The sequence below is a fragment of the Hetaerina americana genome, unplaced genomic scaffold (assembly GCF_022747635.1).
Source record: "Hetaerina americana unplaced genomic scaffold, ioHetAmer1.1.p SCAF_29, whole genome shotgun sequence".
NCBI classification, from domain to species: domain Eukaryota; kingdom Metazoa; phylum Arthropoda; class Insecta; order Odonata; family Calopterygidae; genus Hetaerina; species Hetaerina americana.
This window is the reverse complement of record NW_027286863.1, coordinates 1,924,122-1,996,210: the sequence shown is the minus strand read 5'-3', so window position 1 is coordinate 1,996,210 and position 72,089 is coordinate 1,924,122. Positions and strand designations below refer to the sequence as shown.

Below are 72,089 nucleotides of genomic sequence, written 5' to 3'. Positions count from 1 at the left end.
CGTTAAGATTTCACCAGGTATTAATGGGAATTCATGATTCTTTCTAACACTTTGAATACATCCATACATTTTAAAGTGAAATTTCATAAAAAGGTTGGAGTTAGGTTTGGAGTTCACTTCATGTTGATGAAACTTGTTGGGAACCAAGTGTATCATAAATGCAGTGTGAGGCGTAAACTTTTACGACGGTGCGAGAAAAAAGCTATTTTTCGTCAATAACAACTACTGAAATCAAATTGTAGCTCATTTGAGGTCAGCAATATTATCCTTTATTGACATGCCACACACACTCGTGGCATATTAAAAAGAGCAACGTAAGCTGGTAACACACAAATGGTGGCGGTAAATTGCATCGAACAAATCAGATGCCCACATTTAAAGGTAACATACACTTTTCAGTTGACAACACGAACGACTTAAGCAAGCAAAAACTGTCCATCAGGAGTGAGAGGATACTAATTCACACGATTAGGAGCAAAAACAAATGAATGGTAAAACCTAACCCGGTAAGGTCATCAAGAGGGACATGGGGCAACACTAACCTCCTTACGTCAGTCGTACATTATTTTTAGTCTTGCTGATGGTAATACATGTAATCATTGCTCAAAATGTATTGAATTCCAGGAGATGCATTGCGGCCTATGCCTGACGCCGAAATTTTTTAATTTTATTTTCGAGAGTAGCATGACATATTGCGTAAATATTATGTTTGAAGGAGTGACTCAGGAATGTGAGAAAAATTTCGGAAAATCTACCTTTCAATTACTAATAATAAAAATCAAATGTTTTACACCCATCTACATTACACACGCCCTTTAGGATAGCATACCCAAACTATAAGGAATATCGCCCCTACCTATCAAAAGTAGGCAAAAAAACCAAAACCGAATGTAGTACTTATCTCTCAAAAATCACTACCGTAAGATATAATTATATCAGGACTTACTTCTTTCTTCACATTCCGAATTAGTTTTTCTTTGAAGACTTCATCTGAAATTAAAAGTGGGGAATTCATATTAAAATTACTTGAGATGCCAACAATTGCATTCGAGCAGATAAATAACACTATGAGTAAGTAATCACCTGCTGAAGTCACAGCCATGGTTACTAACGTGGATCTCTCCTTCAGTAAAGCCCCAAAATTATGCAGAGGAGAATTACTCCCTCACTACATTATGGAACCTATGAATACTACTTCCGCCTCTTCTCTTTCCGTGGTTGTGTCTCAATTTGCGTACGTCCTACCTGTGGCACATATGAACTCGCACTTGGCGCAACCTTTCTTATGACACAAGTCGGCAACAGTCAGCACAACACCGATACCGTGTCCAAGCTCCGTCAAGCTCCAATGGCAGACGATTTGGCAGACGATGTAATGACAACGAACAATCGCAGCGCGCAGCTTCGATTGAATAGAATATACTGCCACCTTCAGGAACAATTTAGTAATACCTAAGTAAATACGACGAAATACTTGTTAGTATTAAAGGCTGAATACTTTGTTTCACATTAATCTGAAAGTTTTGCCTGATTGTGTTCCTATTAATGTTATGGGCATGTTATTCGTATTTTGTGAACAATTAACCTGACATTTTATGGGTTAATGCATTATGCCCGATGGAATGGAGAACCGTCCCTTGCCATCGCTAATGTTTCACATTGGAAATAATTCCTCCAGATTATATCTTACGCGTTTAGATTCTGATGGAATTATGAATCCTGGAGGTAATAATCAATCATCCGGAGTTTCCTTCCAGGTTAATGTTTATAATGCCATTCGAGAGCGAATGAGACATTATTTATCTCAAGATGCTTGGGAGGTACGTCGTAAATATATTGTTCCACAGCTTTGATGTTGTATATGTCGTTATACTTATTATTCCTAAATGATTTCGTAGGAGATTATGAGAGATCCATCGCGTTCTGCGAGAGTTGCCGAAGAATATTTTAGTCGCAATCCTGTTATCACGAATACATACACACGCCCAGCAAGACCACATGCAGAATCGAACATCGCCGTGATAAACCCGATGCCTCGACTCGAAGTAATAATAGGCACTGGACAAAGAAGTGATTCTAGTGATGCTGGGTCAGAGAACTCCAATGTAAATAATTCTCGTCATGAAAATCATCAACCCAGTGAGACAATGAATGCTGGTACTAATGGTGCGAATAGTAATGAGTCAAATGAAAGGAGTGATAATGGGAGAAACTCAGCTCCTTCAAACGCCCAGCCATCGTCCCTTCACAACCTTAGAACAATAACAGTGAGTGATATTTTGAGACAGAGTCCAGAAACTAGGGCATTTATAGGAGTGATATTTAGGTACCTTCCATTTGTTTTAATACTCCTGGTCAAAGGAATATACGATCATAGAGTTGGTAAGTGTACTCTGGGATTATTACCCTTTTATAATGTTAACCAATAAATTATGCTTTGCTTTGCTAATTGACGAATGCAAAATACAGGAATGGAAGTCATTCACGAAGCCCTCGACCTGTAAATATGTGCATTTAAAACTGAATTCCATGTTACAGTGTTAGTTATTACTTCAACATTTGATGTTAATGCAAACTGAGAATGTTGTTCCTAACTCATTCTCTTGGTTATCTTTTTTTCTGTTTATTGTTGGACTTGTTTTCGAGATATCCTTATGAATTCGCTAATGAAGTGAGCTCAGGTGTAATATGGACGGTAATTTGGATACCATTTATTTTACAGGTATTCTGGTTTTATCTGGCATGCTGATGGCGTTCAGCTATGGTAATTTGGTGGTGAAACGTGAAGCAGGCAATCAATCTAGGAGGAGTGCGCCCAACCTGTATTTTGTTTTTTTCAACCTCCTTGTGTGCATCTTTTCCATTTACTACATATTTCAGGATCAGCGGATGCATCTTGGGTACGACATATTTCTTTATACCATTTCTTAAACCAATATTCATGAATACTCTTAAATGGCATCAGTTATTTCATTCGTGTTTATTGTGGTAGTTTAATTCAGGTTCTCTCCTTTATACCGGTTAAAAGTATTTATTTTTTCAAATAATATGAGTTGTCATCGATTTTTGTCAACATTTTGTGACATGTTTCTGAATTTTAATTTTGGAAAAATAAAGAAAAAGAATCAGCGAATTGGGCCGTAAAATGATTTCAAATGTAGGAGATTGGATGCCTGAATCATGTGATCACTTTTTCACACTAATGCATGATGTATTCATTGAAAGCCAAGTTTCCTGACTTGGTAAGGCAACACCATTCATTCACTACCAATTCTGTCCATATGATTATTGCTGACAGAGATGTTGATCTCCATGATGGGAAGTCTCCCTGGGTTTGGGTGTTAACCTGCTGAATGGATTATGTTTCCACTGCAGCTTGCATGAAGTCTGTGCTCAGTTTTTGCCCTGCAATTTAGCTGTATTTTCCTAGGTTTGCAAGGTAATTTTCCCATCTGATAGCAAATCATGTTTAGAAGCAATAGGTTTCAATGCTAATGAAATAAAGGGATTGTATGGAAAATGAAATAATGGGTAGCCCTGGATCACTGATATCCATATTTTATAATAATCAATCGTTTGGGAAAATGGCACTGCATGATGCCACAAATACCACTGTCTATTGTTAAGTATTGGATTGGCAATGGTGGCATTCACAGAACAGATGAGCAATAAAGTTAATTATGTTGTCAGCCTGGAGTGTAGTATTGCTGCTGATGCTGTAATGATGCTTAAAGAAGAGCCTAAACCCAGCGGATAGTGGGTTTTTTAAGGTGACATAAGAGTATGGTCACTGTGAGAATGTCGGCACAATAAGCTACAAAACTTTGAGGGGTACAGAGAGAATTGTAGAAGGCAAAATATTTAATCTTCAAGAGATTTGATGTCTATCATTAACCCTTGGTTTTACCCTTAAGAAGAGTGAAAGTATTATTGTATCAATGAATATTTCCATGAATGGACAAGCATGTGAAATAATGACTGCTTCATCTTTCAAAAATAGTCCCATTAAATCTTGGCATAAATTCGTGAAACTTCATGTGCTCATTTTTTTGCAGGCAACCGTGGTAATCAGTGTAATTCAAATGGTTTAATAGTTATGGGTAGTGTTCACGTAGTAAGCCCTGAGGCATGTGAAACGTATATGTCCAGGGTAACAGGTGATGTCCTTTCCCCTCACTACCTGTAGTTTTGCAAAATATGCTGATATCCAGGAAACCACACTGCTTTCCTGGAAGCATCTGAGAATATCACTTAAACTCTTAGAGCCTTCAGCTCAGTAGCCAAATGATCAACTCCTTAGGCTATTACACTGCTGTGCAGATAATTCTCATGAATGGGAAGACAAAGTGGGCCATATTTTATGTAAATTTTTATTTCAGTGTTGGAAAATTTCATATTAATTTGCCTAATTATGCGTATGTATTCTGAAAGGATCTTCATTTTGCCCTACTTTGAAGTCTTATGTCATCCGTCAAGCAATATTCATGCCCAGGTATGTACATTAGACTTTGAGATTGATTGAAATTGTGAACATTGTATAGTTCTAAATTTTGAGCAGTATGTACTTGACGCGTTTGGTTGAGAATGATTCGGCAGTTGCAAAATGAGTTGATTTGTGCTGGGAAATGATGGGGGCAATAGATTTTTCATAAGAATTTCTCTGTTGGTATTATCGATGGCACTTTGCAGTCAATGCACAGAAGATGAAGGCAATTGTCTTCCGTTCGGGACGTGGAAGGCTGCCCGGAGTGGACCTGTCAGGGAATGGAGTAGTTCTACCGCGAGAATCTGAGGTTCCCTATCTCGGAGTGCCATTAGACTGGATACTCCTTCGTATTTGTGTGAAGGCATTCACCACGCCTAGTTGGCATCGATGCTGATTATTCGCCCGCCTGTCCCAAGCACTTAGACACGAAGCGTCGACTGTACCGGTTGTGTTTTGCCCGTCGTCACATTTGCAGCACCGGTATGGTTAGGAGTGCAGAACTCACTTGGGACGCAGTCATTGCGACCACGTCTCTGAAATGCACAAAGACTGGAAGCTGGAACCCCTGGACATCCTGCCGAAGATCTTGGGTAAATCCTTCAAGGAAACAGCGGAATAGGAAGCACCCCTCGTGCGGAAGATCGCCGACATCCAAGTCTGCCCCCGAAACCATCATGAGTGCCCCATAGCTTGGACACGGGAGGAAGAAGCCCTGCCAGCAAAGATGAGGCCAAGGCTGCTGCTCTGAGAGGGAAGGAAATAGATCGTCTTGACGACGCAGAAGTATTCTCCCCTCCTTAGTAGCCTTGGCGGCTGAAAAGGCAAAAAGCCTCCGTCACGCAACGGACCAAGGCAAAGCATTGCAGCTCTAGTAAATTTGTAAAAAGGAAACGTGAAGGCGAGGAGTTGAATATGAAACCTGTTACCCTCAATCTGTATCTGATTCAAGCCCAATTATGGTTACATGGTGTAAAGCAAACCACAGTTGTCAACCCTCAGGTCAGTTTGACAGTTCGGGGTAGATCTCGCCCACTACTGAGCCCAATGGCATATGAAAGTCTCACATCGCCATATAGGCATCCTTCCTTGTGCCACCCATAGCTACCCAGGAAGATTTGTTACCTGAAAAATTACGCAACGTAGTTGAAGCTGAGGGCGTCCAGAGGCATCGCCTGGAGTTGGACCCGGCCCTCTGGTCAACGGCCCAGTGTCGTGGGCTAATATTTTGCATATTTTATTTTTCATTAACAAGCATGTAACGTGCTAACTGGATTATTTTCTGAATAACAATTGGTGAAGTATCCGCTCAAGCATTGTATAAGGAACCTGATTATGAGATAAGGAGTTTCGCCTTCATTTAATTTAGAATGTTGTGTCTTGAAAGCCAACTAATGCCAGCTATCTTCTCTTCCCTTTGTAGTTATTGATGCATTTTTGGGTTGTACTAATAATGAAAACTGTTTACATTTAACTTATATTGCATCCATTTGTTTTGTGACTTGCTTGAATCGATTTTTTCAGGTTATTTTTGATTCCACCATACAGCCAGCCCTTAGCAGTGTCAGATTTATTTTGGTTAGTCTGTGTGACTGACTTTGTGTTGAAGATGATTACTGTCATAGTGAAAGGCTGCCTTGTTTCCCTGCCTGCATCACTAATAGCATATCAAAAAAGAGTGAGTAGTAATGTTCAATTTGAAACGTGATGTATGATGTGTTAGGTTTTAAGATTTTCCAGAAGACTTGATGCGGCCAGGAGAAGAAGAAGGATTTTATAGTGTTACTTCCCGAGCTCCTTTTTGGTAATTTCTCTATTGGTAACATTTATACTTGCCGGCATTTGATAGATGTTTCATTTCATGTAGAAAATAAATTATTTCTGAGATCGCGATGGTGCGGTGGCTATCGTACTGGCTTCCAACCCAGAGGGCCCAGGTTGAAATCCCGGAGGTGGCAGATATTTTTCTGGGGTATCCCTACTTGAGGTGCTTTTTGTGGAGGGCACTTTTGAGTCAGTACACCGTCCGCCGGAAGGAATGTTAAGCCGCTGACCCCTTGACACCTTTCGTTAAGAGTATGTTAATGCTGTCGCAAGGTTTCTCTCCACCCTTCGTCCTTTTCCACGCATCCCTATGGGTGCAAATTCCGTCGCCTCCCCTGAAACTACTGATAAAAATTATTTCTTTTTCCCGAAAATCTTTCAAAAATTTCTGAAGTGTTTAATAGAGGCTCCATGTAACAGAGCTTGTAATGCCTGCTTTCAGTTATTTAGTGAATCACAAAGTGCTAGTAAAAGGTGAAAATGGCTGACAACAATAAAAGGCTTTTAATCAAATTTTTGGGTTTTTAGGCCTTGGTTTTATCATAATTATGACGTTTGGTTGAAAGTCATTCATACTCATCTAATCCATCAATAATCACTATTCTCAGTGAGTGTGAGTTGCGTGCTCACCTTGAACCACTCAATGCCAAGGGATTATTAATATCATGAATGATGAGATATCAGACTCCAAACATTCAAAACATTTTCCCTATTTTAAATGATTTTTTGCAGCTTTCATTACCATTACTACATTATGTGATGGAATTGGAAATATTGAAATAAGTAAAGAAAAGTATAAATTGGTGAAGTCATGGGTGAAGTATAATTGAGTGAAGTGTGCAGGTTTTCCACCAGGTTAGTGTGTCTGCTACCAACATTTCGATGACACAGTTAGTCCTTCAAACATACTAACGCAGCTGACGCACTAACCCAGGGTAAGCCCACGAAGACTTCACCATAATTGTGCCAAAGGAAAGCGCCAATACTCACATGAGTATAAAGTGAAAGGAATACCATATTATTAATCACCTTAAACTGAAGGGAGGTATAATTTATCCATTTTTCTGGGATGTGGTTTTTCATCATTGGTAGGTGAACTAACTCATAGGTGTCATTATTTTCTCTACTTCCTAAATGTGTCAAAATATTGATAGAATTTTAATTTCCAGCATTTATTTCGACCAATGACCAGGGAGTATCTCCCTTTGGTTTAAGAAGTTGATTAAAATTAATGTGAAAAAATCACATTGAAAATATCATTCACTTTGACTGGGATTTAATGCCCTCAGTCAGATATTAAGGGATCTGGCATCGAATCCCAGTCATGGTGAGTGATTTTCAAACGGTGAAATTCCTGCATTGCACAGTATGGACATTATTGAGTGATCCATTTAAAGTAAATTTTGTAGCATATACCTAAGTGTTGTGATTAGATTAATATGTTTTTCCTTTCTGTTTATGGTACCATTTTCATTTTTTTATCCAGATTTAATATTGTTGTGATATTTTGGATGCAGTATGCAAAAAAAATTAGTCACCTGAAATGGACTTTGTTTTGGTTACAGGGGAAGTGGTTTCACTTCATTGAAACAACCTCACAGTTCTATCGAAGCTTATGTCCAGTCCAGCCTTGGTTATATTTCCTCATTGAGGCATATCAAGGTTCAGGAAAAGTTTTTGGCATACTCCTCTGTGCAGCTTATGCTGTCTCAAAAGTATCAGAGCTTCTGAGAAAAGTCAAAGCTTGGAAGGCAGCTCTTACGATGGTGATGCAAGACTTGGTAAGGTTAAGAACATCATACTATCCCACATGCTCTTATAATGTTATATGGCTTGTGTTATTGTTTGCTGTGTGTGTGGATCCAGGCCTCATCTATTTTTGAAATAGGGCAGAAATGTTGTACGTATTTCAACAATAAATGAACCTGTTTTGATCAATTTTGAAATCTATAATAGAAGTATAATTTAAAAATTTGGCAATAGATATTAATTGAAACTGTAAGCTGCTAGCATCACTTTGACTTCTTAATGTTCAGAGCCTTACTAGAATATTAACATAGATTTAAAGAAAATAAGCCTGAAAGTATATGCAAAGCAAATTATATTTCACTAAGTACAAAATTAATATCTAATTTTATTATTTGTTTGACACCCTCATTACCTTTGTCTTTTATGTATAAATATCGAGAACACAGTTATTTAAATGGAACCTGAATTTATAATATATTAAATTAAATGCCTAAAAGATTCTTTCCCATTTAATTTCCATTTTTACTCGTACTTTGGCTATTAGGGTGGTTATTCAGTTGGAAAAGTCGAGTAACATTTGAGGTATCACATTTGGAAATGTTGAAAAACCCAGCGCTTGAATGGGGTGGTGCAAGCGCTGGACATGAGGTGAGGGAGGTTGATTGAGGTTAACGTAGGTGTGACCTGTATGTCTATTTCCAGGGAGTTTTGTTTTCACCTGTGTAAAATGACTGAAATTAATCATCAGGCTTCTAATAAGAAAAATAAAAAGCATGTTAAACATTATATCATGTTTCGTACAAAACACACTGTCATATCTGTCATTTCGAATTAACTTTACAGGCCTGCAGCTTTTGAGTGGAAAACCAAGAAAATGAAAGCATATTTGTTAAGAATATTAGGCAGGGGTCAGAATCTGGTATCTTGGAAATGATTTTCCACCATTTTTTTCATTGCGCAACTTCTTATTTTGATTATAATGTAATGCTAGTTCAGTCTATGGCCATAATTTGCAAGCAGGGAATTATAAAAAAATAATGAATTGAAAAATTGTTTAATGGTAATTTCAAAATGTTGAAATAATTCTCTTCCAATTTTTAATGACAAATCCGCTCTTTCCTTCAATTAAGTTTTCACTAATCATATTCTTCAATCAAGGATTAAAAATTACACACCTTACTAACCAGGCCAATAGGGTGTGTTGTGGTAGTTGTTGACTTAAATCTGCTGGTTGAGCCGATGGGAAACCTGATTATCAGCCTAAGGCTTATTGGGGCTGTACGAACCACTGCGTATGGGGAGTAAAACAATTAGAGAATGGTATTTTTTCAAATAATCATTTATATATTTATAATGGTTGCTACATGGGCTTGACCATTATAAAGTGATGTGGTTGCAGATGTATGAAGCATGGCACACTTGTTTGTGTTAAATATAATTTAGGTCTTTAATAAACAAGTAATTTTCAAAATATCACATTAAAAATCTCCATTTATCAGCTCTGTAGTATGCACATTATCTGAAATTATGATGAAATGTAGAAGAGCAGTTTCACATATTTTTTTGATCGATGACCAATTGCTTCAAGGTATTGTGTGCAAAAAACCATTTTGGGGAGAGAAACCTTTCACATTGGGTTTCTCTATTTAATTGAAACTAAAAGTAATGATTTTCTTTGAAAATGCACAATGGGTATTACAATCTTTTATAATGCTCAAATGTCTAAAAAAAAGTTTAAAGTAATGGTAAATATCAGTTCCAGAATTTATGTTTTTAAGTTCTAGTTTCTGGAGCCTGGAACTGACCCCAATGCCTTACAATTTGATTTAGTTTCGCTCACCAGAACAATGTGTGCTCAAAGCATAAGCAAATCCCACTCATAGCCATTTCATATTTCCATTGAGCATTACACTTTAATTGGGATCTTTCATGAAATATTTGTTTTGTGAATGGCTCTCAACAGTTAACATATAGAGAAGGTCATAAGCAAATATTAATGAGATACAATCTTGGATAATGGGGTTACCTCCTACTTTTAATATAATTACTTTTGAAGTCATCGGGGTTTTGGGCGAGTGTATTTGTATATCTGGTAGTTTGATGAGGAATTTCATTTTTGAGTGAAAAGAATATTACCACATTTGCATTGTTTACAGTAATCCATTATAACAGTGAATATGTTTCATTGAAACTTAATCTAGATTATATTAGTCTGATATTCTTGCTTAGCTTGCTGATTCCCTCGAGTGGAACTGCTCTTTTTATTAGGAAGTTGGTGTACGACCTTCAGCCGAGGAACTGCTGAAAGCAGGTGATCGGTGTCCAATCTGTCAAGATTCATTCACCTCTCCCATCTTGTTGTCACAAGGCTGTGGCCGCCACATTTTCTGTGAGGCTTGTATTTTGCATTGGCTGGACAGGGAACAGAACTGTCCCCTCTGCCGAGCGAAAGTACCAACAGCCAACGGCTCCAGGAGAAACCAGCGTGCAAGAGACATTGAGTTGGGACCAGAAGAAGAAGATGATCAAGATGAGGTTACGCCAATGTGGAGGGATGGATCTACTACCCATGTAATTCAGTTTTATTGAGATTGCTCCCATTGAAACAACGTTTTCCAAAAGTGGTGTTTGCTCTGTTTTAACCTAGTTGTTATTCTGCCAATGATAAATTAAATATCTTAAATGTCAGTAGGGAAATAATACACAATTTGGTACAGCACACAACCCATATTCATTCCTTCCAGCCACGGAAAATACTGGATAAGATATAAAAAATGCAGTGAGTGCTATTTCCTGTTTGGGCAATTGCATTGTGAGCTGCCAACAATGTTCTGCTCTCAGCCGTGCTTTTGGGATGTGGTTTTTTTGCTTGAATAAAGTCTCTCACAAGCCAAAGAAATTGATATATAAGCATTAAAACCTGTATAAAATATAGATGAATGGAAAATGTGCTGTTAATTTAGTAGGATATAATTCTGGCATCAGAATAAATCTTTATGATTATTTGACACATTTTGCCACCCGTGAATTAGTTATTTCATAGGAAAATTTATTTTTGTCATTACATTTGACTATAGAATAAAATGTTAAATGCACTTGTACTTAAAAATATTTCATGCAGGGTATGATGTGTTGAGCAGAATGTAAAAGTTTTGCAAGGAACAGGAATCGAAATTGACATGAACAGAATATTGTCATGTAATTAGAAATTGTCAAATATGCTGCATCCATGATTGCAATTCAATGTTGTAATGCCGTCATGAAAATAAATTTTGAATGTTGTATGTAATTACTTGCTGTGAATTTAAAAGGGAATACATGGTGTGGTATACTATTCTCTCCAATTAAAAGGAATTGTACGAGAAAATATTTAAAAAATTTAAATTATTTTCATTTTCACTCTAAATGGGTACAAAAATCTTATGAATATGATTGGTATTGTTCAGTTAAACTCTCACCACTCATGCAATTACTTGCAGCCTTATTTGCCCCTATCAAAGTTATTGCTAACTACTTAGTTGATATGTAAGAGCAGAGTAGGTTATTCTTGGATCATTTTCATAAAAATGTGTCATTGTCCAAACACTGATGAAATGTTCATTCAGCTGCTGCTGGAGTGAGGTATTGTATAGAGCAAGTGAGTTCTAGAAGCCATGGAATGGTCTCTCACCTGCAACTGAGTTCGTAGGGGATGCACCTGTCAGCTGCTGCAGTGGTTATATCGATCTACCTATCCATGTGATGAAATAGATTAGGTTATCTACTGTTGGGTGCTTATTATGTCAAACATTTCATGGTATATGGAATGCCAAGGCATATGGAACCTCATGACTGAATCAATTGTTTTTACATCTTATGTGTACTGTATATTAGGTATGTTTTCAAATGAACGTTTTTTTTTAAAGTAAAATTAGTATTGATGAGAGTAAAATAGTTACTCACTTTAAGAGTTAAGGCAATACTGAACAGTACCCATTGATTTAATATTTACAACTTTACAGGTCACTGATAATGTTCCTATTCTGTAAAAATGTAATAGGCTTTTTTGGGAAATTGTGGGTTTACTTTCCGCCTTGATGCTGGGAGGTCTGAATACATGATATGAAAATTCACAGGTGAATTACATACGTGGTAATTTTTTTGCCGCATGAATGTATAATTAATCCAAAACAACATCAGTGTTGTGTAACACTTAAAAAGTTCTAATTACATAATAATGTTCACCTTGAACTGTCTTAATTTTATATTTTCTTTTAATTGTGAGAATCAGAATCCATTCAACTAAGATTTTGGTGGCATTTTAATGAGAACACCTCCACAATGCTGGCCTTGGGTAATTTTTTATTATTTTGTTACTGTTTCACCCTACATCATCCTTTAATCTTTGAAGTGAAATGAAATCCTCCAGTTCCTTTTTATTTGTTGGGTTATTTATTGTGCCAGAGGCGTAGCTATTTGTAACTTGCTCAATGTCATTGAAATTTCCATGATTTGTAAAGGCTATTGACCATCAGAATGATGAGTACCTATATTTGATTAGGAAATTTCTATGTTTATATAACTCTTCAGAATTTTTTGGTCGGGCATTTTGGTACTGCTCTCTAACTATTGAAAAATGAATGATTATTTACCCCAATCTTAGTAAATTTAGCAAATATGTTAATATTTCTTTGGTTTTTCTCCATTTCCATGAATGTATGTATCAATGTACATTTACATCTGAGTTCCACTTGTGGAATCAGGGTAAGTTGATGCATGAATTGCTTTTAAGTTCTGTGATAACAAAATTTAATGAAATGTTTTTGAACTGTCATGATCAGATACGATTGAGTACTAGATTCAAACTAATTTCTTGATATATTTTATTTATTTTCAGACCTAAATAAACATTTCCATGAATTATACTTTTGGTCTTTAACTTTTTTGTAATAATTCTCTTAGTTTTAATTGTAAGCAGTAAAGGGTTAATAAGAGACAAAGATTAAGGATATAAGATCATTATCTTTTATATCATCTAATCATTCTAATACATCTATATCAATTTTATATCATATTATACACGTTTATTATTTCTAAATCTGAGCAGCTTCTATAAATTGTCTTTTCTGCAGAAATATTGTCTGGAAACAAATTGTCTACTTCATACAAGGGCGATTCGAAAAATAAGGTCTCCATTTTTTTTCATGAAAAATCAAATATATTCTCAACTTGGTGTACATCGTTGGACAGGTTGAGCATTTAGCTGTTTTTCTACATAGTCGCCTTGATGATCAATCACTTTTTCCATTCTTGTAACCAGCTTTTTAATACTGGCATCGTACCTTTCTCCCGCTGTGTCGCGAAGCCAACTGACGACTGCTTCTCCTATATAAATTCATTGCCATTTAGTGGAAGTGTATGGTCATCAAAAACATGCGCAAGTGGTGCAGGGAGTGTTTTTATGGCTGGGAAAACGTCCACGATTAGCAGCGGCTGAGTTCGCCAGAATCAACGGTGGCTCCAATTGACGAGATGGTGCGCAATAACCAGAGAATTACCCTTCATGAGATAAAGGAAGGCCTTAATGAAGAGAGTGGCTACTTCTCTGCACAGAATATTGTGTGTCGGAGGTCCTCGGTTATGACAAGGTGTCTCACCAAAGGAGTGTGTTTGAATCATGACAATGCGCGTCCACATATGTCGCATCAAACGACCACCCTACTCAATTAATTCGGCTGGGATATCGTTGACCTCCCCTCCTCACAGCCTGGACGTTTCCCCCAGTGACTGCCACTTGTTTCCCGCCCACAAAAAACACCTTGGAAGACAGAAATTCCAGTCAGACGAGGAAGTGTAAGAAGCAGTTGTCAGTTGGCTTTGTGATGTGGCAGGAGAAAGGTACAATTCAAGTATTAAAGCTGGTTACAAGGATGCAAAAAGTGATTGATCATCAAGGCGACTATGTAGAAAAATAGCTAAATGCTCAGCCTTTCCTACGATGTAGAGAAAGTTGAGAACAAATTTGATTTTTCATGAAAAAAAAAGAGGAGACCTTACTTTTCGCCCTCCTATAATGTCAGACTGTAACACAACTCAGTATCTAGCGTTATTATATCTACCAGAGAGAAAAATAATTTTACCTCATATGCGGATGAGTGCTTCTAAAATCTTCATTGGCTTAAAAATGGTTTAGACCTCAAGTGGCCAGTATGTTGGTCACAGCTGTGGTACATTTTTAGAGATTGTAATGCTGAACTGTTAAATTGAGAAAAGAGCTGCTGCACTGCCATAATTTCCTATACAAACACCTGATAAACTCCAATTTATTAGGCATGAAATTACTGCTGTGTATCATATGAATTATTTTGCAAAATAGTGCATAATAGAAGTTTGAAGTTTTGATAGCTCTGCGCAAGCTATATATATTGAAATATTATTTATGATTTTTGCAACATCCATGGAACTTCGCTTTTTTTTATTTCTTTTAAAACATTATTCATATAGAGCAGTAGTGCCAATTTACAGTGAAAAATATAACAAAAACATGGTAGGTTAACTAATTAGCTTTAGCAGTAGTAGTTAGGGGAGGCGACCAACAGCTGATGTCATTTGCGCCATAGGGGATGGACAGGATAGGATGAAGGGTGGAGAGAAACCTGGCGTCAGCATTAGCCTACTCTTTACGAAAGGCGCCAAGGGGTCCACAGCTTAACGTCCCATCCGACGGACGGCGCACTAACTCAAAGTGCCCTTCACAAAGCACCTCAAGTATGGATCGAGATACCACTGAAAAATATTCAACACCGCCGGGATTTGAACCCCGGCCCTCTGGGTGGAAAGCCAGTACGTTAGCCCCTGCACCATCTCAATCCCCCTAATTAGTTTTAACTGTCATCTACCTCACAAATACGATTCCATTAGCTTTAGTAAATTGTCCAGTATCTCACAGTGTGCATTTTGCAAGATGTTTAGGCAACGGAAATAGTTGACAGCCATCATTTGTTTATAATTGATGGCAGACAGCCATTGTGCCGAGTGAAAGGAATAATTATACGCAATTTTTTTTAAAAAGTTTTTCCTGAAGAATATACATGCATGCAAAAACCTTTTTTTTACATGATTTATAAATAATACAATTCTACATTTTTATCCAAGTCATGCTATCATTATTCAGCTTTTGAAAAAAAATACTTGTCCTGCATGGGATAGTGAGAAAATAGCTCACACAATCATAAACCTTTGGTGAGGGGCATGAATATCATTAGAAGTAATTGATGGCACAGATTAAGAAGGCTGCTCAGGCATCAAACAACTTTCATTGCAGATGATGGTGGAGTTCACTGGATTGATCATGACATTGTGATGTGGGAGGTAATGGAAAACCCTAAATACTCCCTGGTTAGACAGATTTCAGAATAAAGAGAAGCAGTGCAGAGCTATCAAGCTACGTGTTTTGTCTGCACATCTATCTTGTTTTCAAATAGTGATGGAAGGCCAACTTAGATTTAAGTAATTGAAGAGGGGAAAACATGGCCCAAGGGGGGAAAGGAAACCTATGAAGAATTAAGATAGAAGAAAACAATTCACTATGGCTACTAATACTGCTACATACTCCATATTCATACAATTGATTGTGTTCAAAGTAAATTTTTTTGCAAAGTTGCATTCAAATTCAATCTTCACCAAGAACTTTATAGTTATCATGAAATGTTATCTCTACTAAATCTTCCCTCCATGCATAAATGTTGAAAAATTAATTAAATGACTTTTCTTTAGTAATCACTGCATAACCAGATTGATTCCTTAGAACTCCTAATGTTTCTGAGTACCTTCACATAACACAAGGTATGAAGCACTCTTTGAAATTAGACATCATGCACAAAACTACACCTTACTACTCGCCTATTAACCCGATCATGAGAGATGCCAACAGTTGTGATTATAATGACTTACTTTCTATCTCACCAAGATCCCTTAAAAAATTTTATCAAAAATATCCGAAGAATTTTAGAATGCCAATTATAAGCTATGCGGATATCTCTACTTGTAAATATTTTGTTTCTCATGCCCATTTTCTCAATCCATGCCACAAGGTCTAGTTAATAACTGCTACTAACATTTGTCATTGTGTACCATCACCAACAATCATACCAACTGTAACAAATACTACATTTTAATATTCTGTTTCCATTTTTTGAATTTATATTATTTAATATTGGTATTTAGTCAACATCAATTAACCTAATTAGGTATGTTTGCGTACCTGTATACCATTTCAAACTGTCTTTAGGTATTGCATATCGAAATTCATCTTTAATTTTAAATTATATTTTCATTCTCAATAATGAGAATTAACTTCATGTAATTAATACCCATTTGTAAATGTTTTTTATAATTGTGGAACCAATATATGTTTTTTGCCTTTCTTTGTGAAAAGGGTTATTCCTGTTATATAAATGATGGAATAGAGGCCAGTAATAAATTTAAATAGAACCACCTGAAGAAAGTAAATAAAAAAGTAGCACAACAACTTGTGACCAAGAGATCCTAAACCAGGTGGCCAAGGATATTGACAAATACATATAAGAGAAGAAAGGAGAACATTTAAAAACCCAAGTAGTAAGTGAGGAAGTCCTGTAAAAGACATATATACCTTGATAAATGACGATCAAACATGAGAGGCCAAAGAATAAATTGAAAGCTGCTGCAAAGAAATCATGAATAATGGAAATACCCAAGCAGCATAAAAAAAATATTCTTTATTGGCTTCTCAGGTCCTTTGGGCTTTGACATAGGGCAAATCATAGGTAAATACTGACATTTTTCAATTATTACCAGATAACTCTAAACTGTACTGTAAAAGTGTACTAAAACTAATCTGACAAAATTTGTGCAATGCTAGTTATAAAAGCATGTAAATGGTATGATGCCTGAAAATGTTAAGTGGGTGGCCAGTATAACATTCTAAATATTGCCTAGACAGCCCTCTTTTAAGATTGAAAATAAACATTTTCAATAAGGTGATGAGGCCCAGTAGACTTTGCGGCAATCAAGGGTGAACTTTTCTGTATTACCAATGTGACGGCTCCCACTGTGATCCTCCCACTTAGACCAAGGATGGCCTGTGCCCTTTCAATGCCAATGCCCTCCCAGAGTCCTACAGCTTTATTAGGTGATTCTGCAATGGTGGGGATTCCTTCATGGGATATTGAAAATGCTTACTGTTCATTTAAAATTAAATTATTAGAGGAACACTGGCTACCACCTTCAACTGAAGTTTTAACTTCAAGGACTAATTCTCAAAGAGGGAATTTAATAGACATGCGTCATCAGCATACAGGAGGCTTGTTCCTCGATTAATGATGAGGGAGATCACTGAAAAAAAAATAATAAACCATGGGGACCCAACGAGTGAACCCTGGAGAATTACAATGGCCATCTGATTATTTGGAGGTAAAATTAGGTGGAGAAGAGGGGCTATTTAGCAAGAATCTCATGATTTGCTGTCTGTCCAAGAGGAATGACATTTTTTTAATTATTACTTTACTAAATTACACCCAGTATCAGCTATATTAGAATAAATTGGAACTTCTACATTATACTTTGGTGATCAATCCTCTGAGATTAAGCATTCTGATTCGAAAACTTACAATAAAATGAACAAAAAATCTGTTTTCAACATTCCCATAATAAAAATCTCCATAATAGTCTTCCGATCTCAAGCCCTCTTCTCAGAACTGATACCAAACAATCAATCCAAGAATCAAGTCCACAATTTTTTAAGGGCTATTGCTAAATGGTAATCTTGACTGGCCATCTCGCATTGAGGATATTATCAATAAAATGGAGACAGGCACTTTCATCACTTACAAGCTTGTTCCAAATACCTCTTAAGATGCTCTTAAACTATTATTATATTATGCCAAAATCCATTCCTGTTTTTCTTATGATTTAATCTTTTGAGGAAACACTAGTTTTGTGGCTTTTCCAAACAAAAAAGATCTTTGAAATCCTGGGCATAAGTATCAACAATAAGCGTTGAAACTAGTAGTACCAAAATAAAGAACAGTGGAAAAATACATTTTGTTCTTCATTTAAGTAACTATTTGCATTGTAGGAGCCTATTCTCTTTTGTACTGGAATCACTAGAGCCAGTTTGAGAATAATTGTGCCTCCAATGATACATTGACGATATCTGCTAATGAAATACTACAATGTGACAACTGCTGTATCCTACCAATGACATTAAGATATACCATGTAATGAAAAATAACGTTATAAGTGTTTCGCCACTATTCCTGACATTGGAACTGAGGAAGCTCGTCAGCACTTAATAACTCCACTCTACGTACGCCAAACTGCTTAATTGTTTTCAAAATACATTTAGGAATGCATAAGGTGAGTACTAATTTACGTCATTAAAATTTGTAATTTAGTTAAATGCAGCTAAGGAAATTACAAAATCATTGTCATGAATCTTTGAGTGATTAACGAGCCTGTTAATCAACATATAACTTTTCGCCATGACTAACATCTGTAAGCAATCACTGGAGAGGTTTACCATTTGATAGGCATCTTAACAGACCTTGAGGCATTGTCTTCGTAGAAGATAGTACTATCTCTACGGCATATTGTTTGCCAGAGGTTCACATTAGAGGAAAATGAACAGAGTGGAAACATGGAGGTAATGAGGTTTGAGTCGTTTTCTTTCTAGTTACTTCGTTTATATGTTTAAAACTAACATTTTATTAACTCATGCCAAACCGGATGCATGCATTTTCGCACCGTTTACGCCACATATATTAATGTGCACAACAAACAATACGATTAAATGATTTCAGGAACAAGAAAATCTACTACATTTATTAATCTACTTTTGCTCCAGGAGCCAGAAGAAAAAAATATTGATACACAGAAGAAAGAGAGAACTGCAAATGTTCGATACGGAATGTCAAATATGCTAACAACCTTAAAACAGGTGAAAAGTTTAAGTTAAGTAAAATACCCACTCACGCAATAACAAACATAGCAAGCACTTCTTATTTATTATATTCACGATTGTATCAATTGATTAACAATAACTGATAACAGGACTTTGTCACATCTTTTAGGAAATTTTTGTGGTAGGTCGGTTAACCCCACCTTAAAGCAACGTTACAAATAATCCAAGCCAACATCGTGTCACACAGTTCTCAATTTTTCCACAATTCGGAGCTTTTCGTAGGAACACCACATACCTACGTTTCCCTGATCAAAGAACGAGTTTTAGGCGGTTTAACAGGTTTTCATCTTAACCCTTGGCCTTGTTTACCTTACGACACGTGAACCTCTCGTGAGTTAGAGCGTCCTCATGCTAAATCACGTGACCTCTTGGCGCGCGAAAGTTTAGTGGTCGGAGGGATAATTATCCGTCGACGATTACAATAGTCAACATTCTTAAAAATCTTAAAGGCCGATTTAATTCTTTAAAAAAATAATTGGTAACTTCTTCAGAGATGTCACGTAATCGACCAAAGTAGTACTAATAGTAATTACGAAACAAGTTTATTTCCTCTACCAATTGAGACCTGAACCATGCTAATCTGATCGGTCGCCAACTCGTGCGAGGCCACTCCACGAATCAAGTCGTATAACTTTTCAGTGGCAAAATAACCAATACACACTTAGTCTCGAAAGCAAATTTTAATAATTAATCGAAAGCATTGATATTCGCGCCAAAGATAACCCACAATGCAGTAGTTAGTGCAAACCGCGACTGGGTCAATTGGTCATTTCAAAAATCCTTCCAAATATGTTTGAGGTGAGTTTTAAACGTGCAGCATATTTCATTCTTCTTATGTAGCTTTAGCAATAAAATTTTTTATACAGTAATATTGTAGAAAGGCAGTGTTTTAGTAATCATATTAAATGCTATTTCTGTTTGTTGAACACCAACCACTTAACATTAACACACTTCAATTTGTTTTCCCCGAAATTTGTTTATAATGAAATGAATCTCCTCAAATGGAGTTCACACATCACAATACATGCTCCAAAGTACATGCGTTTTGACTGAAATTGATGCACAAGGCTTTGTGATTCAAAATTTGAAGGTATGTTGTTTTGTGAAGTTGAAGACAAAAAACTTCCTTATTTTAAAAATTAGCCTTTTTGGGGACAATTTGTTGGATACATTTCGATTTTGATTCATCTAATCTATAACTAAGCACCTGTATGCTTCCCTAGTGTTGTATCTGCTGTATTCAATTTGAAATTAAAACTTAAGTGTTGAAAATTATTATATTCTATTGTTTCAGGCTTCAATTCGTGGAAGTATTTAATATCCATACTAAAAGGGAAGACTCGTACTTTTCCACAGATTTTATTATACAGTACAACGCATTTCACCGACTTGCGGCATCATCAGGTACAAATTTGTAAAACAGACAGAGCAAGAATATATACCCCCAGGACAGAGTGGGGGCGGGGAGGGTTGGAAGGATTTGAGAGGGGTGGGGGCTCGCAGGTGCGTTTATGGATTGTTTTGACTATTTCCAGGCTAGTTTTTCTGAGAGGAGTGGGAAGGGGTATGGGAAGACCACATAATTTCTAATGATTCCGCACACCAATTTTCTCACAAACATGCAGCCCTCCACTCCATGATCCACCGCCTCCTACACATCTCCCTTTCCCCCAAAAACTTCAAAATTGAACTCGTGAATATCACTAATATAGCTACCAACAATGGTTTCAACCCCAAACTAGTTGACACATTACTACGGAAAAGACAAAAAGCAATGGCCATAAAAAGCATTTTCGTATCACAGCCTGCAGTATCTAAAGATTTTAAGTGGTGCTTGATCCCATTTCTGGGAGATCTTTCATATAGGATTTCCAACTGCCTACCCACCTCAGTCAAAGCAGCCTTCTACCCACCCATAACCCTCTCCAAACTTCTAGCCAATGGAAAAGACACCCAGGATAGCCTTCTCAAATCAGGCATTTATAAACTGAAATGCGAGGATTGCAACAGCGTTTATGTCGGTCAGACCGGCAGGAATATCAAGTTACGAGTCAAGGAACACGCAAGGTGTCACAAAAATCAGAATAACAACTCTCTCTTCGCCAAGCATTTACTAGAATTCGACCACAGCAGTGACTTTGTCCCAGAGATATTACACACACTCCCAAAAGGATTAAAAATGGACGCTCTCGAGCAATTAGAGATTAGAAGGCACTTGGTGAACCCCAACACGACACTTTTTAATGAGCAATTGTTCCCATACCCCTCCCCACTCCTTTCCGAGAAACCAGCCTGGAAATGGTCAAAACAATCCATCAACGCACCTGCAAGCCCCCACCCCTCTCAAATCCTTCCAACCCTCCCCACCCCCACTCTGTCCTGAGGGTATATATTCTTGCTCTGTCTGTTTTGCAAATTTGTACCGGATGATGCCGCAAGTCGGTGAAACGCGTTGTACCGTATAATAAAATCTGTGTAAAAGTATGAGTCTTTCTTTTTAGTATGGATATTGAAAATTATTATTTGAATATGATTGTAAGAAAATATTCCCAAAGTTATAGTATTTTAATAAAAGGGGAAGCCCTTGAGACCCCTTTAATGTCATTATATTCATTTCATTCAGTTCCAAACAATGTTTGAAACTACCAAGATATTGAAAACCAGGCAAATTTCAATTTCAATAGGGAAATTAAGAAGGATTCAACTCACAAAAGGCTGCGGAAAAATCACAATGAAGAGTACCTCTTCATCTAAAAGAGGTGTCACAAAGATGAATTGAGGTGATGTTGAAAAAGTGAGAGGTTTTTACAATGGGTTTCCTATTTCTAAAGCATTGCTGTTCATTGTCTACAACTATTTTATTAGAAAAGTTCACTTATCCATGAAAAGTACTTCGAGAAGTTAGGTCAAATAGACTGAATTGCAATGAGGTGATATTACATTCATCATATTTATCTCCACTTATAGAGACGAATTGAAAACGAGGATTTTTAGACAGATGTGACACCACTGTCCATAGATGTATTATTTAAGTATACGGAAGGTGCAGTTACAAATGCAAACACTTTTTATAGGTATTGGCGGAATAATATTAAGATCCATATTTTTAGAGACATCTAAAAGTTGTAGTCTGAACAAAATACATTGGTAAAGTTATTTGCCAGGCAATCCGATGGTTTGGTGAAATAGAAAATGGTGAGACGTAAGGATCCACTTGAGTTGTAACTTCACAGAATAACAAGCAAAAAGTTATTAATGATAAAGTGGAAAATCTACTGTCCTAATAGGTGATAGGTTATATTGTCGTATGTGATATCTACATGAATTTTCTGAACAAGGAGGTCATTTAAGCAAACTTACCTGATTTTCTTACCTGGTTTTTTAAATTAATTTTCTATGTAAATTTATTTCAGGTTACTGTGGAACCAGTTATGTTCCTTTATATGTTTGCTTTTAGCGTAACACAAGTGGTTGAACAAGCTCTATTTGTGGACAAAGCATGTAGAATTGACTTCAAAATCTCTGCTAATATTTGCTCACACCTGCAAGAAAAGCAATACGAAAAACAGATGGTAAAGTTTTTAATACTTATTTTTCAAAAGTTAGATGGGACCTTTATATGTATGCATATTTATTTCCTTTGGACGAACAGAAATTAAACCTTATTGTAGAAATTGAAGGAAAATGAAGTTAATGGAAATTAATTTATTTTAATATTTAATCATTCTCGTAAATAAATATCTAAATATCATAGTGTTTGTTCAAATGAAAACCTAACTTCCGGTAGCAGTGGGGGTGACTCTTCACGCCAGCTCAGAGGTCAATGGTTCAATCGTCGCCCATGTGGATTTTCCTCTATTTAGGGCTTGAGTGTTTGAATTTGCCTTGTTGCTATTTCCACATTAACAAATCCAATGTGAAGGCCAAAAAGTCTATTTATAGATTAAATAAATGAGGAAAAGTCAATACACATCTTTACTACCTTTTACTCAGTTATGGTTCAATAAATGCTTACCTAACGTGCCAGCAAATCTTCATTCTGTATATTATTATATGGTAATCTACTGGTTAAGGTAGGTTTTTGGATGGACACAACTACCAAATAAGTATTTTGTGACTCCTAACAAAACAAAAATCCAGCAACCTACTCTACATCAGGTCCCTCTTCATCTCTGGGTTCTTCCTTCCTCCCACTGTCAATCAATATGCCCTTCATCCATTTTTCCTGCTCCCTTAGGGTTTCTCCTAACACTCCCTTCTCTTCACCCACCATGCCAAGTACTTCCTCATTTGTTTTCTTCTCTGTCCATTTCACCTTCTCCATTCTTCTCCACACCCACATTTCAAAAGCCACACAAAATCCATCATCCTACTCTATATCAGGACCCTCTTCATCTCTGAGTACTTTCTTCCTCCCTTCATCCCGTCCAACATCCCTATCCTGTTCCTTCCCTTTCCTCTTTTGCCCAACATCCTACTCTTTATCACAGTCTTCAACATCCCACTGCCGGTCAACACCCCCTTCATCCACTTTTCCTGCCTCCATAGGATTGCTCCCAACAAACCCCTCTCTTTGCCCACCATACCAAGTACTTCCTCATTTGTTTTCTTCTCTGTCCATTTCACCTTCTCCATTCTTCTCCACACCCACATTTCAAAAGCCTCCAATCTGCGTCCATCCTCCTGCTTCAACGACCATGTTTCCGCACCGTACATAGCTACGCTGCATATCAACGTTTTTACGAGTCTTTTCTTAATATCCTTATTCAACGTCTCACTCATCTAATCCCTCTTCCTTGTAAAAGTCTCTTTATCTAGCGCAATACTTCTCCTTTACGTCCCTACTACTTTGACTGTGTTGGTCCTAGACACTTCCGAGATATGTGAACTTCCACCTACTCTATTAACCCTTGCAACCCCTTGACTGACTAACCAACTTGATTTTATGAATTCCCCTCCGACTTTCATTCCTACCTCCAGATCCTTCCATGCCTCTTTAATCATTTCCTCCACATAGACATTGAACAGCAACGGTGATAATGGGCAACCCTGCCTTACACCTCTCCCTAGTACTGCCCATCTGGATTCCCTGTTCCCCACTCGCACCTGAACAGTCTGAGACACGGATTAGCCTCCTGTCCCTCCAAACTATTCCTATCTTCTTCAATGTACTCATTAGTTTTCCCAAAAGACTCTATCAAACGCTTTCGCGACACCAACGAAGCAGGCTTATACCTCCTGGTTGTATTCTATATTCCTCTCGATTAATAATCTCATTAATGCAATGCCATCACGCGTACCTCTCCCCTTCCTAAACTCAAACTGAACCTCCCCTAAGTTATCATTTGCCCTACTCTATATCCTTTTGTTTATGATCCTGAGAACAACTTTAGCTGCGTGGGATATCAAACTTATTGTCCTGTAGTCCTCACATGATGTAGCTCTTACATTTTTTGGAATAGGGACTAACACTGATCTTACAAAGTCTTCCAGGCAGATTCCTTACTCATAGATACTACGAATCAGTCCATAGAGCCTCTTCCTCCCACCTTTTCCTAAACATTTCAGTAGTTCCGCAGGAATATAATCTACCCCCACGGCCTTATTTAGTTTTATCTCTCTTAATGCCCTTTCTATCTCATCGTCGAATTTGCCTGGACCTAAGCTATCTTCCTCTACGTCATGTTCCTTTTCTATATCTAACTTTGTTGGTCTAAGTTCTTTACTATACAGTTCTGCTATATATTCTTTCCATCTCTCTTGGATCTTTCCAGCGTCAACTATTATCTTACCCGCCTTATCTCAACTGTTAGCATAGATCTTCCCTTCTTACTTCCCGATGAAGATTTGACTTTGCTGTATAGTGCATCAATTTCACCCTTCCTCTGCAAACTTTCCATATCCTAGCACTGTGTTTTCTACCATGCTTCTTTTGCTTTCTTTTATGCCCAGAACTCAACTGCTTTCTCCCCGTGGTCATTCTTCATGCCTAAACCATAGTCCCTCACCTCATCACCATCTTTTCCTTCGGAAATGTCGCAATCTGTCTGTCGCATTCCAATCTCCCATCACTATCAAATATTTCCCTGCAGGAACAGAAACAATTATGTCCTCTAATTGATCATATATCCTATCAACCTCTTCCTCCCTATGGTTGCTCGGTGGCATGTATACCTGAATAATAACCAAGTTTGTCGGTTCAGCTTTGTATATGTGCTTTTTTATTTTTGTTGGACACATGGGTTTTGTGTTAATGTATTTCATGTATCTTTTTCATGAAAAATTACCATCAAATTATGAGGTGATGAAATTTGAAATTCATTAAGCCAATCATTAATATTTATTGTTATCAATAATAAATGTCCCTTCTTATTTTCGAAGTAAGCTTGTTTATGGAAGAAGCCGTGAATATTGGTTTCTCACTGATTTTTAGCTGAGAAGTAATTCATGGACTTTCATTAGGGAGAAATCATATATGTAGGTATTTCAAATTTAAATTCAGGAAATATTTCAATAAATCTAACCACTGATGTTTATTTGTCCTGTAATATGGTTACATCCCTCCTAAAAATAGCATCAATATACTCCTTTATGATAAAGAATTATTGTAAGATGAAAATGCCCTTATGCACTTTGTCTTTCCATTCTTGGTAATAGTCACTTTTTGTCCCTCCATTTCCATACAGTAATACATTTTGAGGTCACCTTTTGGTACAGGTGAGTAATGTATGGCATGGCGTAAAATATATTAGCTACCATGTTAGTACGATGGGGGGTGGCATGCAATAGTTCAGTGGGTAGAGAGCTAGGCCACTGACCATATGGCCTGGTTTTGATTCTGGGTGATGCCACTGGACACTCTCAGCTTCACCTGAGCTGTGTGGTTTTTCAATTACCACATCTTCCTGGTAAATTACTAACAGCGCAGGGAAAGAAACTTTCCTCCTTCCCCAATGTATGAATTTCACAGGCTATTGGATTTATTATGAGGTGAGCTCTGCCCTTACCTTTCAAGCAAACCTTTGGGTTGAGTGTTGTGGTTATCAATATCATGAAATATTTGGCATGTTTAAATCAGCTAAACAACAGTGATCACAAAGATTGCAATGACTCATTAATATGATTTTATTTTCCTTCAACTGACATTTTAAACTTTTTTACACTCTTTTTATTCAAAGAAATATGTTGAAATCACTCGCCTTGACTGGTGTCCTGGTCAAGACGGATGACTTTTACCCTTTGAAGTTGACGCATTTGAATACCTTTTTAGAGTTTATTTACAAGTGTTTTGTTCATTTAAAGTATGTGATATTCTCCATGAATAGTAATGGTTATTTTTTGTTGCCAATTATAGGTCACCGTACAATCACTAGTGTCAGAATTTCATCAGTACAACAATATTGCTGCAAATGTTGCCACTGTGTTGCTAGCTTTAGTTCTGGGTTCATGGAGTGATGCGGTTGGAAGGAAAGCTCCCCTGCTCCTAGGACTCATCGGCAAGCTTTATTATTCTGTGATGGTTGTTGTCAATTCATCCCAATGGATTGGGGGAGCTGATTGGCCCCTCTACACCATTATATATTCCGCAACTTTGCCTTCCTCCATCACTGGTGCTGATGTTGCCATTTTCCTTGGTTGCTTTAGGTGAGATTCTCCTATCTTGTTCTAAAATATGTAGAAAATATATGTATAAATTCTTATTGAGTTTTCCATCAGGTATGGTTTTTTGTAAAGTTGGTCTTAAAAATGTAGGTAGGAGTGGAGAAGCTTAACCTCGGTGGGGGCCTTTGTAAAGAAAAAGGTTCTAGAGGAATTTACTTAAAAGATATACAAGAAGGGCAGTAGGACATTCAATATGTGGATACTATTATTTCTGGAATTTTGTGGAGGTTTTCAATGCCGTGTAATCTTCACTCAAACTCGGGTACACATTGTGAGGGAATGAAGATTCTCAAGTTTACATCTTTCATGCAATATACCCCAACTGACCTAGATGTTAATAATGTTGATGTCTTCTCGAGACCTCTGTGCACCTAGTAATATTGATCATCTTGTCATTTTCTGGTGCCATTCATTTGCACTGATGTGGATCATTTGTTTTCATTGTCGTTGATTTATTTATGCCTCTTTATAAATGTGATTATATTCTCTGTTTATAGAGCTAAGACAAAAACAGGAATAATTGTTCCTAATTAGGATGCATCATTTAATTTTTTTTCTATTTACAATGGGGGGTACCATCATCTAAACCTTGATTCCGTATGCCTATTCAAACCTGTAGTAAATGTATCTAATGTATACTAATGCTTAATCAAATTTGGCTGTAAAAACTCTGCTTGCTTAATGTCATTCTTGGCATAATTTTTAAACAATTTTGTATTTTCCCAGAAAATTTCCCAGGAATGGATGTAGATTCAGATCGTAATTTTACATTAACGAAATGTACAGTCAAATTGAAGAGAATAAAATATGGAAGAACGTTGAAGAAATAGGAGTGGAAGCATTAACCTGGACAAAATGTTAGAGTGATAGTACGGAGAAGAGAAAAATATGGGCGCGAACTGAGAGACATACAATGGAAGTAAAAATGGGAACATGTCAGAAAACGATATCTGAAGCTGCAAATCACACAGTAAATATGGAAACAGTAAATATGAAAATTATAAGGAAACCATGGATTACAGTAGAGATGATTAGGAAGATAGATGAGAGAAGGCAGTGGAAAAATGGAAACATAAACTTTGGTAGGATGAAGTGCAAGGAAGTAAATAAAAAACTGAGGTGGGAAACTAATAGGGCAAAAGAAGTATGTTGGAAGATAGTGTGTGAGTATATGCAGAGTGTACAGAGGATGGGTGGAAAGGTATGCTGTACAATAAGGTGAAAGCACTATTTAGGAAGTAAAGAGGAAAAATCCTTGCACCATATCAAACATAGGGGAGAGAAATTATTAATTCAGCCAGTAAAAAATCAGGATAAATGGGAAGAGTACATAGAGGATGTATATGGTAAGGATATTATGCCAGCAATTGTAGATATAGAGAATACAACATAATTGGGAATAGCTTAGGTCCAGGCATACTTGATTGCGAGGTAGTAAGTGCTTTAGGGGATTAAAATAAATAAGATTGTTGGGATGGACAATATCCCTGCAGAACTACTCAAGTGTCTTGGAAAATGTGGAAGGAAGAGTTTTTACGGGTTAATTTGCAGCATGTATTAGGATAATATTTAATTTTATACGCAGCTTAAGTATACTAATGATCATTGGTGAAAGGATGGAGAGGAGGGTAGATGGTTACTTTTTAGATGATAAGTTTGAGTTCAGAAAGGGGAGGGAGATGTGCAATGTCATCAAAGTAATTAGGTACTTATGGAATACAATCAGGATCTTTTCTTTTATTTTGTAGATTTGGAGAAGGCATTTGGTAGATTTAGCTGGGTAGAATTAATGAATGTGTTGAAGAAAATAGGAGTAGACTGAAGGGATAGGTAGCTTATCTGCAACCTGTGCATGTCTCAGAAGGTAGAGGTGTGAAGGGTGGATGGGGCGTCCGGATGGGCAGTGCTAGGAAGAGGGATAAGACAGGGTTGCCCATTATCACCGTTGCTGTTCAACCTGTATGTAGAGGAAATGGTTAAAGAGGCATGAGAAGAACTGGAGGTAGGATTGAAAGTGGGCCGGGAATTCATAAAATCAGGATTGTGTATTATAAATCTTTAGTTTGGCAGTCGGCCAAGCATTGCTGAGCACATTGGAAATTCAGTGTGATAGGCACAGGGTGATAATAAATGCAAAAAAACAAAGATTATGAGGTTTTTGAGAAAGAGGACAGCCAAGTGAAATCTGAAAGGAGGAGTTTATAACCTAGAGCAATTGGAACAATTTACCTTTCTTGAAAGTTTTTGGACCAAAATGGCCATAGTAATAAGGACATGAGACAAAGAATTTCATTCCAGAATTTCCTTCAGTTATCACAATTAGAGAAATAATGACAGGGATGTTGAGTAAGAATGTAAAGATAAGGCTCAATAAAACTTCAACTTGGAGCACAGCTTTGTACAGCAGGGAAATATGTTCGTTGAAGCAGGATGATAGGCTTAGATTGGAGGCTTTTGAAATGTGGGTGTGGAGGAGGATGGAGAAGGTGAAATGGACAGAGAAGAAAACAAATGAGGAAGTGCTGGATATGGTGGGAGAGAGAGGATTGTTGGGAGAAATCATAAGGAGACGGGAAAGATGGATTCAAAGTCCCTATTTTGATTGGCAACGGGATGTAGAAGATTGTGATAAAGGGTAGACTAAGCAATTAAGGTAGGCATAGGAAAATTATATGCATGTTTGACAGAATAAAGGGTGGTAGTATTTATGCAGAATTGAAGGATAGTTTAATGCAGTTTGGGGTGTCAGGTTGTCTTATTAGATAAAGCTATGCGATGTAGTTATATGGCCACACTAAAGTAGACTTCCTTTAACAGTAGACTAATATTTTTTTATGCATAGAGATGGAGGTGGTTCATATCTAAAAAATGATTGCATTAAAATTTACCTTCTTTCTGATTCTTTGATTCTCTGATATCTTAATGTAGTGCCAGATGAATTTTTGAAAAAGAATCAATTTTATATGATCAGCTAACGAACTTCAATGAGTCATTACGAGTACTTTTGATTGCTAGGATGCCTTCGATTCTCTTATCCATAACATCCTTATGTATTTATAATGTGTACTCTAGGCTCAAGAGAATTGTGATATAAATGGAAAAATCATATTATTTGTGTGCCAGCTTGTAGTCAGACTCTTAATGGCTGTAATACATACTATTTTATACATTAAGTCAATATCTGCTGGCATCCGATATGATTTTGGATGAATATTGAGAAAGGGCAATAACCAAGGAAAGGAATAAATATTATAAAAAAGAATTAAGCAAAAGATAGATAGGGAAGGCTAGAGAAGAACTGACATTGAACCTATGCAAAGAGGTGTGACATAATCATGTGTAAGAAAAAGTTGAAGCAATTGACCGAGGTAGCCGCAGGAAATTAAGGGCAAAGGTCTTAAGAAGTATTGATGGTGAATTTCTTTTTGAAGATGAATTGAACTGTTATTTGGCAGTTACCTTTGTGATAATAATGATATGCAAACCAGTATGTCTGAAGAGAAAGATATAATGGATGATCATGTGAGAACTGAATTTATTGTTGTAGTGAAGAGCTTAAGGGCAAAGTAGGCTCCAGAAATCAATGAAATGGGGTGGAATTAAATAAAATGACTTACAAAATAATACCCTATCACAACTGTACCTATTATTATGTGTGATTAATTCGAAAGGAGGAATTTCAATTGGATTGTTACTGAGAAAACACAAGTCCCAAGAAATATGGGATTTCATGCTAAATATTTTTGAAATTTTCTATGGTATTTAATGAAAATAATATCGGCTGTTGGATGTTTTTGCCCTTTGATAAGGACCTAGTTATTGACCATTCCTCCTTATATTAAAATTGCTGCTGGTAAATGCAATACATATAGTTGATGATATTTTTGGTCTCTTCTTGGGTTAGTTACCTGGCTGACATAACGACCCCAAAGGATCGTACATGGCGTGTGGCTATATTAGATGCAGTGTACTTACTCACAATGCCTACAGGAGTTGCACTAGGTGCCTATCTCTTCTCAGCCTGGAACAGGTCATTTGCAGCTCTATTTGCAGTCAATTCTGGACTTCTCCTGGCTGCTATTATTTATTCTCTTGTTTGCTTGGAGTGGAAAACCTCTGGAAAAGGGATAAAGCAAGAAGAAAAGAGTGTGAGTGAAGTGTACTTTTCCTACTTTATTTATATTTAATGCTGCATTCAATGGATTTTCAACAATTAAATATATTTTCTTCATGTGTAATGAGTGTATATTTCTGCATAATTTCTGTAAAAAATTAGATAGTTTGATAATCTGATTAAATAGAATGTTTTTCCTCATCCCTGAGAAAGAGTAACAGGATATTTTTCATAATATTCTGATGTGTTTCAAATTCCTAAAACTTTGTAGAATGTAATTGTTTCAGCTTTGAATTCATTCAATGGAATGTGGCCCATCTAGTGCACTCTTTACTCTGTTTGTTACATGTTGCTTCAGTTTATTTTATTCCCTACGATTTCACCTAATAATTTGGTTATTTGCTGTTATATATTTGCATTACAATGGTAAGCCATCCTGTCAGTTCAAAGTCACCAAATGCAATTCTGAAAAGGGAAGTAGTAGGAAGAAAATTGTCGAAGCTCTATGAAGATGAAAATGATGAGTTTAGCCATCTGTAAGGACCCTAGGGATAAATTTGGCTGAGGTTGATTTAAAAAGTGGCACTGGTCGAGGGTTTTTCCATGTGATCATTATTTTCAATTGCATTTGTTGGCCATATCAAGAATTGCCAGAGAGTTCACGGAGGGTAACAAAAAGTGGATGCCACTACTCTCTCTCCATGGCAGATGGTTTCACATTAAGTAGCTTATGGACTCAAAGCACTTTCTGATTCTAGGCAACACACTGTGCCATGCCATGCTAATACTACTGGGTTTAGGCATTGTGGCTCTAATGCAGAATACTTTAGGTATGTTATTACTAGACATAAAGTTAAGATGTTTGTGTCTACATAATGCTTATCTGATTCAATAGCAATAAGGAGACTGTAGTAATTAACTATGGATTATTTATTTCCGCAATACTTGGAATAAGTCCATTCATGTTACTTAATTTTGGTTAAAATTATAAGTAATGGTATGGAAAACATGATCTTTGGTCAAGAAAACCTGAAAAGGTGAGAGCATTTTGAAATCAGAGGTAAGTGGCAACCCTGTGATTCCATGACTGTGCAGTACATTTTAATTCATCCTTGAATTTTCTGCTACATTTCTGCCTATGATTGACCGATTTGAATTTTTTAAATGTAGTTTTTGAATTATTTACATTAATAATAATAATACATTTTATTTGTCCAGCAATCAAGTAGCTGCAAATGTTACACTTGATATAAGACACATCAGGGGAAAGTGACAAAATACATTTGTGGATACAAGACATATCAGGCATTATCAAGAAATTCAGCAATTGAATTAAACATTTTTAATTTTAAGAACCTAAGTAGATTGACTTTAAATGCAGCCACACTTATTAGGGCCTTAATCTCAGCTGGGAGTTTATTATAAAGTTGAAGGCCCATAAAATTTGGGCCAGCACCTGCATTTTTTATACGCACATATAAAACGTGCAGATGCTCATTCTGCCTAGTAGAATATTTGTGGATATCACAATTATTCACGTACTCAGGTAGATTTCTTTTTGTATGTACTACTACATGAAAAATATAAATACATGGCACTGGCAATACATCCAATTTTTTAAACAGGGGACGGCAAGGGGCATTGTGTTTTGCTAAACTCATTAGCCAAATGGCTCTTTTTTGGACCCTGAAAATAGCCAAGGCCTTAGATGATGAACCCCAGTAAAGGATACTATAGGCTATGTGAGAGTAAAATTCACCATAGTACAGTGCACAGAGAACAGCCACTGAAACTGTGGATCTAATGGACCTTATTAAAAAGCAGGCCGAGCTTAGCTTACTGGTTAAAGTACTATGTGTTCATCCCAAGAAATTTGAGAATTGATGTGGAAACCCAAAAATTTGGTAATTTGTACCTGTAGGATCACCTTTCCATCAACTTCAATAGAAAGTAATTTGCTCGCTTTATTTTTATTTGCAAAATATATTAGGTGAGACTTCTCTATATTCAAATCTAGGAAATTATTATGACACCAAGAGAATAAGGTGTGGCTAACCTGTTCACACTTAACTATAAATTCATCAAAAGTAGGTAATACAAGAATAATGTTGGTGTCATCAGTATATAACAAGGGGGTAGCTCCGTTTATATGTTGAAAACTATCAACAAGGTCATTTATATAAGAAATAAACAAGACAGGCCTAAGAACAGAGCCTTGAGGAACACCTCGATTAAGGACCTTACTAGGGGAAACAAAAAATGTACCATTTTTAGAAACAACCACATGTTGTAGTCTATTAAATAGGTAGGATTTAATCCAAGCATTAGGTATGCCACGAATACCCATCCTTTGGAGTTTCTTGAGAAGTAATTGGTGGTCAACACGATCGAAAGCTTTCGAGAAATCGAAAACCATTGCAGTGACTTCCATTTTTTTATCCAGAGCGTTTAAAGTCTTGGGTTATTAACTGAGAGTTGGCAGAAGATGTAGATTTATGCTCCCTAAAACCATGCTGAGATGGTGAAAGGAGATTGGAAACCTCTAGGTAAGAAATTAACCTAACCTAGGATGCCTTCTCAAATATTTTGCTGAATTGGTTCAGCAGAGAAATTGAACGGTAGGAGTTAATGTCATGTCTATTGCCCTTGTTTTTGTAAAGTGGAATGACTTTTGACACCTTCAGAGGAGATGGAAACACTCCTAATCGGAAAGATTCATTCAAGAGAAAATGAAGAGGCTGCATGATGAAGTCGATAGATTGCCTAATAATGTAACTGGAAATTCCATCAAAACCAGAGCTTCGTTTTGTGCCTAGATTCTTCACCATATTTTTTAGTTCAGATTTTGAGAGGGGATAGAGAAATAGGGACTTTGAGTGGGTAGCAGTAATGGCTTCTAAATTAGGAGAGTTGCGCTGCTTAGCAATAGAAGGTTGAAAGTGATCAACAAAGTTACAGGCAAGTTTGGAAAAGTCCGATGTAATAATTCCTGATGAATCATTAATCTGGATTTTAGACTGCTTCCTGGGTTTGTTTCTGGAGGTATTAATAATTTTCCAGATTTCTCTAGATTTATTACCAGAGTTAATGATCCTATGGTCATTATAACAAAGTTTAGCTGACTGTAGCATTTGACGGTAATGCTTTTTCCTTTTTGCATATTCAGTCTTAAGTTTGCAATTAGTTTTACTAGAAGTGGCCAGCTGTTTAAGATGTTGAGCCATGAAACGTATTATAATTATAATAATAACTTACTTTGGTAACATCTACATGGAGTTATTAATAAATTCCTGACTGCAGCGCTTAATTCTTGATATGTATAAAGCTAAGGAATTTTGTCCATAACATCCAGGAACTTTATTCAATGCTACTTTGTTTTCAGTTTAGGTAATCATCGACAGAGAGTTGAGTTTTTCTAGCCAACCTACATATTGATTTAAGTACTAACCTCCAGAGCTATATGTTTGCACGAGCAGTATAGCTTTAATGTGGTTGCTGGCCTGCCAAAAGGTTGTGCCTTGAAATCTATTTCGTTCATGGAGTCTGTCCCATCATGTATTTCTATCTCTGTAGTTGCACTTATAGTGCAGTCCTGTCAAAATCATCATAGTTATTGTTAGGTAATCTATGGGTTAACGTAGATTTTGGAAGAGCATAACTACGAAATAAATATTTGTAGCTGCTAACAAAACGCAACCCAACATCCTACTCTGGAAGTCCCTCTTCATCTCTGTGAAATTCCTTCCTCCCTTTGTTCCATCCAACATCCCTATACTGTTCCTGCCCTAACCTCTTTGCCTAACCTTCTCTCCTCTATTACAGTCTTCAACATTCCACTGCCAATCAGTATGCTTTTCATCCATTTTTCCTGCCTCCTTATGATTTCTCCCAACAAACCCCTCTCCTCGCCCACCGTACATAGCCTTATCTCGTTGGTTCTCCTTTTTGCCCATTTCACCTTCTCCATTCTTCTCCACAACCACATTTCAAAAGCCTCCAATCTACACCTATCCTCCAGCTTCACCTTTCCTCCATGTCAAAGTTTGGACGAGCCTTTTCTCAACACCCTTACTCAGTATCTGTCATCAATTCACTCCTCCTAGTGAAAACCTATTTGCCTCGTGCAATTATTCTCCTTACATCCCTACTACTTTGACCTTGTTGGTCCAAAACACTTACGATATATGTAAACTGTTCCACCTGCTCTGGCTTTTGCCCTTCTATTTTAATGTTGACTTTTGCTTTCTCTTTTTGGAAAATTGCATAACCTTTGTTTTATTAATATTGATTCTCATCCCATACCTGTCGCACTGAATTTCCAATTCACTCAGCAATGTCTGCAACCCCTTGGCTGACTGACAAACTAAAGCTTGGTCATCAGCAAACCTAACTGACTTTATGAATTCCCCGCCCACTTTCATTCCTACCTCCAGTTCTTCCCATGCCTCTTTGATCATTTCCTCTGCATACAGGTTGAACAGCAACGGTGATAATGGGCAACCCTGCCTTACACCTCTTCCTAACAATGCCCATCCGGACTCCCCGTTCCCCACCCGCACCTGAGCCGTCTGAGACATGTACAGGTTGCGGATTAGCCTCCTGTCCCCCAATCTATTCCTATTTTCTGTAATATACTCATTAGTTTTTCCCAATTCTATCAAATGCCTTTTCAAAATCTACGAAACAGGCAAATACCTCCTGGTTGTGTTCTATAACCCTCATATTTAGTGATCTCATTACTGCAACGGCATTGTGCGCACCTTTCCCCATCCTACACCCAAACTGATCATTCCCAAAGTAATCATTTGCCTTGCTCTCCATCCTTTTGTTGATAATCCTGAGAACAACTTTAGCTACCTGGGAAATCAAACTTATTCTTCTGTAGTCCTCACATGATGTTGCCATTACCTGTTTTTGAATAGGATTGAACACCGATCACACGAACTCTTCCGGTCAGATTCCTTTCTCATAGATGCAATGAATCAGTCCATACGCGGTCTGTTCAAAAGTATCGCGAATTTTGAATTTTTGCGGGTTACGTTTATTTGATTTTCGTTTTTTTGTGGCATTATGTTGGTACTTATGTCTCTCACTTATGCCGAAAAGTTCGGCCATTTTGAATGTTCCGTTAATTGTTGACAGCTGTTTTGCTTGGAAGTGTTTTGGCTTCTCTTCGATTTTTGCCGGTTCCAAAAAATGAATTAAAGAATCTGTAGCAAATTTTGTGTGGAAAACGAAATTAAGTGCGAGGATGCATTCTGAATGTTGACTGTGGCATATGTAGAGGCTACCTTGGACCGAAGCAACGTTTATCCTTGGTACAACATGTTCTCCGAGGGCCGAGAAGAAGTGAACGACGAAGAGCATGCCGGATCTCCCGAGCACGTCAACAACAGACGAAAACATTGATGAAGTGAGGAAAATAGTATCGGCCAATTGTCGAATCACCGTTAGACAAGTTGCTAAGAACCTGTACATATCGATCGGCTTGTGCCATTCGATTTTTATCAATGATTTGGGCATGACATGGTTCGCCGCGAAATTCGTGCCAGAATTGCTCAATTTTGACCAAAAACAGCAACGCATTATCATTCCTAATGAGTTGTTGGACTCTGTCCGCAACGACCCAAATTTGCTCCATAGGGTCATAACTGGTGATGAATCATGGGTTGATGGTTATGACGTGGAAACTCCCAAATTCCCAATCATCCCAATAAAAAATCAGAAAAAGCGCGCTAAGTTCGGTCGAATGTGAAAGTTTTGCTAACAGTTTTCTTTGATAACAGGGGCGTGGTGCATCATGAGTTCTTGCCACAGGGTATAACGGTAAATAAGGAATATTTGCCTGCAAGTTATGCACAATTTGCACGAAGCAATCTGCCGCAAATGCCCGGATTTGTGGATGGACAAAAATTAGCTTTTGCACCATGACAACGCCCTTGCTCACACATTGTTACTTGTGCGCGACTTTTGGCTAAAAACAACACACTAATGATGCCACCGTATTCCCCAGATCTGGCCCCCAGTGACTTTTTCTTGTTCCCGAAACTGAATAGGCCCATGAAAGGACGACGCTTGATTGACGAGCGAAAGACTGCATCAAAGGAGGAGCTGAACAAGATCACAAAAAATTATTTTTTGAAGTGCTTCGAGGATTGGAAAAAACGTTGGCACAAGTGAATAATATCTAATGGGGAGTACTTTGAAGGGGAGAAAATAGATATTCATGAATAAATAAATAATTTTTGAAAAAACACTAAAGTCGTGATACTTTTTGAACAGATCTCGTATATGTAGACTCTTCCTCCCACATTTTCCTAAACTTTTTAGTAATTCCACATGAATGTTGTCTGCCCCCATGGCCTTATTCGATTGAATCTTCCTTAATGCCCTTTCTATCTCATTGTCGAGTATGCCGGGACCTGAGCTATCCTCATATATGCCATATTCTCCTTCTATGTCTAAGCTTGTTGGGCATAACAGTTTTAGGTTTAACTTTGTGGAATTCCTTCAATATCAGGGTAAAAAAGAAACTTAACATTTCCACCAAAAAGATTTAATATTTCACGGCCATGGTTTCGATGCTGCGCGTCATCATCAGGTAATGTGCATCAACATTTTTCAACTTGTATAGAACTATATATAGCTCCAAGAGGGGAGTAAGGGAGAGGAGAGGGGATAAGGTAGGGGGAGTAAGGGAGAGGGGGTAAGTGGAGTTTAGATGGAATTCTCCACCATTGGTGCTCGTTAAGTTAAGAAGTGTGGTATTCCTGGGCTATCCATGTTTGTTTTTTGTTGTGCATGTTGTCAATCATTATTTCCCTGTAACCATTTTTGACTGCATTTGTTTAATAACACGGAGTTCCTCTTGTTTGTTGTGTGATGGCATCTGGATATTGTGGCATACCCTGTGCAACATTGAATGAAGGGCGGCACATTTCTGTGAATGCTGAGGCTTGAATGTGGAGTGGATAATTTGGTCGGAGTGACACTGTTTTTTGTTTCTGGAAAAGTCGAACCTTATATTAATTATTTTCACTGTCAAATCCAGGAAATATAAGGAATCGTCTGTTTTCAACTCACTTGTGAATTATGTGAATACATCTAAAGAATTGAACAGAGTCAAAAATTTTTCTAATTGTCTTGCGGATCCAGTCGAAAAACAGAAGATATCGTCAACATATTGGAACCAAGAAAACGCACATTTTTTGTTGGGGATGGTTTAAATCAAATAATTGTCTTGCTGAATTGTCCATACCAATGTCTGCTAGGATGGGAGAGAGAGGTGAGCCCATGGCCAGGCCTTCTAATTGTCTGTAATGTTGACCGTTGAACACAAAACTACTTTGATTCACACATAATGCTATTAAATCACAAAATTCACTCGTCACAGGAGGTGGTGTTTAGGCCTTTACGAGGGCTATCTCAGCTAGAGGCTTCCATCCTAGGGATACATGTGAACATGTTGGTAAGGTCGAAGGACACCATAATACATTTTGGCAGTAATACTATATCTGACAACCTACTCGCGAGCTCTTGGTACCGTAATTCTGGGAAAAATGAGCATGCTGTCTGAGTGGGTTGTTTAACTTATGAGCAAGTAGGTGGGCTGGTGCGGAGGCACTAGATGCCACTGGTTGGAGAGGGATATCACTTTTGTGAATTCTTGGGAGACCAAAGAATCTGGGCGATTTGGGATTCATTTGTACAAGTTTGATAACATCACTCGGCTTCAACAACACTTCACATCCCTACCAAAGCTGTCTTGACATCTCTCTGGTGTCCTGCAGTGGGATCACAAGGAAGACTAACTATTTTATTAGACATAATGAAGTCAATACATATTTTTTTACATAGGACTCCTTCTCTAATACCACAACTTTATTCCCTTTATCTGCTTTCTTGACAATGAGCTTATTTTTTGAAATGTACTTTTTTAGGGATGAGGCAGCTTTAATTACTTCTGATCAGCCTACCTCAGTAATGGAATTTAAGAAATTCCTTCATTTAGCTATTTCCCTTGAAATGAACTCTTTTGGTCCTGCGTTCCCATTTCTGAGGGCAAATCACAATGTACTTAGAGATTTTTTTAGGTCCTTAATGGTTACTCAGATGTTGGGACTGTAGCTGGGGCCTTTCTGGAGAAGACTCCAGTCAGCGGGCTGGAAAGTGTGGTTAGAGAGAGTCATTATCCTCTTTTTGAATTTTATGGCTTGAGGGGGCGGTTCAAACTCTGCTTATTTGTCTTTGGTTAACGTCTCAATTTTTCAAGGCAATGCCTTCAGTCTGACAGATTTCAGGTGGTCGATGAAACATTATACCTCTCTCGTTCCCCCCTCCTAAAATTCTTAAAAGACTCCAATGTCTTTCCGCACCAACCCTACCCCCACCAAGGCAGTAATGACCATCGACCGTCCCTTAATAAAAGTCAAACCATTGTAGACAAACAACCCCCCCCCTTAATCAAATGTGGAACACAGTGTGTTTGTTTGTTTTTTCCGCCGCTATTTCTTAGAGCGGTGAAGTGTTACTTTGTGTTCTTCATTTAATTAATATAAACTTCCACAAATTTGAGCCAGTAGCCTTCCAATACATACCCTCCCCCCCTCTCCCCTAGACCACTGAAAGGTTGCTGCACCTAAACTCAACTTACCCCCTCTCCTCTCCCTTACTCCCCCAACCTAACCCCCTCTCCTCTCCCTTACTCCCCTCTTCCAGCCAGACCATGTAAGTTGAAAAATGTTGATGTATGTCACCTGATGTGCAGTATCAAAACCATGGTCGTGAAATATTAAATCTTTTTGGTGGAAATGTTAAGTTCCTTTTTACCCTCGTAAGCTTGTTGGCCTAAGGTCTTTACCATACAGTTCTTCTATATATCCTTTCCATCTCTCTTGAATCTTTTCTGTTTCAACTATTATTTTACCTGACTTATCTGTAACTGTTAACAGAGATCGTCTGCTTTAACTTCCCAATAGTGTTTTAACCTTCTTGTATTTCACACTTCTTCTGTAAACTTTCCATATCCTCACACTTGGCCTTCCCCCATGCTTCTTTTGCTTTATTTGTTACCCATCTCTATTTATTATTTAACTCTTTGCACTTCCTTTGGCCTAACTCTGTGTTTACATTCTTCCATTTTCTCCTCTCATCAATCTTTCTAATCATCTCATTCGTAATCCATGGTTTCCTTGTCCTTTTCCCATTAAGAGTTCCTCTGTTTTTCTTGAGGCTTTCAATATTCCTCTTTTTGATATATTTCTATTTTTTCCTTGACAATACATAGTTCTTCTACCTCATTCGTGATATTCTCTATTCAAACGCAAAACGCTTTCCAAAAAGGAAGTTTTATTGCCGCACCCTGTATATCTAATTGGTATGTCATGGGAATATGTGCCTTATAAACCAATTATATCCTTATTTGATGCTTTAATTCTGTATTAATTAGGTGAAACAAGATAAGGAAGGAATGAAATCTGATCACCCCATCCTATTAGGAGATGGAGATGAGGAAAGTCCTGGTGGAGGATATGGAAAGCCTGCCCCTCAGAGGCCAGATTTGGATAAAAAACGAGTATCTCACTCTGGAAAAGGCTGTCTTTGGATGTTATTTGACTATGAACATGTGATAGATTTATGGAAGTCAGTCGTCAAAAAGAGGAACGGGAAGCGTCGTGCTGCCTTGCTAACCGTGTTTTTGGCCATGGCACTCTACACTTTCCAAAGAGGTAGGCATGATTGGGAGTTTCTTAAATTAAGTGCTTGAATTGCTTCCTGTTACTTTATCAGTGCAGGCAATGACAGTGAATATTCTTTTTGTAAGCAAAGGCTGTAATTGGTACTGAAGAATTGTCTGAATTATCTGCATTGCTGCCTTAATTGCGGAAATATGAAACATTTGTTATAGCTTGGGAGGGGAAAAGAGTCCTCTTTTCCCGCTCCACCTGCTCACCAAGGGTTCAAACTTCTAATGGCTGGTTTCTCATGATGATGAAATTGTTAATTGGAAGAACCAATGGCACATGGGCACTGAGTGTAATTGCAGGGATCATTTAAATGGTATTTGGCATTAAATGACTTGAAAGAATAGAAGATGCAGACATAGATGGATGTGTTTTATGATTTCTAAAAAGAAAAGACTTCAGAAAAATATTTCCTCTCAAATTTAATCTGAAGATTCTCACTTAAGGTTCAATACTTCGCTGATAGCCTGCACTGAAGAAATACCATTTTGCTTAAAGAAAGGCCACTGAGTATCATTACATGCAATATTATCTGGTGGCATCATTGCCTGCTCAAATACAAATGCATATATTGATTTTTTAAATTATTGATGAAATGGCCCCTTTGAAATACTTACAGTTTCAATGCTCCGGCCCTATCCATCCCTCAGTGAGCAGCATCAACCCCTTCCACTGAATGTTTGTGATACTTTTACGCACCTAATTTTAGTCTCATTTTTACAAGTACAAAGTATAAAATTCAATATATCTCTCATAATCATTTTGAACTGAGAATATATTCCAATAATATCGTGCCATATCACCTTCCTCAGACTAGCATTTTCTCATTTTGAAAAAGTTTTATGACATACTTTGTGAAGTAAATAAAGGTGGTTAGTCAGTAAATTGTTGGCTATAAGTAGCTAGCCATACAAGTTAGCATAATAATAAATAGATTTTTTAATTTACAGTTCCAACAGATGAGTAGCAGCTAATTTTTCTTGGGCCACTGGCAGAAAAGTAGCTGGCTACAAATATTTTTAGCCATCTCTCTATGTGAAATTACCTTCTCATTTATTGCAGTAAAATTTTGATCAAAACTTTTTTCCTCATGCAGCAATGGTTTTAGGGAAAAGAGCCACTGAGTACTACTGACAAGAAGATGTTATTATATTGCAATGACTTATGTTGCTGATTATCCAAGGGAGAGTACTCTAACTGATACACAATGATTAGAATTTTGTCTTCTCAGCAAGGCAATGAAGTTTAATTTTTTCTTGGTAGTTTTATTATCAATGCAAAGAAATGTTTAAAGATGACTTGATTCATACAAACCTATTCTTATTAGTATTTATTTGAATATAAAAATTAATGAACAGCAGTCACAATCCCTGGAGGAGGGTCACATCCTCTAAAAAGCCCTTGTGGGTTGCACCATGACCTCCTGTCATGCCCACGTCGACCATAGTAGCCGGCTTGGCGCATGTAGATAGGTTGGCCTGGTGGAGCCTTTGAAGTGATGTTTTTGAAGTGCACGGGTAGAGCATGTTTGGGATGGCGTTAATACATATGTTGAGGTACTTTCTAAAAGTATGTATGTACATATTCTTGTGATAGAGTTCTTCTGAATTTTTCTTCACTGATAAGAAAATTATTTTATTTCAGATGAGAGGAATATGTCATATCTATACACTCAGAAGGAATTTAATTGGGATGTACAAACCTTCAGTAATTTCAGAACCATCCAGTCAGCTCTGTACGTCACAGGTAAGACTCATTGTAAGAATCCATCCGCGCTCCTTCATCTCACCATCTGTAAATGTCTTAAATTTTAGATTATTTACCTAATGGCAACGGAGTATTCTTTTCGTAGATATATGCTAACCTTGCAAACTAAACTATGCTTGCAGAGGTTAAATTTACTTTAGCAGTAAACTAATGGTATAAACTCTCTGTACTCTGAACTGATATAGGTACATTATTATTAGTATTAGTGACAGATACTCTTGAATACCTGCATGTTTTGAAGACTATGAACTTTGCTGGTCATAGTAATGATGATAGGCTCACCCATGCCATTCAGATGGAAGACAATGGGTCAGATAGGCAATAGATCAGGCATTGGATGGTTTGTGTAACATCTGCTCCCCAGGGAGTTGGAGTTGAATCCAGCAGGGCAGCCGTTATGAGAGATGGTGTTTCATTAAAAATCTAGCAATTGCAGAAGGCAATGGGAAAACATCTCAAGTATCTTCAAATTGATACAAAGCGAGAGTAACCAATTGTGGTAACTCTCAGGGAGGAGGGAGATTACGGTGGTCAGCAAAGGGCAGGCAAAAGGACTCACTACTAAAATTAGGAAATGGAATTTTAGGATTATGATGATGAGGGCATGGACTTAAGAAAACATTAAATAAGAGATGAAAGAATGATGTGCAGATGTACATGTTAGTGATGTAATATGAGTGGCTAGGTGCCCTTTTCTATTTGAGACAAATACCATTTCATTATGATTTGTTTGGGGACCTTGTCCATTATCCTGTATTTTGACTAATATCTGGTCATTTGTGTTTTTGCCACAAGGTCAATGCCAGAAGGACACTGTTACTCTCAGATGATATATTTTGAATAGCATTTAGCTCTCTCACTAATATGTATATTCCTTAAGGGATCTGAAATGCCACACAAAGGAATATAAGTCTTATGCCCCAGACAAAGTATGATGATGCCTCTTTGATTTTCACATATAAAGTGATGTCCTTTTTTAGAATAATCGGTTTTTTCTCAATCCATTTACCAGGATGTGTGATGTGAATAAGCCAAAACGGAAAGAAATGATTGATGAATGTGTATGTAAAGTACATAACAAGCTTAAGGATAGTTTTTGATTATGCTGAACAAATTATGCCTTCTGAAATGCTTTCATACTATTTCGGAACATCATTAGATTTAAAAAGAAATTCATGAAAATAACGATATTCCCTAATATATCATTTGGAGGTTTTTATAATGATTTTATTTGTAATCAATAACAGCATGATTAATGATCTTTTTTCTTGCAATACATTGAAAGGCATATTGTTTATGTTTATTTGTTTATTATGTTTATTATGTTTATTGTTTGTTTATTGTTTATTGCTATTAATGCTGCTATTTTCCAACTCTGTGACTTGCAGCAACACTGGTTGGACTCCCCCTACTGAGTCGTAAACTTGGTGTACGTGACACAATGATCGCCTCCTTTGGAGCAGTTTTAAGTTCATGTGCAAGAGTGACATTTGGTTTGGCCAAAAATCCTGACCTATTTTACTTGGGAGCTGTATTGGCTGCTTTTGCACCTGTTATCCCTTCTGTTTTGAGATCTATGACTTCAAAGTTGGTACCACCATCTGAAAGAGGTAAGAATGAAAACATGCTCTTAGTAATGCATTTTATTTTGCAAAATATATTATTTCAAGGGAATTAATGGTATTAGGTAAATTGTGTTTAGCTTAGCATAGTGTAGGGGTGATCATAGTCCTGTTTTGTTTCAACAATAAACTATCAACTAATGATCTCTCCGCATTTAGCACCTCTCTGACATTCGCTAATGCTCTCTCTCTCTCTCCTATCATGCACGACAATGTCGATAATGCTTGCACAATCACCACTCTGTCCCTTAGGTATAAAAATAGATTTATTGATGCCTAAACCATGTATTAAAGATAAATACTGAGTGTATTCGTGTATCGTTTAATTTTTTTAGATTACAATTTTTAGCAAAACTCAGGGGTCAAACTATGCACCAGTAATAATTTTGATGGAATAAAAATATCAGTCCCAAAAATTTGTATTGCCTTAATTCCACTGTAATAAATGCCATGGCATTATGATTCTGTAAGCTGTGGATAATAAAAATCATGGAATGTTTTTATTTTATGCTCTATCCATAAAGCATGAAAATGAAAAGTGCCCACGCTGATAAAAATCTTGGGTTCCCAAACATTGAAAATTTGGGTCAAACTGTGCATGAGACATTTGAAAAAATCGACTTTTTCCTGTGATAACTAGAGATCCAACTGTCCATGGTGTCAAATGATACATGGATATTCTTTTTCATGTGAATTAAACAAGTGCTATCTGTTATTATTCACCCAAGGGTTGCCTTGTGGGGCCTCCATCTTTTCATAAGCATCCCTTCTGACACTAGCCCAAACATTCATGTCTCTTAATATAAATTTTCCATGCATAATCCTATTAATAATCATTGACACTTCTTTTAATTTTTCGGGAAATTCATCCCTCAAATCTCCAATCTCACCACCCACTGGTGTATAACATTATTACATAACACATACACAAATTATACTATTTATTATCGCTTGAATTTCCTGACATATATTTTTGCCCTGTTGTGCGGAATCAAGCCGTCACCCTGACTGCCATGTGCATAAATTATTTTCAACTCCTGACTGCAGTGATAATTTCCATCAATTTCACCCAACAGTTCATTTTATTGTACATACTCATAGGACATCCATTCATCTTGCAACTATTTCATTCCCCAACTTTTGTGCCATTCTACTATATATGCACCTCTCACATGGCAGTGAACTGCCTGCCAATCAAGAGGTTGCTTCAATTCCCTCCCTGGTGGATTTTCCTCCTCTGCCTAGGACTTGGGCATTCTTGATTGTCTTCTCAATTTTTGTGGTGTAAACATCAATGCAATGCAAAGCATTGTGAGAGAGTGACTCTGGATAGAGACATCATTAGTATTATGCTCACCATCCTTTCAATAGTAAAAGCAAAATCTCCCACTCACACTATTCTTAAGTTAAAACTTGTATTAAGTTACTGAAATATGCAGTACTTAAATTTCTTATACCTATTTTGTTATACCTTGATGGAAACCTTGCGATTGCCCATACCAAACCATTATGTAGGGTGAGAAGTATGCTGAAGGACTGACCACAAAATTAATTTAAATGTCGAAAACAGAAATATATGAAACAAAATATATTTTGTGAAAAACTTCTTCCTAGTCATGTCTATGGTTGTAGCAGCTTACGTACTCACTAGATTTAACTAATCGCATCAATATATGTACCTTTATATTCCCTACATTCAGGTCACCCACCATGCCTCCATCAACAGGCTACTATCTCTCTCTTGCTGTGATTGGATATGTACTTGGAACCTGCAAAGTTTCCAAATTCTATTAGATTTTCTAATAGATTGAATGATTAAATTCACAATCCAAAAGCTTTATGCATTGAATTCAAATATCACCCATGTCCATTATCATACCGTACATTTATGCATTAATATTTAATTATTATGTGCTCTGCATCTTTTTATCGGTTAAATGCCAATTTAAGTAAGAATTACTTTCACTCAGTAATTATTTATGTGGTAGTCCTGAGGCAGAGCGTTGAACTACTGACTGCAGGACCCGGGTTCGAACCCCGGGCAAGGCACTCTGGGCACCTGCAGCTCCACCCAAGCTATGTGATTTTTCGGGTACCAGATCTTCCTGGGAAACCATAACCGGCACAGGAAATTCACACGCCATATAGGGCTTAGTACTGGGTGAACTCTACCATCACCTACCATACCGACCTTCGGGTTGATTACTGTGTTTATGGTTTATTACTTATGAAAAGAAGGTAGTTGAATGTGTTCATTTTTTCAGAAGCTCATAAAATATGAAAAATTCAGTTCTCCATTTCAAGAATTAAATTTTGATTAGTATAAAATGCTACCTCTGTAGTGTCAAATAGAAGTTACTGTTGGATTCATTGCATATGCTGTTAATACACATTTTTACTTTCATATATTTATTGATTAACATGTTTATTAATGCCATGTATTCATGGTTGTCATACCCTCCCTTTTTCCTAGATATCCCCATACAAGAGCTTGAATGATTGTTTCAAGATCGAGATGCCTTGTCCTAAGCCCATCGCAAGTTCCATTACTTCTTTAAATCAGAGATTTACGAAATGCTGAGTAACAGCGTAACTCAGTGTAAAATATATCAATAGCCGCAGTGAATAAATGGAGTTTAAACAAAAAGGTGGTCAATGAATTATTGATGGTTATTTCATATTGATTTTAGGACTATAGAGATGTGTATAGTACATGCATATAATTTTTTTGCATAATTTCGAATGAATTTCAATTGAAGCTCAAATGAATACAAAGTTCAATAGAATATTTCAATGAAACAGTTTCTGGCGTCACTTGGTGGAAATTCTCCATATTGAAATTAAATTTAAAATACTTCGCCTTTCCACATAAACTTTATTTTATGTGGAAAGGCGAAGTATTTTGTATTTAGTTTATGTGGAAAGGCGAAGTATTTTAAATTTAATTAGAATATTTCAATGTGGAAGTTGGATTTTTTGTTAATTTGCTGATTTTACGCTGTATAAATACTGCTAGTTGGTCATGGTAGACCAGGGGTAGAGCATTGGATTACTGACCAGAGGAACCAGGTTTGATTTCCAGGAAGCCATGTGGGCACCTACAGCTTCACCCAAGCCTGGGAAGCCATAACTGGCGCAGGGAAAGGAACTGGCCCCCCTCACCCTGATGTGTGAATTTCGCACACCATGTAGGGCTTAGTACTGGGTGAACTCTACCATCACCTACCAAACCTACCCTTGGGTTGATTACTGTGTTTATGGTTTTCAAAACTGCTACTCACCTAGGTTTTAAGACAACCTAATTCTCTAGCATGGGCACAAAGTTTCTCAATGAGAATTTTAAAGTTGCCATCTATGACATTTATTATAATTTTTTGTGCATATAATTCCTGAAAAATCTGCTATACCTTATCTATCAAGTTTGTTTAAACTTAGAAAAAATAAAATTGGAGTCCAGATACATATGGTAAAATATTTTTTATAGAAATTATTTAATCTATATATTCTATTGTTTCAGGCTTCACTTCGTGGAAGTATTTAATATCCATACTAAAAAGAAAGAATCGTACTTTTCCACAGATTTTATTATACGGTGAAACGCGTTGTACCGTATAATAAAATCTGTGGAAAAGTATGAGTCTTTCTTTTTAGTATGGATATTTAATCTCTCTTTAAAATCAGCATATTTTGAATCTTCAAGTTCAGCTTTTTAATGAAATTCATAGTCTTCATTTCTTATTTTTCCTTAGAAAACTTCTCCTCATGTTCCCTTTCATCCATAATGATTTGATATATTTATTGTGCATATTTCAGGAAGGGTGTTTGCTGTGCTGTCATCAGCAGACAATGCTGTGCCAATTGTTTCTGGAATTATGTATTCTCAGTTGTATAATGCCACACTGGAGACTTTTCCTGCTGCTATATTTTTCCTCACCCTTGCATCTCAGCTGTCAGTACTTTTTCTTGTGGTGTAAGTATTTTTGTACTCATTGACATGCAAATTATGGATTCTATATACCTCATCTTCACGGATGACTTCACAAATGGCATAAATAGCACTTTCATCTAGGGACTCTATTGCACCCATTGCTGGGAAATTGAAAAGTGTTGGAGTGAAGTTTTCTCTTCCACGATAGGAATGCTTTAAGCTTATATCATTGAGGAACTATTACTAACATTTTTGAATGAAATCTGTGGAAGCAGTTTTATTCAAAAATATTATTTCTAAATTAGTTTAATTTGTAGGTTTCATTTTTATATATATAAAAAAAAAACATAATATAGATGTATGGGAGTGGTAGCAAATTCAATTCATGGAAAATAGGCCTTGGCGGATTATTGTGAGGTTTCCAGGTTATTTTCTATTCTAATAGCTTTCTTTTGCATTGTAAAGATGTTTTAAGAAATAGCTGCTGATCCCCATAATATTATACTTTAGGTTATATTTGAATAAATTTCCCCATAGTATGCATTGAGTAGTGCAGTTTTACTTGTAGTCTCACATAGGTGTCTTAATAAATAGCAAGTTGAACTGAGCTTGCGTTGAACTGGGCTTTTACATGCATGTCCCAAGAAATATTTGCACATTGAGAAATACCTAGAAATTTGCATTCTGTCACACGCTCAATTGATAGGTCATTGATTTTTACCAGCAGATCATCTGACACGTTCTTATTGCGTGTAAAGGATACTATTTTACTTTTATTTACATTTAAGTCTAGAAGGTTGTCTGTACACCACTTGTTTATTGCAAGTGTGACAGACTTAGATTTTTCCTCAAGGCTGGGATATGTTTGTGTTGATATTATTACATTAGTGTCGTCAGCGTACAACACTGGTATTATTCCATCATTATTTGGTAAGCAGTTAGGGAGGTCATTGATGTATATCAGAAAGAGGAGTGGCCCAAGGGTTGAGCCTTGTGGAACACCTTTGTTAACTTGGTATGCTTCAGATGAATATTTTAACCCATCTACTGACAACACTACTTTCTGAGAGCAACTGCCAGTATAGGCCTTGAATTCCTCTAATTCCCATTCTATTAAGTGTAATTAGTAGCCTAATGTGGTTTACATTATCAAAAGCCTTCCACAGGTCAAAAAACATTCCAAGTGTTTTGCATTTAGCATCTAATGAATTAAGTATGCTGTCGATTTCCTGACATATGGCAGTTGCGGTAGGCCTTTCAATGGTGACCAACTTTACCAGGAATATCACCAGGGCCTGTCCTGGATTTGTTTCTCAGTGTGGAGACAATAGTTTTTAGATTTGTTTCAGAACAGGGGTTGGCAAACATTAACAATGGTGCATTTGCGTGAAGCATATTAGCTTGAGAAGTAGTTGGGCAAGGAGCTGACACGTAGTCTAAGTTAAATTTATTAGCTAGAGATGATTAGCTTATGGCAGTGTTATTTTCAGGGTTGCAAAGTTTTGGGAGATGGAGTTGTAGATTTTTCTTATCTCTACAATTATTAATTATTTCCCGTGCATTTTTGCACTTATTATGGGGATTAAGTAACTTATTATCATTATAAGTACTTTTAGTGGTAGAAATCAGCTTACGGTAGTACTTTTGAAATTCCTTGTAGAGTAACCTTTGTTCATGATTGATAGAACTTTTCCTGGAGATAGCATGTTTTTTAAGGATAGTTGAGTAGTAACGGATCTCATCAGTTAGCCATGGCTTACATTTTGTTCTATGAAATCTTTTCTGATGTGTAATTGGAAAGCACAATTCAAAATTGTGTCTGAAAATTGAATAAAAGTAATTGAAACTTTTGTCCACTGACTTAAGGTCATAGACAATGTCCCAGTTGTGGTACTGTAGAAGGAGCAGAAAATGCTCCATGAGTAAAAGACCACCAAAGGTAAGTTTCATCATTTAGGCTCTCCATTGGTAGGTTAATTTCAATATTTATATTCACCATACTATGGTCTGATATACCTAGGTAACAAACGGTTATTACTACTTTTTCTTGGTTAAGGTTGGTCATAGCATAATCAATTAGGGTGGCGGATGCGAGAGTGACCCTAGTTGGATTATTATTAAAACATTCCATGCCACAAGTTTTGAACAAATTCAGTGATTCGGATTCGTGGTGGGAGTCAACTAAAAGATTACAGTTGAGGTTTCAACACGAGTAGCCAGTTGTTTGCATATAAGGAGCAAAAGAGTTGATCCAGTTTTTGATAATTGCTTGAAAATCCCCCGTTGGTGATCAATGCAGATGGAGATGAGCGCGAGAAATCCCACTGAAGTTTCATGGAAACACACTGCACATTCAAAAGTTTTCTCTTCCTTCAGAGGTATGTCAATTGAGTTAATGTTACTCTTTATTCTGCTATGCATGAATATGGTTGCACCTCCACTTTCATATGTAGTATGGCAGAATCAGGGCACTAGAGAGTAATTTGAGAGTGAGATAACCATTAGTTCTTCATAATTTAACTAATGCTCAGTAATACACGAAATGTCTGGTTCACAATCATTTATAGCCACTTCCAGAAGGTTTACTTTGTTCCTGAGGCACTGAATATAAGTTGTGTGATTGTAAAAGGCTGACTAGTTTTGATTAACCCTTTGAGGAGGTTAGGCGAGCCTTCAGAAAATAATGCCTGCTGTTACAGACATGTTTTGGCCAAAAGCCGGAACTTTCCACCATATCTTTTGTCTTCAGCAACAGAAAACGAAAAGAGGTGTGGGTGCTTCTAGATACCTTCAGCTGCTTTATCTAAAAGTACTTGCCAAGTATTTTGTTTGATTTACACTTTTAAACTGCTTCAATTGTCGTGTCTCCTTTGAGTTGCAAGTGGACCATTCTGAACAGGCCAGTAAAATAACTGCCCGAGTTTGCCGTCCCCACAATCAGCTTCGGCCAAGGTTTCCACATGCATGGAACCATGGCGTATCCCTAGTCATCTTCTTTTTTCGTATTGCATGACGGGCTATGCGGTTCCATAGGCGGTGCCTGAAAATTTCCTTTGCGAGCAATAGAAGAGTATGGCAGTGTCATCTTAGGAACTTACTCTTTATTATTTATATTACCATCAGTAGCTACGACTTGAGAATTATTAAAATGTTCAATGTTGCTTTTCTTCTCCTTTGCAGTTTTGTGTGTACGGTGCAATCAGAATGCACCAAGGTCATTGTGTTACTCCCAGATTGGTCTAATTGAGTGAATTATAGTTTTGTTGGCATTGCAATTGCATCTTCAGGTCGAAATTGAATTTGATAGAAATATATTCAAAGATAGGAATCCGAAATGTAGAAGTCAAACTCTGCTCACAATTCACATTTGATATGAAGATTCTGAGTGCATTGCCAGTGACTTTGTCATCCCAACCCAAAGAAATCAAGATGAGAGCAGCCTGATAATCTTGGTGTTATCAGTACATCACCATAAAAGCCTTTGTTACACATTATAATTCTGTTACACCTATCCCGCAAAGATTCTTCCAAGAACTCTAAGCAACTATATGCAACTGTAAATATGCCCACTTCCAAATGTGTTGAAGGGATATTGGTTGCAGTTGCATGAGAGAGGTTGAGAGATCTGAAATCAGAAAATCAAACAAGGATATTCTAACAGGTAACATACTGCCATCTGATTTGATGAATTCAGATTTTAATCCAGCTATAAGCATGTGTTGTCACTTAATATAGATGCATAGTTTATCGTGTTGAATGTATGGTTTTGAATGACCTGTCAACATATCTTTAACTCTATTACTGTTACCTTTATTATTCATTGAGAATCAAATAATAGGTATAATTATATTATGAAAGTCAATTTTTAACAGTATTGTTCTAGAAAGCTTTGATGAAACTCTTAATAAGATCACATTAACCTGAAATGTGGAATTACGACTCATGGTTTAAAATGCTATTGTAATCTCATGAATTTTCTGAACTTTTTTCGCAATATTTTTTCATTTTATGTTTGCCCATTATTATTGTTGAAAACTTGACTTTTGAAATATTTACTCTGACTGATGTATGTATTTACTTTTTCCCATTTATTTTGCTTGACATGAAATTGACAAATTTTTGATTTGGTTTGAAATTGCTGACAAATATTCATTCACATGGAAATATAAACAACGAAAAGGGATAGGGACACTTACAAAAGATAAACACAGGAGAGGTGGGTAAGGTGAAATCAAGCAGATCACAAGTGCAAAAATATTTCTTTGACCAGGACTTAAACACCGGATCTTCCGACTTGCCAGGCAATGCTTCAACCAGTTGAGCTATCACAGAAACAAATTTGAACTGAAATCTGTGGGGAGTTTATGCAACCGAGTGCCCCAATCATTTGGCCTGGGGATGGCTCTAGGTAAATATTTCACCCACCAAAGGAGAAATGGACGACATAAGAGGAAAGAACAGTTGGGAAAGCAATCAATCAAAGTCATATAGGGTAGGAGCAGTGCATTTCGTGGCACGCATAGCCAAAAGGAGGAGATGAGCCTTATAACTATTTCCATGTGAATGAAAATATATATATATATATAAACACAGATGCAGATTTTTAAACCATAGAAACACAAAGGAAGGACACTCACAATATGTGGTTTTGACGTCTCGACGGCTTGGCCGTCGTCATCAGGATGGCGTTCTCGGGGAAGAGCGGAGAGGACATGTGCGGGGGAGGGATGAGGGAAGGGGAGGTAGGGGACCAATAGAAAATGAACAATGGGGTGGGAGGGGATATGTAGGCAGCCATATGATGCATTCAGTGGGCTTGGTTCAGCCCGGGCAGTTGGAATGACTGGATCACCCAGATATGCGCCATCTCGCGGGTTCTCACCTCTATTATACTCGCAGATTTGGGAAGGATTTCAATCACCGAAACGGAGAAGCAGTCGTCAAAAGATTGGTTGTGGGAAGCAGTGTGAGTAGGGATGGGAAAATTAAGAAAGGTGGGAGATTTGGTGGAATATCGGTGGTTATTCATGCAGAGGGAAAGTGCGGTTGCGCATTCGCCCACGTAGAAGGCAGGGCGGAAGTTACAGGAGAGGCGATATATAATATTTTTTGAGGTTCAGGTGGTGAGCGGTTGGGAGTTGGTACTAAGTGAGGGGGAGGGTCTTAGGAGATGGCAGCATTTGCAGCGTGGGCGGTTGCATGGTGTGAATAGGGGCTGAGAACACCATTCTGATGACAATGGCCGTGCTGTTGAAACGTTAAAGCAGCATGTGTGAGTGTCCTTTCTTTGTGTTTCTATAGTTTAAAAATCTCTATCTGTGTTTATATATATAATTATATGACATATATATAAAACCCTCCCGGACTACAACCTTGAAGTGGCGGAAGGGCTTGCGATGACCCCGAAAGCTGTGTTGGCAGGAGTAATAGTAATTGCTCCTGTTAGGGTCACCCATTCCAGATAGGTCGAATGTTAGGAGCCAGACGAAAGGTAGTCCATGCAGGGTCTCTTCCTCAGTGAGGCGGCTGCAATGGCCTCTGACCCCAGAGGGGCGGCCAGTAAGTGATGGTGTCACGTTAAAAACACTATTGAGGAAAGCAATGGGAAACCACCTCAATTATCATTCCCAAGATTGAAATGATGGACTATACAGATATTTTGAGTCCTGGCAACTACGGGGCTCGGCCCAATCAGCCATGTGTCGTGCCCGGCAGCTGGGGAGGCAAGGCTTCCGCGGTCGTCATCCCACGAAACCCTTGCAAGGGAAAACCAGCAGCAGCAGGACAGAAGACGCAGGAGAAGAAAACCACATTAGTTAGAATAGGAACGTGGAATGTTAGGACAATGATGAGGACAGGGAAATTGGAGAATGTTAAGCGAGAGATGGAAAGGGGAAAAATAGATATTTTAGGTGCGAGGTGAGGTGGAAAGATAGTGGGGATTACTGGAGTGATAAGTATAGAATAATATACAGCGGCGGGGACGAGAGCCAACGAGGGGTTGCCATAGTATTAAATGAAGAGGTAGGAAGAAGCATAGTCAACATAGAGCAGGTAACGGATAGAATACTACTAGTAGAGATAACAGTAGAACCGACGAAGTTGGTTATTATTCAGGTATACATGCCACCGAGCAACCATAAAGAAGAAGAGGTCGATAGTATATGACCAGTTAGAGGGCATAATCGCGTGTGTTCCTGCAGGGAAACATTTGATAGTGATGGGGGATTAGAATGCGATGGTAGGTGAAGGAAGAGATAGTGACGAGGTCAGGGACTACGGTTTAGGCACAAGGAATGACCGCGGGGAGAAAGCAATTGAATTCCGCAGGAAACTGAGGTTAGTCATCACCACCACTTGGTTTAGACACCGCAAAAGACGCAGGTATAAATGGAAAATGCCAGGTGACTCAGAAAGGTATCAGCAAGGTTATATCCTGGTTAAACACAGGTTTAGGAACAGCGTGATAAATTTGCACAGCTTCCCGGGAGCGGGTGTGGACTCTGACCACAATTAAGTTGTTATGAAATGTAGTGTCCATTTCAAAAAGATAAGGCAGGGGCGGCAGGTTAGAAAATAGAACGTAGAAGCATTAAACGGATTGAAAAGGAAGAAGTACCAACAGGCTGTAGAGGAAATCATGAAGGATGGCAAAGAGCTGAGTACTATTGAAGAAAAATGGGGAAGTATTAAGGAAGGATTGTCTAAAGCCGCAAAACACTATTGGAACCGTTAATTCGAAAAGGACCAGGAAACCATGGATTATGGATGAAATGATTACAAAGATGGATTAGAGGAGAAAATGGAAGAATGTACACATGGAGTAAGGCAAAATGAAGTACTAAGAGTTAAACAATAAATTTTGGGGGCAACAAATAAAGCAAGAGAAGCATGGTGGAAGACGCAGTGCAAGGATATGGAAAGTTCGCAGAGGAAGGGTGAAATCGGTGCGCTGTACAGAAGAGTTAATCTTTATCGGGAAGTAAGAAAGGAAGATCTATAATAGCAGTTAGAGATAAGGCGGGTAAGATAATATTTGACGCAGGAAAGATCCAAGAGAGATGGAAGGAGTATATAGAAGAACTGTTTAGTAAAGAACTTAGACCAACAAAGTTAGACATAGAAAAGGAACAAGACCTAGAGGCAATAGCTTAGGTCCAGGCATGCTTGACGATGAGATAGAAAGAGCATTAAGAGAGATGAAACTAAATAATGCCGTGGGGGTGGATAATATTCCCACGGAACTACTGAAATGTTTAGGAAAATGTGGGAGGAAGAGGCTACATGGGCTGATTCGTAGTATTTACTAGGAAGGAATCTGGCCGGAAGACTTTGTTAGATCAGTTTTAGTTCCTATTACGAAAAAGGTAAAGGCTACGTTATGTGATGACTATAGGACAATAAGTTTGATGTCCCATGCAGCTTAAGTTATTCTCAGGATCATAAACCAAAGGATAGAGAGTCAGGCAAATGATTACTTAGGGGATGATCAGTTTGTGTTTCGGAAGGGGAGAGGTACGCGTGATGCCATTGCAGTAATGTGATTATTAATCGAGAGGAATATAGAATACAACCAGGAGGTATTTGCATGTTTTGTAGATTTCGAAAAAGCTTTTGATAGGCTGAATTGGGAAAAACTAATGAGTATATTACAGAAAATAGGAATAGATTGGAGGGACAGGAGGCTAATCCGCAACCTGTATATGTCTTAGACTGCTCAGGTGCGAGTGGGGAACGGGGAGTCCGGATGGGCAGTGTTAGAAAGAGGTCTATGGCAGGGTTGCTCATTATCACCGTTGATTTTCAATCTGTATGTAGAGGAAATGATAAAAGAGGTAGACGTAGACTGGAGGCTTTTGAAATGTGGTTGAGGAGAAGAATGGAGAAGGTGAAATGGACAGAGAAGAAAACAAATGAGGAAGTACTTGGTATGGTGGGCGAAGAGAGGGGTTTGTTGGGAGCAATCCTATGGAGGCAGGAAAAGTGGCTGAAGGGGGTATTGACTGGCAGTGGGATGTTGAAGACTGTGATAGAGACCTGATATAGAGTAGGATGATGGATTTTGTGTTTTGTTAGGAGTAATAAAATGTTTGCTTGGTTGTTGTGTCCATCCAAAAACCTACCTTAACCGGTAGATTACCTTAAAAAAACATATATATGTATATATATCTCGTGTTAGGTTTGTTTAAGTATATTGTTTTGTTCCTTGTGATGTTCTGAAAGTGACCATGCATTCATTCATTTTTCAGTGGTGTTCACCAATGTTTGGATGGTGGAAATTTGGAGCAGGCAAATGATGAAGTGTCCTAGAGTGATGTCATGGAACAGACTCCAGATTAACCATAATTATTAATCAACAAAAACTACATCGGACTCTGAAAGATCAAAAGGTGCTGGAACTGATGTGTATACTTGCATTCAAATGAAAACCGAGCGCCCATTATAGCCCACCCAGTCGGCGCATAAGGTTGCAATGCTGTTTTTACGCATTGATAATGCCATCGCTGTGGTGGGAGAACTGCATTCCGACAACTCAGGGGCACATGCAGTTGGTGGGTTATTGTTAATCCTTGTTGGTATGTGGACTGGTCTGGTGTGTTTGTCCGTTAGGTTTTCATTTGACTGCTCCTCCTAATATGAAGCTGTTATTTTTTCAAGTATGGATGGCTATGTCTCTTTCTCTTTCCTCTCTCTTTCATGCTGGCATGAGGGTTGAACTTTTAATTAGGACCATGTTAACCATTTAATTGCTACTTTAAATTCTTAATTGCTTGGGATTATAGCCATCGTGTAAGGACCATTATACCTTTAGTTTTCAATCTTCTAACTGATAAAGGTACAATGAGTTGACCACTTATCAAGTATGGAACATGAACAGCCCGAATTATGGAAACAATTCCATTTCAACATTTGTAATTTGTTTTTGAAATTACTCTTTTCCCCCTGGGACATTTTTGCCTATGAAATCAGATTAGAAATTGAGATTGATCTCCACCCAAAAAGAGATTTTACTGGTACCCCACTTTTATGCACAGGTAGACCTTTGTGAGGATTATTGTTTTTTATATAAAAAGTATACTTGTTATTGGTTTACGAGTCTGTTTTTCTCTAATGATTCTTATAAATTTATATCAAATACTATTTCTGGATTAACACCTGATGACTTAATTTTTCTGTAATTAATGGTTTTTTCATTATTTAACCTTTGCAGAATTACAATTTGTTTCATAGATTTTGTATTAATGCTTGGGGTGTTTGTTTTATGTAGATAAACATAATTTTACGGTGACAAAGGCTGATACGCAACTGTCTCACTTCATTTTAACCCACTGCATTGGAACGGCTGGCAACTTGGGCAAATATTCTCCTTGTCTTTAAAATGGAAAGAATCTTACTTTAATAGCAAATATATTTAATATTAATTACAATGCGGCAAAAGAACTGGAAAGGCATTAGTCACCTAATGACTCCTCTCAAATGAATATCTCTGGGGAGGATAAAGATCTGACTTGGCTGAAACAGCTCGAAGCTAAGCCCATGCAAACCAGACAACACGTGTTGAGAATTAATTTTGAGAGGGAACACTTAATTTAATGGCTTAAATTCATTGATCTAGTGATACGCCATGCTCTATGATCACACCGTTGCATGCTGTACAAGGATGTACTGTTGGCCATGAAGCAGCATGAGGTGGACAGGGTGCAAGCATTAATTGTGGCTGAGAATAAGCTGGTCAAAATGAACAAGGCCAGGCAGGAAAACGCCACCTTCTTCCTTCATCTGTCCCACCGTTTCCAACCTCTTTTTCATGTTGTTAAGTGCATTTCATCCGTCCCAGAGGTAGAAAGATATTTACAATGAGGCCATTTAATGAAGACACTCAAGCGTTTACCCTCTTTAAAGAGTATTGTGATCACCACCCAACAGTGATGGGAGGAGCCCTTACCATCAGAGAATGGGAAGTGAAGGCCTTCTCTAGCAAGATGAATTTCTCAGCTCAAGGAATGGAAGGAATTCTCTTCCAACCATTAATGCCTCATCAGAATCCTCTCATCCTTACTGTCAGGTACAGAGTCTGCACTGTTTTGGCCGAATGACGGACACATTTATGGTACCAAAATAAGGGAGAGTCATTCATCCCAAAAACTAGTGACATATAACCTGCCTCAACCACGTATGCAAGCTGCTCACCTCTGACCTGAAAGATCTTATTCTCCACCACATTCATTGAGCGTGGGAGGAGGGCGTAGAAGGGCATCGCCAGATGTAGGGAGGTGAGGCCCATTTATTGAAAGGTGTATGTGCCAAAATATTGTACACTACAAGCTTAGCCGGTCGATGGTTTGAATGGATTAATACGAAGCACTTGACATCACTTCACGTGAGCTGGATCATCACCAAGTTGAATTAGATGAAAGCCCATCCAGAGGTTGTCTCTTGAATCCAACACCTGTTATCACTCTGGAAAACATGCTTTGCCATTCCATCTGGCAAGCAGACTGTTTTAATTGAGTGTGTAATGCACCACTGATGTATATTTCGACGCAATAGCTCTATCCACTTTCACTGAAGCTTGGAAGAGGGCATTTGTGAAATTTCCCACCAAAGATGAAGCATGAGGTCACCCATTTTTGAACATGCATGATCTAAAGTTTTACGCCATCAATGCAAAAGACCTCTCACTGGAAACTGTGTGGAAATACAGTGATGCTTTAGGGTTGGAGCATGGGTTGGACAAATGTTCAACGTGCCAACTGGTGAAGGGAAGAGTTAAGGTTTTGTCGGAAGATGTGGAACTTATTTCTGGGCACACCTGCCAAGGCACCAAGGAACGTGTGGAATTTGCAATGGATAAATCTGCCATCTTGATGATGAAAATGCATCTGAATATCTTAGCATTCCTTAGCATCATATACGTGAGGTGAAAGTAGTGAAGGAAGGCCTGACTGCCTAATGCAGACAGACACCCAGTTGTATCTGGAGTCCTGAGCTGTTTCGAAAGAACAAGGTTTTAGCCTTGAACAGGTTTGCTCTTCTCTCTTTGCTTTACACCTGCTACTTCATGAAGTGGAATGTCAATGAGTTGCAGATTCTTGATAAGGGAACAAGGAAAATGATGGCTATCCATTGCAGTCTTCATCCTAAGCCTTCTCTCACCAGGATTTTTCTCCCTCAAAATCCATGGGGTAGAGGGCTACTGAATCTGGAATGTCTCCATGACACATGGTAGCCCTGGTCACAGCATGATGAGTGTTCCACAGTGCAGATCCCCTGTCATTTCTTGTGAGCGAGCACAGGAGTGCTGGCACGAGGGACTTTTTATTCCAGGTAGCAAGAAGGGCAGTGGATGACCTCAACTTAAAATTAGACCTCACTCCCCTCATCTCTGACATCAGATGTTCTCAAATCAAAACAAGAAGAGGCAAGCAGAAGATCTTGCTCAAGAAGTACACTGATGAGCGACATGTATAGAAGTTTCTTTGAAAATGTAGTTTTGAATGGGCCATCAAAGGAGCTGATGTTTGCTTTTCTGTATCAGTAATTAGTGAGTCTGAAATGTGAAACCAAGGGTTTCGTTGTAGTGTGCTGGAAGGACGTCCTAAGCACACAGCACAACACGAGCTGGGGTGCAATCATAACACATTCACATGCATGACACCACCATGGTGCTGGTTACTTTCAAGACCATTGCAGCACATCTGTGCTGCCCCAGGGCCCCATGGACATGTCAAGTCCATTGAGGGATATAAGAACTGGTGGAATTATTCCTCCACTGCCAGGCGGTTGATGGCCTTGAAGTCTGATATGATTCTTCTCAACTATATCATGCTTGCAGTTTTCATAGTCGAATTTATAGCTCTGACTGAAGTGAACTTGGATGCAAAGGAGATGAAAATTTAGATGAAATATTAACATCTCGTAACTTGGCAAATTTGCCTGTATTACTCAGTCAAACTCGTAAGTCTTCATTGTAGGTATGCTCTGTGGAGTTAAGGTTTTACTTTGAGAAAACATCTAGTATATACCAGCTAATAGAGCTGAAGGGAATGAAGTTCCAACTGGTATGGAGAAGGCTATTTGGGGTCCTTTCGTTTGTTCATAAGAATTGCAAATGCTGTGTAACAACTATTTTAGATATTTACTTGCTAGAAACTATGCTTGATGATCTTAATACACAGCGTGCTTTCCGAAGGTAATGCAATTGGATTTCCCGTGCCGCTCCTGTTGGTCGGAGTGGGATCAAACCACTTGGATTAGGTGGGGAGGATGCTAAGCATTGCCACGAAACCAGTCTCAGCGGTCTAAAAGCAGTGGAAACGGCAGGACATCAGATATTGTAAATCTCTGCGTGCCGACCGTGTCACGAATAAAATGGATCAACGATCGAGCAACGTTAAACGATTAAGTTTTATGCTAAACTGAAAAACTCTTGAAGAGACCAACAAAATAATTCGTGAGGCTTACGGAAACTCTCCTCTGTCCTACTCAAAAGGATCGAGGTGCTTTAAGGCCTTTTAAGAGGGCTGGGAAGAGGTTAACGGCGAAAACCGCTGTCTGGGCGGCCGTCAACCAGCAAAACAGACAACAATATACACGTGTTCGATAGTATTTGGACTCTGGCCGTCGTTTGAGTATCAAGATAGTTGCTAATGAACTGAATTTATCGTCCACTGTTGTATTTCGCATTGTTACTGAAGATTTAGCGATGAGTAAAGTGCACCAAGCTCGTGCCTAAGTAATTTGCCACTGCGCGCTTCGAGTCCGCGAGTTCCTGACCAAACACCAGGTAACAACGCTGCCCCATTTCCCAAATAGTCCTGACGTCGCCCCAGCAGACTTCTATTTGTTCCCTCGTACTAAGGCAGCCGCGTGCAAGGAACCCGTTTTTCGATCACAGACACCCAATCAACCATGAGGATTATCTTGCGAGAGGCCCCCGAAGACGCAATCTAGGGTTCGCAACGGTCATGGCAGAGTCGCTGGGAAAAAAGCGTAGAGGAATTTCGGCTGTTTGTGCAAATATGTTCAATAAATTACTTTATTACTTTAAAAAATAATTCCATTACTTTCGGAACACACCCTGTAGTAAATTCTGTATTTCCCATCAATAAAGCCCACCTTATGTTAAATGCGCGCCCAGAACTTAGTAGTTATCATGAATTTGTATAGGTTATTTGTTATCTTGAACGTGTACATATGACGTGCATCTGTATACGCATATATATATATATATATATATATATATATATATATATATATATATATATATATATATATATATATATATATATATATACTCATATGTACAGAAACAGATATAAGGGAAAGGGATAGGAACACATATAAAGGACGAACACAATAAAGGTAGGGAAGGCGGAATCGAACGGATCACAAGAGTAAAAATATTTCCTTGACCGGGACTCGAACCTCGGATCTTTCCACTTGCCGGGCGGATGCTCTTAACCACTTGAGCTATCGAGGAAACGTAATTTACCCTGAGATCCGTGGGTCTAACTGAAACGCACTGTTCCTTTCCTGTATTATGTTGTATGAATTCTAACCCACTGTCCTTTCCTCTTCTGTATTGTCTATTTCTCCTTTGGTGGGTGAAACAGTCCCCTGACGCCATCTCTTGGCTAAAGAATCGGGGCGCTTGGCGACATATTAGACCCAAGGATCTCAGGGTAAATTGCGTTTCCTCGATAGCTCAAGTGGTTAAGAGCATCCGCTCGGCAAGTGGAAAGATCCGAGGTTCGAGTCCCGGTCAAGGAAATATTTTTACTCTTGTGATCCGTTCGATTCCGCCTTCCCTACCTTTATTGTGTTCGTCCTTTATATGTGTTCCTATCCCTTTTCCTTATATCTGTTTCTGTACATATGAGTATTTATTCGCCGTTTGGCGGGATTTCGTGTTTGAATGTGTATATATATATATATATATATATATATATATATATATATATATATATATATATATATATATATATATATATATATATGCTTTCGTAGACGTAACACGGAAGTGCCGAATAGTACAATACACAATAACACACAATAGAGAAACGCAATAGTTGCGGCATGTTGTTCTATTTTCAGATTTTGTGTCAATTCCACCTCCTCCCTCTCCCTCCTTGCCTATCTCCGCTCCCCTCTAGCCAGATGTAGATAACCTAATAAAAATAATTTATATATATGTATATATATATCTCCCCGCACATACCATTAAGCCTACCATTGTGGTTGAAGGGCTTGTGCCTTCCGATGACCCCTAGAGCTGTGCTGGCGGGAGTAATATAAATTGCTCCTGGTAGGGTCACCCATAGGTCGAAGGTTAGGAGCCGGACGAAAGGTAGTCCATGCAGCGTCTCTTCCTCAGTGAGGCGGCTGCAATGGCCTCTGACCCCAGTGGGGCGGCCAGTAAGTGATAGTTTCACGTTAAAAATACTATTGAGGAAGGCAACGGGAAAGCACCTCAATTATCATTTCCAAGGTTTAAATGATGGACAATACAGAGATTTTCAGTCCTGGCAACCACGGGGCTCGGCCCAATCGACCATGTGTCGTGCCCAGCAGCGGGGGAGGCAAGGCTTCCGCGGTCGTCATCCCACGAAACCCTTGCAAGGGAAAACCGGCAGCAGCAGGACGGAAGACGCAGGAGAAGACCAAATTAGTTAGAATAGGAACGTGGAATGTTAGGAAAATGATGAGGACAGGGAAATTGGAGAATATTAAGCGAGAGATGGTTGGGGGACAATAGATATTTTAGGTCTTACTGCCTTTCACATCTTCCTAACACTGCCCACTTGCACCTGCGCAGTCTGAGACATGTTCAGGTTGCGGATTAGCCTCCCGTCCCTCCAATCTATTCCTATTTTCTTCTATATACTCATTTGTTTTTCCCAATTCACTCTATCAAACGCCTTTTCAGATTCTACAAAACAGGCAAATACTTCCTGATTTTATTCTATAATCCTCTCGATTAGTGATCTAATTACTGCAATGGCATCACGCGTACCTTTCTCCTTCCTAAACCCAAACTGGTCTTTCCCAAAGTTTTCATTTGCCTCGCTCTCTATCCTTGTATTGATGATCCTGAGAACAACTTCCGCTGCGTGCGATATCAGCCTTATTATCCTCACATGATATAGCCATTTTCTATTATATCTTCCTTGAATTTGACTGTTATGCTTCGGCTTATTATTCTTTTTCTGATATTCTACGACACTATTTCAAGTCTAAAGTGCCTCTACTAAATATGTGAAAGGCATTCAAGACTTGCAGTTCATGCCCGCAAGGACTAATTCCGTGAGAGATGAGGGTTGCTTTGGGACTCTTTCAAAAACCCTTCAGATGACTCATTTTCTTCCGCGTTGCCGCGAATATGTCACCCTGTCCGTGTCGAACGCTTAGTAAGTGTGCTTTGTTTATGGTCATTTAGGCGCCATTTTTATGGTAAGTTTTTTGTTCCGCCAAGATTTCCCAGCCTTCACCTTGAACTTGGTCAGGTTTACTTCCTCGATTAAGGTCTCTCTTTGACTGACCTGCGTCCGGTTCAGCATTACACTTTTTTTAAAAAGGAGCATTATCGGTCGAAAATATCTGGTTGATAATTGCCTTGGATCCTGGCATGCAATTAATTTGTTGCAACATCGGCTGGATGTAGTATCACTTACATCAGTCATTTGAAGAGGAACAGGAGAAAAATACAACCAAAAAGGTATTGTGACCTTTATCTTCGGAATATTGGAGCGTATCTATGTACGGCGCGGAAACATGGTCATTGAAGCAGTAGGATAGACGTAGACTGGAGGCTTTTGAAATGTGGGTGTGGAGAAGAATGGAGAAGGTGAAGTGGACCGAGAAGAAAAAAAATGAGGAAGTACTTTGTATGGTGGGCGAAGAGAGGGGTTTGTTGGGAGAAATCCTATGGAGGCAGGGAAAGTGGATGAAGGGGGTATTGACCGGCAGTGGGATGTTGAAGACTGTATAGAAGGGAGAATGTAAGGAAAACGAGGAAAGGGAATGAGCAGGATAGGGATGTTGGACGGGATGAAGGCAGGAAGGAAGTACTCAGAAATGAAGAGGGACCTGATATAGAGGAGGAGACTGGATTTTGCATTTTGTTAGGAGTCACAAAATATTTATTTAGTAGCTGTGTCCATCCAAAAACCTACCTTAACCGGTAGATTACCTAATGATAATAATAATCATAGAGATTGAATTATTGGTTCACATTACCAATTATGGTAATGATGCAGCCAATTACACTGGCATATCCAGCCGCGTTCTTTGCCGACCCTCCAGCTTCTTCGATTAAAGGTTAGACGGAGAGACAATCATATCGAATGCTTTCATTTGAAAACAATTGTAAGCGGTTTTAAAATTGATGTGAATACATTTCAACTCTAAAATATGAAAACGGCTTGGATTATAAAATCTCTTGGTGGCGGTTTTATTTGCCTCATGGAATATCTAGAGTTTTATTTCATGGAGGAGGCACTACTAAATCGGTTCTACTGCCAGTATGAAAATTATCTGAAGAAGCCCGGCAAGCACTAAATAAATATTTAGAGAAGGTCATGCAAGAAAAGTTTCAAGAGATTATACCATAGAATACCTGTATCATATCCAGTAATAGCCAGCCAAAGAATGACTCCACAAAATAAAAGTTGACATCTTCCAGAAGAGTTGATAAAATAGTTGAAAAAAACTATTTATATACGTCCGTTAAGGTACGGAAAAGTAATTGACGAAGAAAATTGCTCGGGTTCGAATAAACTTTCAACTATAGATAATTATGGACAAGAAAATTACTACTAACTCTGATTTTGATAAATTTCCAATAATCTTTTTTATTGTTTCTAACATTGAAATTGTCATGAAAGTGTTTAGTATTAATGATTTCCACATTTTTCGGGCTGCGTCCGCGTATGTCGTTTAAATGTACAACAGTTTCGCCAGCTATCCTGCTGGCGTCCTCAGGTCAAGGATGAAAAGAAGCTTGTTGTCCCGTCTTATATAGGAAAAATCCGGCGCCAAAACCGGGAAATTTCTTGGCCAATCAGGGAACGTCCTCATATTTGCGCGGAATAATTCTTTTCCACGCACTGTGGAGTGGATATCCATCCTCTCTGTTAAAATTTTCCGGCCTTTTAACGATTTCAATGGCCTCTCTGATTATTCTCTGGAAGTATTTTCCTTCTTTCGCTATTATTTTAGCGTCGTCGAACAGAATAGAGTGTCCAGGTTCACTCCAGGCGTGCTCAGCGATGGCCGATGCTCTAAACTGTTTGGCCTTGGTTGCCCTCTGGTGTTCACTCATGCGTGTTTTCAGCGCTCTGCACGTTTCACCGATGTACCATTTGCCACAGGAGCATGGCACTTGGTACACGCCTTCTGATATTAACGGTGAAATTCCATCCTTGGGTCCGGGTAGGGTGTCAGCTATCTTGGTGACGCAGTTGAATCTGGTCACCACATCATGTTTCCTTAAAGCCCTCGCGATTCTTTCCGAAGTCCCTGCGATGAAGGGGATGGTGACGTAAGCCTTCGGTCGTGGTCTGGAGTATTCCTCCCTGTCAGGAACAGCGGTGGTTTGTCTCTTCTTTTCTTCCTTCTCGGCCCTTTTTTGGATCATATGAGCGCTGTATCCATTCCTTTGCAGGGCATTTGTCAAGTGTTTCTTCTCGTTGGCAATAGAATCGGAGTCACATATTTTATATGCTCGGTTGACAAGTGTGTCTACCAGTGAGGTCTTCTGACTGGGATGGTGGTGCGATGCAGCATTAAGGTAGCGGTCGGTGTGAGTAGGCTTCCTGTATACTCTGTGTCCAAGCCTCCCATTCCCTTTATTTCTCTTCACCATGACGTCCAAGAAGGGCAGTTGATGATCCTTTTCCACCTCCATAGTGAAGTGGATGGCTTGATGCTGTGAGTTCAGATGTTTCAGGAACTTTTTTAATTCTCCCTCTCCGTGTGACCAAATGACAAAAGTGTCGTCGACATATCTTAGCCACAGTGAGGGCCGCTTGTCGCAGGATTCCAGTGCTTTCTTTTCGAAGCTCTCCATGTAGAGGTTGGCCACAACCGGGGAGAGGGGTGAGCCCATCGCAGCTCCTTCCGTCTGCTCGTAATGGTCACCATTCCATAGGAAGAAGGAATTGCGGAGGCAATGCTCCACCAATCCTGGAAAGTCCTTAGGGATTCCGCGGGAGGTGAGTTCCTTGATGATATTCAGCGATTCCTCAATAGGGACGCTGGTGAAAAGCGATTCAACGTCGAAGCTGACCATGAGATCGTTGTCGTGGATGGTGATGTTTCTTATTACGTCAATGAAATGCGTCGAGTTTTTTACGAAGCTGGGTGTCTGTCCGACGTGGTCCTGCAGAGACCGCGCCAAGTACTTGGCGAGTTGGTAAGTCGGAGCGTCAATCTGGCTCACAATCGGTCGGAGAGGTACATCCTTCTTGTGAATTTTGGGCCGGCCGTACAGTCTCGGTGGTTTCGGTGCAGTCGGAAGCAGGCGTCGTTGCTCTTCTTTTGGAATAAGCGATCGTTTAATGATAGCCCTTGTGCTTCTCTCCGTCTTGGCAGTCGGATCGCTTTTCAATTTCCTATAAGTCGGACTGCTGAGGATGAGCGATATTTTCCCTTCGTAATCCTCTCTGTTTATCAGGACTGTTGCGTTGCCTTTGTCAGCTGGTAAAATGATTATACTCTCGTTGTCCCTTAGCTCCTTCAGTGCTCTCCTTTCTTTGCCGATGGTGTTTGATCTTGGTGGTTTTGCGCCCTGGAGGATACGTGCGACATCTTCTCGGATTTCGTCGGCGGCCGCCTTCGGAAGTCTCCGGATCGATGACTCTACCTCCGCGATGATCTTCTCAAGTGGTATCGTCCTTGGGGTCAAAGCGAAGTTCAGACCCTTAGATAAGACTGCGAGGGTGGCTTCATCTAAATGAAGGTCCGTCAAGTTCACAACCGATTGGCCATTGTCAGCCCCATTAATCGAGGTCAGTGGATGCTGCTTACAATGAAGTTTGTTGAATTTGTTGACTTGCTTTTCCCGCGTCGCCATTAGACTGGCTCGGGAAGAGTCGTACGTAATCCGCTCGGTTGTGTCCCAATCGTCAGCTTGTAGGGTGGCAGCCAGCTCCAAATGAATATAGTACAATTCTTCGGAGAGGCGGTCGAGGTTCCAACGTTTATCGTGAATTCTCTCTCTCAGAAGGTCTTCGCTGCAGCGGCGGAAGACCTTCTGAGAGGAAGTCCAAAGAAACTGCGGGAGATGCCGCAACAGTAACTTTTAACGGAGTCATCCGCTAATGTGCATTTCATTGGAACAATTTCAGAGTGTAAAAATTATTCGCCTTGACTGGGGTTCGAACCCAGATCCCTCAATATCCGGTCGAGTGCTTTAGCCACTTAAGCCACCGAGGCGTCCTCTTAAATTCCGAAATTTTTGGGCTTTTAAAGGAACAAGATGTTGTGACGAAATACCGTACATAAAATGTCACAGGCATTCGTAGTCGTGCGCGACGCGCCACAGTCCACGAGGTTAAAGCCAACTTTAAACACTTATGGTGTTTATACTTTGACAAATTCCAAAGAAATTGTTCCTTTAAAAGCCCAAAAATTTCAGAGTTTAAGAGGACGCCTCGGTAGCTTAAGTGGCTAAAGCACTCGACCGGATATTGAGGGATCTGGGTTCGAATCCCAGTCAAGGCGAATGATTTTTACACTCTGAAATTGTTGCATGATTTATCGAGCTTATGCCCACGCGCGAATTCCATGCTTTGCTTCGAAGGTTTGACCCGGACCATAAAACTTTACCCCGCTTCATTTCCTCATGATTGACGTGGAGAAAGAATTCTTCGTCAAGAAATCCATCAAGCGGATGTACCAAGAGGCTTCTGCTCGACGAAGAAGGATTCTTCATTCTCGGCTGCAGATGAAGTTCGGCTTGGTTCCGGGGTGAGAGGTCGCTTCTTGCCCCGAGGATGTTTGAGCGACATTCTTAATCTGCCTAGCTCACCCCAAGACCCTGAATCAAAAAAGACGGTCAATGGCCCAGCGAACGACTTCTTAGCTAACGCGTTCGCATGGCGTCCGCCCGAAGGATTTCGAGTCCATGGCGAGCAGAATGGAAAACCAAGGGAAATTACTAATATTATTCAATTTGCACCAATTTAATGATTTATTGGTAGTGAAACGTGTCTTACGACAAACGGGAGCACAGTAATTAAAAAAGGATCAAATTTTCTCCCAAAAATTACTCTACGTGTAATTCCTTGCCTTACGTTTGAGGAACACAATGTCCTTGTAAAATACCATTGGTCTGCGGAGATTCGCCTTGGTTGGGATTAGAGTCCCACCTACTTCTATCGGGGTGGTGGTTCTGAAAACTAGCCCTACTTCCAACGCGTGCCGTATGAGGATCTGGATACGAGACGCAATAAGAGCTTTATTGGCAGAAAATATTGTTTATTACTTGTTTAACTTCAAATTCTAATTGATGACTCATACGGGATTCTGTTGGGATCCCTATTCGAAATCCTTAAACTGACGCCAACTCGTTTGCTCACTCGATAATACAGAACTTCTGGTACTGCCTGTTGCGAAACATTTAAATTCAATCACAGGAGGTATAGTTCATGACGGGTATAATACCTACCCGTCATTCAGGACGCATGGCGCCTTTTTTGAACTCGAGACCGTCCTCTTCCATTTTGAATGAAATTTTGCCGCTGCATTATCATAATATTTTATGCCTTCAAGTTTTCTTACAAGTTTTACCTTTTCCCACATCTCTTTAAAGTATTTGGATACAGAGAATAGGCTTTCCTGTGAATACAATTTCTCCGACTATTTTCGTTGATTTTACTATGAACATTTTTAGTTTTTAAATGTTCCAGCTAAGAATTATAATTTATTTATTATTAATCTTTTAGCATTGAAATAAATCAGCATCACATAGAGCAGTGATTGTTCGCAATTGAAGTTATCGAATTGTTCATTTTTTTACTACCTTATCGCATTTATTTTAATGGTAAAGGAATTATTGACTTAAATTTTACAGGCAACATATTGATGCCAGGAGTGGATTTGATGTACTTAATTTTACTTCGTGATGATTTGAATTGCGGATGGGATTATTTCTCCCCTTCGTGGTGCAGCTTGTGAGTACGTACCTACCATATCTTCCACACCTCCAATTTGTCCAATTGTTCAGTAGCAGTAGTAATTAGGGGAGGCGCCAGACAGCTGAGGTCATTTGCGCCATTAGGGATGGAAAGGAGAGAATGAAGGGTGGAGAGAAACCCGGCGTCGGCATTAGCCTACTTTTAATAAGGAAAGGCGCCAAGGGGTCCGCAGCGTAACGTCCCATCCGACGGACGGCGTACTCACTCAAAGTGCTCTCTCCACAAGGCACCTCAAGTAGGGATCGAGATACCACTGAAAAATATTCAACACCGCCGGGATTTGAACCCGCGCCCTCTGGGTGGGAAGCCAGTACGATAGCCACCGCTCCACCCCCTTCAATTGCTTTAAGTTCCTTGGTGCGTTATATTGCAGCTTAGATTTCGTCAATGCTGAGCTGTTGGAATTTATATCGCATACTGATCAAGACAATCTCCCATTCGTCTAACTCCTCGTTCTAACCGAGGGCGACGGTAGGGGTGAAGCATCTTAAGGACCTGCACCCTGCCGTAGAGGGGCTGAAAACCCGTCACTGTACAAACTTAGCGGCAGACTTAATCGGAAATAATCCGGATTGTTCAATGACCCGGGTATGGTTAGAATAAGGACTACGATAGCAGAGGCGGGAGACATTTATAAGCTACAAGTATCATAGCTCTTCAAGAAATGCGTTGGAGTGGAGGGAGAAGACCTTAGAGATTTGAGAGGTCGATGTAGTATTCCAAATCTGTAGCAGAGATAGATATGGATTCGGTGCAGGATTTGCCATCCGGCGTCACCTCAGGCACTCGGCGATAGATTAATACTTGAACGCACTTAGTGTAAGGGGGAAATTCCATGATGACAGTATAACAAATGGCCTACACTCGCACATAGGAATCAAAGGAGAAGGGGAAATAGCTGTTTGAAGAGCGCCATGAAAAAGCGAATCACAAATGCTTGTCATATATTTTCGAAACAGTAGCTAGGAAAGAGGAATGCGAGAGCGGGGCTTCGGATAAAATGTTCAAATCCACGACGATGGCAGAGGAATTCGCGTTTTGCTGTTGATAAGATGAAAACTAAGTTTCTACATAATAGGGTCATAATCACGCCGATCTGCCGAAGAGAAGTGCACTACATCCTGTATCGTGCGGATATCCAGCGCCATGCGGATGAAAAATGCATTCAATATTCCGACATGAAAATGCTTTAAGGTTTTAGAGAGGGTTGAATATTCTTGTGAATTCGAAAAACGGCGGAACGAGAATTTGACGCCTTTGGTGCGAATTAAAGAATACTTCTTTTGTTTGAAAAGTGCAAAATTCATTTGTTAAAAATCCCTCTATCTTTTCATAATTTATTAAAACTGATAAATATGCGAATTGAGGAGAATGAAGCGTGCCATGGTGTATTTGGGTCAGGAGTTACAATTATCCGCCGCTCAAAGTCGACCTGTAGGTGTTCCATCGTCATGAGGTTTTTGGTGATGATGTAATGCGTCGAAACTTAGGGTGCAAATAAATTATTTTGCCCCGTGGAGAATATTGGTCATTCAGTAGCGTTGTATTATTTAAAAAAATACATCAACTCTTTCATTCCATTCAGGTGCTGAGGTATGTAATTGATTTAACTTTAATTCCCGGTTGGGTACGAGCTCTCTATTCGGTAATCGCTCATCGGTTCAATGGAATTGCGACCCCATCGTGACACTTCGTCTTTTTTTGGTCGACGGAGAATGGCTAGAGAATTGAAACTCGCGACTCGGGGAAGTTGTTTCTTTTGTGTATTTTTTCATTATTTTTTTCTTTTCGCAATCGAGCCCAATTACTTTTCCCGGACAATCCTCTCCCGTCATTCCGCCGCTGTGCTTGCTCGTCCGCCCACCCTCATCACACACCGCCCCGATGCCGCGTCCCCACTCTGACCGCGTCCAATCCAACCTCTCCGCCTGTATCGCCTGCCTCATCTGCCCCCTGGCGTCTTAAACTAAGTCAACGGTGGAGACGAATCATCGGACATCCGCAATATAATTATTATCATGCATAATAATTGCAAGCGAACGCAGATGGCGAATGGATACGCAGATATACGTTAATGGAGTTAATGTTTTGCTTTATTTTCAAAGTTTACGCCGACGTAGCAACCTCATTTAGAATATGTCCCTAGTTTTGTATCCCTATTTGAATATGCCCCCTATTATTGAAGGGCTGAGACTAACAGTGTCATAACCCACAAGCTCATTGAAAATTGATGCGTTACATCGAAATAAAACTTCGTAATTGCGCGTAGAAAATATAATTTAATGCGACCCTGATGACCAGGGTCGCATTCAGACCCTGATGATGATGCCCCGCAATGAAACCGAGGCCGCATTAAACTATATCGTTTATGTGGAATTATCAGTTATTTTATTTTATTCGTGGTGAAACCGAAGTTTCACCTGAAACCATTAATTAATTCATCGACGTTTAGAAATCTATTGAGTTCCTTCCTTCCTATCTCTTTGTTCAATTTTCTTTGAAATGTCAAGTCTTGTCATGTAAGCATAACACAGCGAAAACATCACAATTATATTTTCCGATAAACCAGTGTAAAGCAAATTTCTTATTATACTACTCTACTTGTACTTTCGTTTTCTGAAATGAATGCAGAAGTTTTATTGCCCGCACCTCTATGATTGAGCATATGTATTATATTCGGAGATTGGCAAATTACAGTGTGATTATTACAAACAAAGTTTTTCATCTCGGAAAAGAAATACTTAGTCATTCCATGTATATTTACAATTCAATATATGTGTGCAATAACTAAGTATTTTCTTTTCCGATATGAATCGCTTCCACAAAGTGACGCCTCAAACCATTCCATTCAAAATTTTTCATGATCTGAACCTCTATTGAAATATTAAAAGCATGAAACTTACCATTAAAACGAGCCTGATCCGATGATTGAAATATTTAAAGGACATACCTATCCCCGGGCTACAGGTTCATGCATTAAATCTTCAGTTAGAAGAAATTATTGAAAAAATACCAC

The 72,089-nt window shown here is 38.6% G+C and overlaps 3 protein-coding genes across 4 annotated transcripts in view; 2 read left to right on the top strand and 1 right to left on the bottom strand.

Annotated features, from left to right (window-relative positions):
* Window positions 1-1,332, bottom strand: part of LOC139689912 (small G protein signaling modulator 2-like) — a 269,278-nt gene extending 267,946 nt beyond the window's left edge. For both annotated transcript variants that reach the window (XM_071587030.1, XM_071587031.1), the window contains exons 1-2: window positions 1,084-1,332; window positions 947-990 (exon numbers count right to left, since the gene is read on the bottom strand). In XM_071587030.1, the coding sequence (XP_071443131.1) occupies window positions 947-990; window positions 1,084-1,102 (63 nt within the window). In that variant the 5' untranslated portion in view covers window positions 1,103-1,332. The remainder of the gene's footprint in view (window positions 1-946; window positions 991-1,083) is intronic.
* Window positions 1,333-1,451: 119 nt separating this feature from the next.
* Window positions 1,452-12,960, top strand: LOC139689905 (E3 ubiquitin-protein ligase RNFT2). Its single transcript, XM_071587025.1, has 6 exons — window positions 1,452-1,820; window positions 1,899-2,382; window positions 2,723-2,900; window positions 6,008-6,161; window positions 7,873-8,088; window positions 10,325-12,960. Exons 1-6 carry the CDS (start codon window positions 1,611-1,613, stop codon window positions 10,643-10,645), a joined length of 1,563 nt encoding a protein of 520 aa, XP_071443126.1. The 5' UTR covers window positions 1,452-1,610; the 3' UTR covers window positions 10,646-12,960.
* A 6,695-nt stretch (window positions 12,961-19,655) lies between these two features.
* LOC139689907 (proton-coupled folate transporter-like) lies at window positions 19,656-57,028 on the top strand. The gene is made up of 9 exons (XM_071587026.1): window positions 19,656-19,835; window positions 22,451-22,609; window positions 26,392-26,681; window positions 30,604-30,847; window positions 40,262-40,541; window positions 42,201-42,302; window positions 43,712-43,933; window positions 47,759-47,915; window positions 56,123-57,028. Exons 1-9 carry the CDS (start codon window positions 19,827-19,829, stop codon window positions 56,181-56,183), a joined length of 1,524 nt encoding a protein of 507 aa, XP_071443127.1. The 5' UTR covers window positions 19,656-19,826; the 3' UTR covers window positions 56,184-57,028.
* Window positions 57,029-72,089: the final 15,061 nt, after the last annotated feature.

Excerpts from the sequence above, each read along its gene's own strand:
- LOC139689905 (XM_071587025.1), top strand. The coding sequence starts at position 1,611 with ATGCCCGATGGAATGGAGAACCGTCCCTTGCCATCGCTAATGTTTCAC. Across the intron at positions 2,901-6,007 it reads GATCAGCGGATGCATCTTGG|GTTATTTTTGATTCCACCAT; the intron begins GTACGACATATT and ends CGATTTTTTCAG. Across the intron at positions 8,089-10,324 it reads CGATGGTGATGCAAGACTTG|GAAGTTGGTGTACGACCTTC; the intron begins GTAAGGTTAAGA and ends TCTTTTTATTAG.
- LOC139689907 (XM_071587026.1), top strand. Across the intron at positions 30,848-40,261 it reads TAAAGCAAGAAGAAAAGAGT|GTGAAACAAGATAAGGAAGG; the intron begins GTGAGTGAAGTG and ends TGTATTAATTAG. Across the intron at positions 47,916-56,122 it reads TCAGTACTTTTTCTTGTGGT|TGGTGTTCACCAATGTTTGG; the intron begins GTAAGTATTTTT and ends TTCATTTTTCAG.